The sequence below is a fragment of the Panthera onca genome, chromosome B3, assembly GCF_046562875.1.
Source record: "Panthera onca isolate mPanOnc1 chromosome B3, mPanOnc1 haplotype 2, whole genome shotgun sequence".
NCBI lineage: Eukaryota > Metazoa > Chordata > Mammalia > Carnivora > Felidae > Panthera > Panthera onca.
The window spans coordinates 12,184,736-12,256,528 of record NC_138344.1 but is presented as its reverse complement, the minus strand read 5'-3'; the positions used below and the strand labels follow the sequence as shown (position 1 = coordinate 12,256,528).

The 71,793-nt window shown below is 46.9% G+C and overlaps 2 long non-coding RNA genes across 8 annotated transcripts; one reads left to right on the top strand and one right to left on the bottom strand.

Annotated features, from left to right (window-relative positions):
• Nucleotides 1-24,138: 24,138 nt before the first annotated feature.
• LOC132668743 (uncharacterized) lies at nt 24,139-33,719 on the bottom strand. 6 transcript variants are annotated; one of them, XR_014137780.1, is made up of 6 exons: nt 31,144-33,719; nt 30,222-30,300; nt 28,399-28,573; nt 28,119-28,162; nt 27,330-27,909; nt 24,139-25,057 (listed from the first exon to the last, which is right to left on the bottom strand). It is a non-coding gene; the product is annotated as an uncharacterized LOC132668743 (long non-coding RNA). The 6 variants fall into 6 exon arrangements; XR_014137777.1 differs by lacking the exon at nt 28,119-28,162 and having other exon boundaries at nt 27,330-27,482; nt 27,648-27,909; XR_014137778.1 differs by lacking the exon at nt 28,119-28,162 and having other exon boundaries at nt 27,330-27,482; nt 27,654-27,909.
• A 112-nt stretch (nt 33,720-33,831) lies between these two features.
• On the top strand, nt 33,832-64,574 carry LOC132668742 (uncharacterized). Of its 2 annotated transcripts, XR_013556428.2 has the most exons (4): nt 33,832-57,340; nt 58,430-58,601; nt 61,359-61,551; nt 62,724-64,574. It is a non-coding gene; the product is annotated as an uncharacterized LOC132668742 (long non-coding RNA). The 2 variants fall into 2 exon arrangements; XR_009605741.3 differs by having other exon boundaries at nt 61,359-64,574.
• The last annotated feature ends 7,219 nt before the right edge of the window (nt 64,575-71,793 follow it).

Here is a 71,793-nt window from a genome sequence, read left to right as displayed (position 1 = left end):
GAAAGAATTATGGGAACATATACCAAAATGCAAACGGGGGTATCTTAGATGACACGACATTTTCCCTCTTTTTGTCTCTCTTTTCAAAGACGCTATAACGGAAAGTGTTCATTGCAGCCTGGTTGACAATTTTTCAGTCCCTTTATTACACAAACAGTAATTGAACTTTTTCCCCCAAGTCCTATGAATCTAAAGGATGTGAACTTCATTACTGTTCAGAGATACACGTGGAGCGGGGAGGGGCATGACTGCCCCTTTCAGATGCAGCGGCTCACGACAGAGACATTGACGCATTCGCTGCTGTATACTGTCCCTTTCTAAAGACGCGACGGATTCAGCCACGGTAAGGCAGTTAGTGAACCATTTACCTGCTCCTGTTGGAGTTTATGCTGACGCAGCCACATTCTGTTATCCAGCACTTTTCGGACAAATGCTATGCACTCATAAACTGGCCATTTATTAGCTTTGTAATCTTGGGTACTTTATCACTCTGTGCCTCAGTTTCCCCATGTGTAAAATGATGATAGCCCTACCTTTCTCACAGAGGGGCCGTGTGAATTAAATGAAAATAAAACACCCCAAGCGTCTCCTACAGGGCCTGACGCAGAAGGGTTTGGCTGTGGCAGTTGTTAGCATTCAGAGCAACAGGGGACCGTGAATAACAGGTTATCCGAGAAGCCTGTCTGATGGCGGAGGCCGAGGGCTAAGAAATCTGCCATGGCACGTGCTACTGAGCCAGGCTCACTGCGTTTGTGGATAACCCGGACCATGCCTTCTGGAGGAAAAATTATTCTGCTGACCTGTACCTAGAGCTAATTGGTCTCTGCTGGGAAATGATTACATGAACTCAAAACCTGTGTCCCTTTCCATCTGCCTCGATGTGATTTTATTTTTTAAAACATCCTCAAATTATGGATGTTTATTTTGATCCTGTCTAAAATCGATTCCTCCCGTCAGGAGAATGTGATTCCAGCTCTTGCAAAGCCAAGAAGTCATTAGGTGAGGGTGCCCGCTAGCTTACGAGCCACGTCGGCTAATTATTCTTAAGCACCAATCTGCATTTAATCACAGCATGGAAGCGTTTCACTCCAGAGGTGAATGTGTTCGTAAAAGGGCCCTTAGCCCCGTTTGTCCTTCAGGGCAAAGGACCTTTTCAGGGTTTAATCAAAGACATCGAAAAAAGGTGGAAGGGTGTGAACCTGGCTAAAACAGCGAGTATTTTCAAGGAATCCGAAAGTGCCACTTTCACTTAGGAAATCACATGTACATTTTGGTGACACGGAGTGGAAAAATCATCATCACCATGGCGTTACCAGGGAGATGGGCGGCCGTGTGCCCTAGGGCCTAACCAAGAAAGACAACCAAGGTACAAAGTAGGGACATCATCTCACCAGCTGCTTTTTTGGAGAACTGTGCCCCCTATCCCCCAGAAAACTGATCATCTGAGCCCAGGGAGTGCTCAATTCTGGCCCTCCACAGTAAGGGAAAATAGAAATCAATCTAAACTTCCCAACAAAGTCAACATTACCTTTGGAATTAGAAACAAATGAGCTGCTCATCAAGACGGACCATACTGCTGGCACCAGAGTTAATCAATTCAATTCACTGACTAGATAGACTTAGCGCTAAGCCAAACAGAAGACAAGAGAACAGACTGGAAAGAAAAACTACTTCGAGATTCAGGTAACCCAGGTTCTAGTCCTGTTTCTAACATTTACTAACTGTATGACGTTAGTCGATTCTCTTACTTACCAACTCTGCTGGAAAATGGTCACATGAGCCCAAACCTTATGACCATTACTGTTTGCATCGATGGGATTTTATCATTTTAAAAATCCTCGGGGCGCCTGGGTGGCTCAGTCGGTTAAGCGTCCGACTTCGGCTCAGGTCACGATTTCATGGTTCTTGAGTTCAAGCCCCACGTCGAGCTCCGTGCAGACAGCTCAGAGCCTGGAGCCTGCTTCGGATTCTGTGTCTTCCTCTCTCTCTGCCCTTCCCCTGCTCTCACTCTGTCTCTCTCTCTATCTCAAAAATAAATAAACGTTAAATTTTTTTTTCAAAAATCCTCAAGCTGTGAATGTTATTTTTGTCCCTAACTGGAATCGACCTCTGAATTTGGAAGGGTATGATTCCAGCTCTTAGCTCCCTTCTGTCTGAAGTGTAGGAGGTGCACTAGCCCAGCAGTGCTTAATTGAATCTCCTGAAAATATCAACTTCTCAAGCCAAATGTTATTCGGGACACCTTGAATCTGGCACTTCTGGGGCTGGGGACTTGGCATGTGTTTCTTGAAAACTCTCCAAGTGGTTCTGATACATGTTAAGAACCAAAAACAGGATGAACTCTGGAGGCCATCCATTCCCATCATCCCGTGGGTCTGTCCCTCCTTGCCCATAAAATTTCTCAACGGCTCACTTCGCTTCTTCCAAGAACATTGTGGGAGCCATTTCTTTTCATCCACAACACAAGGCCCTGAGCGGTCCCTACTTATCATGCAAGGAAAGCGACAAAGAACGATTAGGCCACTTAACCAAGGTAAAGGGCTCCTGCTCTGAAAACAAAGAACACAGACATGAAATGGTGAACCGCGGCTCTCCTTGGAAACACTGAAAGTGTGCATACAGAAAGAAGGGTGCAGCAGACAGAAGCCTGGGACTCTCTCACCTTAGTTCTTCACACATCAATCTTACCTGTTCGCTTTTGAATGAATACTGGTCAAGCACCCATCCACGGGAAAGGGACCCACGCCTCCCAAGTAACCAAACTTGGACAGGCTCTTACATTTGAAAACAAAGAGACTCCCGGTGTTCAGGAACACAAGGAGGCACGTGACCTTGAAATGCTCTAGAGAGGTCGTGACTGTAGCAAACTCCACGACTGAGTGACACGTTCAGTCACTCAGGGGCTGCACTCGAAGGCTCTGCGGTTGGCTTAAGGCTCCGCTATCGCTGTCTTGAAACGGTTAACCCTTTTTTAACATGGGGCCATATTTTCTTTTGCACCAGCCCCCACAAATTACATCGCTGGTCCCAGCCATGGCAGTTGTTCAGAGGAATAGAACTCTAAGGATATTTTCCGCGACATGAGTTCTCAGCTCTTAGAGCATATATAGCATCAGCTGGGTTGCCTGTGGAGAGGCCGATCTCATCATTTGCAGTTTGTAGGACGAAGATGTGGTCTCCAGGCTGGCCGCACCGAAAGCCTGTGACCCCGAGGCGGAGAGGTAACGTGACTTCCTGGGACACAGAAGGACAAGCCACCCAGACTTAAGGTCTTGAGCTCCAATCTGGTGCAAACGGGGTCTGTCACGGCAGCGAGCACAGGTCTTAGAAAATGACTCTGGCTGTCACACAGACAACAATCACTGTCTTCTTGGCCAGACTAACTCCAGTTCACGGCATTGGCCAGCATGGCTCTCTCCCTAAAGCCCCACAGCCCTGGAGGGCTAACCACAGGAACACCTGTGAGTGCCAAGGCGGTCTGCATGAGGGGGTAGAGAGCGGGACGAGAAGGCAGAGGCCCAGCTTTGGAGCGGAGGCGAAGGGGACCAAGCCAGCGCTGATTCTGTCCCTCCTTTTCCCCTTAGGAAATGTCTGAATATGAAACACAGACCTGGAGCCAAATCTGTGAGGTCGAGTCTGGGGAGAGAGAACCAGGCTGCAAGAGGGAGACAGGCGGAAGGTGCAACCCAGCACACGAGAGCAGGAATGAGATGGTCACGTGCTCCGCGGGAAGGAGGGTTGACATAGCACCCTGATGGGGCGGTCTCAGAAGGAAAGCTGCGGGATACACAGCTCCTAGAAGGCCTGGCCCTCACAGTCAGCCACGTGGGAGGGTTCCCTCTCAGTCAGGGCCTGGCCCTGGAGCCGCCCGCCCAAAAGAAGCAAGACAGACTGCCCCAGCGAGAGAGGCTCATCAGTGCAAAGACACTGGGGCAAGAACAAGCTTAATATGTCCCAAGAAGAATGAAGACCAGACAGCGGGGGGAGGGAGAGAGGGGGGCATTTTGGATGTGGGCAGAGGCCAGATAAAACGGAAGCTTGGGTCCCCAGGACATCAGAAACACCTGTCCTCCTACATCTGAAAGACCCGCTCCCAGAGAACCCTTTACCTACCCCATTCACCGGACCACAGAAGCAACAACTGTAAGGGGGCTGTGCACGTTGCCTCGTGGGAAAGTCAAGGCCGAGGCCGCCTCAAGTCATCTGACTCACCCCGAGAAGCTGTGACCCTGACACCAGAGCCTGCGTCCGCCAGGCCCTCGCCTCGTCACCCAATTCCCTCAGCCGTCTAGAGATCGGTGCTGCGTTCCCATTCTGCAGATAAGAGCACTGAGCCTCGAAGAGGCCAAGCTCTAGAGCAAAGCCACCCTGTCTGCCAAGTAGCAGAGTCAAAGCTACAGTCCAAGCAAGTCTGGAGCTACCCTGCTTGCACTCTGTCTGCCAGGCTACACCGTGACCCTTCCGGCCAGCCTCCGACTTTGAGCCCACACCCGACAGATCCCACTGTCCCCGTCCACTGCTACAGTCCACGCCGCCTCCCCGCGCTGCCGCTGGCCGTCGCTGCCCTTCCCCACCCCCGTGCCTTTTCAGACCCGAGAACCTTAAAGCAATGGAAGCGTTGTTGGAGTCAGAACAGTGGTTTTCAAGCAGCTTTGAAGCTTACTTTCCTTAGCCCTTTCGCTACCCAAGGGGGGGCATTAACTCAATACCATTAATGGTGTGGTTTTAGCCTTCACCACCGACCAAACGCACTGTTTATACGTGAACCGACTTGCCTCGGTGAGGGATCTTATCATTGTCACCAGTGAGGTCCCAACCCGACTATGCTTCCTGGAGGCTCATGGAAGAAACACTCCCGCCCTCCATACAAGCTGCTATCTGACCAGGTGCCAAGAATCTGGATTAAAGTAGGCTACCGGTGCTGATCCCCACATGTCATGGGTAGGGATGTAGAAACCCCATCCTAAGATCTAATTCCTTGTTCTCAGCACAATAGGCCAGTTTGCTTGGTGCTTTTGTGTCTGAAAGTTTGGCCGCCACAGGCTGAGAGAAAGAGCATAGTTCTTTTTTTTTTTATTTTTTAGAAAATTTTTTGGGTTTGTTTTTAATTTTTTTTAAGGTCTATTTATTTTTGAGAGAGACAGAGACAGAATGCGAGTGGGTTAGGGGCAGAGAGAGAGGGAGACACAGAAGCCGAAGCAGGCTCCAGGCTCCGAGCTGTCAGCACAGAGCCCAATGTGGGGCTCGAACTCACGAGCTGTGAGATCATGACAGGAGCCAAAGTCAGACACTCAACCGACCGAGCCACCCAGGCGTCCCTGGATTTGTTTTTAAATGCTTATTTATTTTGAAGAGACAGAGAGAGAACACAAGCAGGGGACAGGCAGAGACAGAGGGGAACAGAGGATCCGAGGCAGGCTCCACACTTAGAGCAGAGAGCCCGACACAGGGCTTGAACCCACAAACTGTGACATCACGACCTGAGCCAAAATCGGACGCTTAACCGACTGAGCCACCCAGGCGCCCCAAGAGCATAGCTCTTGAGTCCCTGCTCTGCCACTCCCTGGCCAGGAGACAACACCCAAGTCTCTTCCAGGCACTGAACCTTACTTCTCACTGGCAAATAAGAATTCCAGCTTCCTTCCCTGGACCAGTGGTCTGAGCGACATCGTGAGCTAGACTCCATATGCCTTGGGTCTGAAACTTCTAAAAACTCTCAAAGGTGTTAACGTTATTTTGTCCCCATTTTAAAGATTAAGAAACTGAGTCTCCAAGAGATGATGTAGCTTGCTGAGGGTCACATAGGTAACAGGTAAGTGAGCCAAGTTCTGAGTCAGGGTCGGTTGGCCAACGAAGTCCGACCCCTTCTTAAACTCGTGACCTCCCCTACAGAGCCCCTGCAGATGCCTGTTCCTGGAGAAGCAGAAGCACACATAAGGAGGAGGGAGAAGAGTCACAGTAAAGGAGCCTGGGTCCGGACCCTGCTTATGTGCGGCCCACCTCCCACGGACGGGCCTGCACTGGCAGTGCTCGTGCCACGGACACGCAGACGCCCAGGCCTTTAGGGGGCATTCGTCTGCGAGATAGGCCAACAGCCTTCCCCAAACGTGGTCAGGCTCACAGACGGTCCCAGGACTCCGTGCAAGCGAGACGGCAGTCGGAACTTCTGGAGTGCCTGCGTGTGCGGCAGGACCCCTGCCCGACCGAGAAAACACTCTCCCTCTAGTTGCTAATTATGTCTCTCTTTCCGTGAAAGATAAACCAATAGCTGCCCTTGACAGCTGTTTTCTCCGGGGTCATTCCTTCTATCCGCCCAGCTACTCTTTCTTTGGGGATTTGAGCGATGTAATGTTAGGACTATCAATTTCATTCAGTCCCTCCAAGGTAGTCTACAGGGACTGGGGAGGCAGCCAGGCCGAATGCCCTTAACCATTTGTGCACTGCGCAAGCCAGAGAGGGAGGGAACGAAGGACGTAGAGAGCAAGGTTCCAAAATAGAACACAAACAAACAGACAAACAAACTTCTAATCCTGAATGTGTGGAAAGTAGACAAGGAAGAATGGGGATTGGAGGCAAACGAACTCAGAGCAAACCCTGTCCGTTACCGGTGCCAGCGGCCAGCTCGCAGTGCCTGCCTCCAAAGAGACACCGAGCCGTGGAAGCACACAGAGCAGGCACACCCAGCAAATTATCGAGGGAGTCCACTCCCTTGCCCTTTTAGGTGGCTCATTTTGGCCATTTCATTGTAGAGACACCTCGAAGGAGATCCAGCCTGTGGATGCACGGTGGAAGGGGTTCCTACACCATGGGACGTTGGGTTGGAGGTGGGGAAGACAGACTCGGGTTTTCTGGGAATTGAGTGAAGGGGTCAGTCAGCATTCGACCAGCGTTAACTCGCGGTGACCGTGAAGGGCAGACGCGGTGATCGCCAGTGTCCAAGTGGGTAAACTGGGGCTCTTGGAGTTTGGGTAACTCGCCAAAAACCGTGCAACTGAGAAATAACATGGCGAAGTGTAGAATAAAGGGGAAATTAGTGATTCTCACGCGGGGGTGACTTTGTCCTCCGGGGAACTGCGACAAAGTCTGGAGATATTTTGGGTTGTCGCGGCAGGGTGCCGCTATTCGTGTCTGGCGTGTAGATGCCAGCGACGCAGCTAAACATCCTATAATCCACAAGACAACCCCTGCAACAAAAATTTATCCAGCCCCACATGCCAATAGCGTCGTAGCTGAGAAACCTGGGTCAGCTGACTCAGAGTCCATTGAGCCATGAGCGTCGGGGAGACCCGCGAAGGAACGACACAAATCATTCAAAGTAACTCAAAACTGCCCATAGCGTTTCATAATTTTCATTTTTAATCAGGGCCTTGGTGCCTCCCCAACTGAATGGGGCACATGGAGAAGGGACCTCCCCAGGCCCTACAGATGCTTTCCGTGCATGATTATGATGGCTTGTCTCGTAGAAACCATGCGGACAAATCCTCAGGCAAAGCCTTGACGTTTCCTCTCCAAGTTCTTCCCTTGCCTGAACTAAATTCCCTCAACATGTTGCATTTTTTGGATGGTGGGGGGAAACAAAAAAAACCAACCACCAAACCCTTCCTGCATGGAAAATGAAACACGGGTCCGGTGTGGCAAGGAGACCCCTTGCAGAGCTCTTCGGAGGCATCTTTATGCTTCAGCAGCCCTCGGGGCTGGAGTCAGCCTGACAGTGGCCCGGGCTCTTGTTCCCCAGCAGAGTACCCGCCCCGACGCAGGCCTGGAACTCCCAGGGGATTTCCTTCCAGCCTGGGAGGAACACAGCCCATGTAGAGACCAGGGAGAAAAAAACACCTGCAAACAGAGTAGAGGTGGAGGGAGGGCGCTCACACCAGGTCTGGAAATAGAAGGGCCCGTACAGTGAGGTAAGCTGCAAACACTCGTTAAAGCCCAACCCCGCCCCCCCAGTCCCGAGGAAGGGGGGCCCTTCCTGATTTGGCTCCGTGCAGCCCACCCCAGGTCCCCCCATAATGACCGCCCTCCAACCCCCTGCAGGGGCCTCTGGCCATGCTGGGCTTCTCTGGAAGCTTCCTTGTAGCCACCCTGACTCATCGGCCTGGGCAGTCAGCCTTCTTTCATCCGTTTTCCTACAGCACTGGGGTCCTCTTCGGTGGGAGCGCTGGGTTCAGCTCCCCTCCAGAACCCCACATCCTCAGGCACAGAGCCTTCCTCTTGCACATCTCCGTCCCCAGCACTGGCGGATGGTGTAGCTACTTCAGTAAGATGAGCGGATGAAGAAAAGGTGGGGGGGGGGGGGTTTGTCGCAAGTCACAAGTGGCGACAGATACCAGATACTCACTCAGTGACACTTTTGGGTCAAAAGGCTTGGGAGTCAGAAAGCTTAGGTTATCTCGCACCTCAGCTATGTCACTACCTTGGGCATGTGACTTAACCTCTCTAGACCTCAGTTTCCTTATCTGCACAGTGGAGGATGAAAAGCTATGCCCATCAGGGTAGGATTATTTCGAGGACCCATGAGATAATGCATGGGAAGCATTTAATTAGCGCTAGGCCTAGAGAAAACACTCCATTCTGAAAAGAAAGAAAAGAGAAGAGAAGAGAAGAGAAGAGAAGAAAAGAAAAGAAAAGAAAAGAAAAGAAAAGAAAAGAAAAAAGAAAGGAAAGAAAAAGAAAGAAAGAGAAAAAAGAAAGAAGAAAAAAGAAAAAAAAAGGAAGGAAGGAAGGAAGGAAGGAAGGAAGGAAGAAATGTCTCCTTTTGGGGGGAAACGTGACACTGCACAGCAAGAGGCATCTGACTTTAGTTCCACATCAATGAACAGAGAATTAAATGGACTCATCCAGAATCCCAGGGTCCCGGTCTCCCTTGCCACCAGGCTGGAGAGGGGTTTGCAATAGGGTTTGGCCAGAGCATGGCTGTCACATGCCCTCAGTAACCAGCGGCTGATGGAAGGGAAGAGAAGGCCCCGCACACTGTCCAGCAAGGGCAGGGCCAAATGCAAGCCACAATTGGTGTAGCTGAGAAAGGCTCCATGCCTTCTCTGTCCTGGAAGAAACAGAACATCGTGTCCTTAAAAGAAATGGCCCTTTTCTCAGGCACTTCGAAGAGAAGGAAGCCATCTCCATCACTGGGGAAGGGAATGAGTTGAGGCAAAACTACAAAATGCTTTTTCTGGAATCCTACGCCCCCCTCCCTGCCTCCCCCTGCCCTGTGTCCCAGCACCCCCCCGCCGCCCGCTCGTGGGGACCACCTTCTCTGGTGTCCACTGCGGGCTTCTCATTAGCGCTCTGGGGAGGCAGGGAGGTGTAACCAGACCAGGGCGGGCGATGCTATCAGCTGCCCCCGGTGACGGGCACTTTGACTAAAAGCCTCCTCCCTCCTCCTGCAACTGTGATTGAGTTTCCCCCTCCTGGTCCCCACCCGCCCCTCTCCTTAGAGACAGTGTCACTGCCAAAGGGCCGGGAGCTCACCACCCCCGCCCTCCCCCACCAGCCTCGCACCTGAGAACGGGAACCAGACAGCTCGTCTGAATTGGGAAATCTCTCCTGGTTGGGCAGGCGGCCCTGTTAGCCCTGGGCAGGCTTGGGAGCGGGACAGAGGGACCCTGGGTGCCTGGGATTCCGGGGTTCAAATGCCGGGAGGAGGGACAGGCGGTAACAGGGACCTCTCCGCTGCTGGATATCTGAAGGCAGTCCCGAGTGCTGGAATCGGAAAGAAGCAGGAGGCCCAGCGGACACAGAGCCGTTTTCCTGCCCCAGCAAAATGGTGACGAGGGTGGGGACCCCAGTGCTATCAGAGGAATTGGGCTCCTGAGAGGCATAGCCAAGAGCCCCCTACTGCTGATAATCGACAGGCAAAGCCACCCCCAGGGAGAGAGAGGGTTCCTCTGGGCAGAACCAAAACCTCTGCTTGCAACCTTCACACAAAACACGAATGACCCTGTGCCATCAGATGCAACGTTTCCTTCTTACCATCCCCCCCTCCACCCAGTCTCTTATTTTTTTTTTTTTTAATTTTTTTTTTTTAACATTTATTTATTTTTGAGACAGAAAGAGACAGAGCATGAACGGGGGAGGGTCAGAGAGAGGGAGACACAGAATCTGAAACAGGCTCCTGGCTCTGAGCTGTCAGCACAGAGCCCGACGCGGGGCTCGAACTCACGGACCGCGAGACCATGACCTGAGCCGAAGTTGGCAGCTCAACCGACTGAGCCACCGAGGTGCCCCCACCCAGTCTCTTATGATAATCGACTTGTCAGTCCCCCATAAGGCCACTTAAAAAAAAAAGGCTTAGCAGAGCTAAATCTGCTGAGAACAACTTCAGCAAGAAAGGCCCAGCTTCATCAGCCAAAGGCAGCGCAGCAGTAATCCAAAATTCAGCTGCAAACTTAGCCATGCTGTAGCCCCGATGTCTTCATTTAATTTCCCAACAATAAATTTAGAACTTACCCGTCCCAGGAGACAATGAGCTAACATTTATGGGGGTCCTACTGTGTGTTGGCGGGGCCCAAACATCACCTCATAGAATCCACACACTGCCTGGGGGACTGGGGTGCGGCCGGGGCGGGGGATGGGGGGGAGTAGTTTCTCTCTCCCCATTTACTCGAAATCTCATGAAAACCTGGGAACTGCCTAGCAGTCTCCCCTCTCTGCTGCTGTCAGCAGGCACCAGGCACTATCAGTTTTCCGTCCCCAACAGTTTCTGATTTTGTTCCACCCGCCCATCGAACTTCTGCCAGGTTTGCAAACAACCGCGTAATTCCCACCTCCTCCAGGTGGCCCACAAAGAGCTGGGTTCCCCTCTGTGCTCTCTGCCCCCAGCTTTTGATCGCATTTCCTTTTTATTCTTTCAGTCAGATCCTGACTAGGGTTTTTTTAGTATCTGTCTTTCCCTAACAGGCCGTCAGCAGCGTGCAGACGTCAGCCTTCTGCGTCCAGCACAGGTGGGATGAGGGAGGAAACCAAGATTTGCAAAAGCAAACGGTAGACACGGCCCCCGGGGCCCGGATCCTCACCAGGGCTGACTGCTGCAGAGCCTCGGGTTAAATCTTATCCTACAGCCAGCCCTGCAAGTCAGCAGCCTTATGGGCTAGGAAAGCTTTCGCAGGCTATGCTACAAAGGTCATCAACCTCGTTTCTGAATTCCGAGTGATTAATTCATAGCATTTTAGATCCCAAAATGTGCTCAGTGCTTGATAGACACTAGCTTGACTGATCTTCCTAAGGATCCTTTGAAGTGGTAAATATTATTTAATCACTCCTACTTTAGGGGGGAGGAAAGTGAAGCAAAGAGTAAGGGATTTGTCCAAACAATTTCGCTCCAAAGGTCCCTTAACCCCTATGCCGAACTTCACCTTACTTAGATGTCAATATACGTTATTCAGAAGAAGCTTAGAAAATATTATCTGGAAAAGATCCAAGAGAAAATCTAATATAATCGCCATTAAATTTGGTTAAGAAAAAGAATGCCTTCCTTCATAGCCTATTTACTCTTAGTTTACACGTAATTCTAACAAGTTGCCTTGCTTCCTGATCAAAATACACAAAATGCAGCAAACTACCGAGGCAAGAAAGCTGTTATGTATTAGCTAACAGCCTAATCTGTCAGGGAAAGGGGGAAAAAAGCATGTAACGGCAGGCTGAAAATGCACAGCAATGGGGATATTTGTAGAAAGGCAAAAGCCTTACAATGACCGTGCTTCAGCACAAGACCCGACTCATGTCCATCATGATGACCTTACATTAGCAAGAAAATGGTAAGTTATGTTACCATCTATTTAAGAAGGAAGGCGAGCACACAACACATTTAACAAAGATTTCCATCAACAAAGTTAAGACACTAAGGAATTTTTTATTGTAAGGGAGTGAATTGGTAGATTCTAATCCTGTAATTGAATATATGCCCTATAGTAGATGTTGAATAGAATTAAATGAAAATAAAACTTACATGGATGATCATTTTCTAGACAAAAAAAAAAAAATTATTTAGGGAAAATTACCTAAAGTCCTCAACTGGCCCAACACTTGATGAAGATTGGTAAGCCAAAAAGAAAGCTCCATTCCATAGAAATGATATACACGCTCAATGAATCTCTTAGTACCTATAGAAGTGAATAAGGAAGGGAAAAGAACAGTGTGATCAGGTAAGGGATTTCACAAAGCTTGTGAAGTGGAATGTCAGAGCATGTACGCGGAGGGGATTCCCACCCCTTACTGGACGATTCTGGTCCTGGCAGTCAATGATGTTTTAGCATGTTCATTTTTATGTATTAAATTGTATTGAAATTTTTAAATAGAAATTATGCTAAAATACCTGGCAAACATGTGCGAGGGAAGCTATGGAAAAGGGTCGGGGGAGGGTGAGCCAGAGGGAAAAGCCTAACAGCTAGAATCACTTTCCCAGCTTTTGTGGGACAGTTTGATCCTTACCCGTGTTTGTGCAGTCTCACTCACCCTTGCAGACAGATGAGGGTTTTTCAGGACCATGTACTCATTTCTGGTCCAAGAATGTTCTGAGCTCAGTGTTCTTGGCTTTCAGGATGGTCCATTGTATCACTTGTATTTTAGACTTTAGCTCCTTTCAAGGTTGGAAACTAGCCACCTATTCTTACAGGGGTTTTATACCCAAATAGCATTTCATCTGAGAGGCCCCTCCCTACCAACTTCCCAGCATCCCTCTTTCCTTCCACCCCATCCTGGTGGCTTCTCCCGTACTGATGTGGCCTGCACTCACATGATCTTTTCATCAATCTTAAACCAAAGCACACCAGTCTGGTAATTGGGGGCGTTGGAAACCACACGGAATGGTCCAGATTCGCTGGTGCTTTTAAATTAGAAACTGATTGGCAAAACAGAATAGATAGATAGATAGAGATAGAGATAGAGATAGAGATAGAGATAGAGAGATAGTAGAGATAATACACATAAGATACAAAGAGTCCTAAACTAATGAGCACCCACGGACTCCCCTCCAGGGTAGGAAAACGAACAATAAAATGGTCTCTGAAATCCCTTTCAGTCCTTTTGAGATACCGTGCATTCATTCCATCCTCACCAAATGTAGCCACTCTGCTGACTTTTGCCGTTCTGTGTAATCTTACCACATTGTTTGCCTGCATGCACCCCTTCTGCATGTTTTTAAATTTTAATGATGTCAAAGACGCAATATATATTCCTCTCTCGCTTGCTTTGATTTTTTTTAACTCCATTTTATTTTCTTGGAGTTCAACCAGGTTGCTGCGCAAGGCTATAATTCATGCTGTAAAATACGCCATTGTATGACTATACATACTTATCCGTCCTATTATTGATGACGTTAGAGTTATTTTCAGCTGTTGTTATCATCCATAGTGCTGTCATGAACAGTCTCGTTTATTCCTCCTGGCTCACACATGCAAGAACTTCTCACAAAATGCCTCCTCTCCCGTGACTGTCTAGTGTTTTAGTTTGCTCCTTTTTGAGTCCCACGGAGTATTATTCTTTTCTTACATAGTCAAAGACTGCTTATGTTAAGCCACAGATTTTAATACCCTTAATTTGCTCCTATCTCTCAAATCTCCCATCTGGCATCGTTTTCTATCTGCTTGTGTTGCGTTCTTGACACTTGACTAATTTAGGAAAAGCGTATTAGGAAAAAAAAAAAAAGTTTGTGTTTATGTTTGGGTGACACGGCTTTCATTTGCCCCCATTTATAAAAGATATTTTTGCTGAGTATATAATTCTAGTTTCTCAATTGCCTTCCCATAGCCCACAAACTTACATATTTTACTGTTGCTGTTCAGTAGTATTATATAGTTTGGCTGTCATTTACGATATTCAGTACATTCTCACAGGCTTTTTTAAGATCCCCCTGTCTTGGGTAATATCCAGTTTTTCCAAGACGTTTCTAGATGTGGGTTTGTTTTCTTATGCTCAGAACGCATTTGGCTTCTCATGTCTGTGCATTGATGTCTTTCAAAGTTCTTGAAAATTGTTAACCATTTCCAATATTGCTGCTATCCTGATTTTTTTCCCTGTTCTCCTTCTGAAATGCAAGAAGGAGAATATCTCTGAGAATATCTCTGTTCATCCTGTTTGTGTATATGATTAACTGTATATGTATATGTATATATACACATACATATATGTATGTGTATATAACTGTATATGTATATGATAGCATTAGTGAGGCACAATTTACACACAAGATACACCAAGGGTATGTGTGTATTTCAGTGAGCTTTGGAAAATGTACTCAGTTGTGTGACCACAATCATGAGAATTGTAGAATACATCCATCACCACCAAAAAGTTCCATTGTGGCTCTTTCAGTGAATTCCCTGCCCCTTGAGGCTTAGAAATCACTGATCTGCTTTCCATCACTATCCTTCTTCCTTGGATAGAATTTCATTCACATACAGGGAAAATTTCGAATACAATACATATTCTTTTGCATCCGTATTCTTTTACTGATCATAATGCTTTTAAAATTCATCTTTGTCGCGTATCTGTGGTTCCTCCTTCCTTTTTATTCCCTTTTATTGCTATACTACAATGTTTATCCATTCACTTGTTGACGAAGATTTGGGGTGTTGGCAATTTTCAGCTATTGTGAACACAACTGCTCCAAACTTTCGAGCACAAATTTTTGCGTGAATACATGCTTCCATTTCCAGTGAGTAAGTAAACTGTTTTTCCAACGTTTCTGTACCATTTGATATTCCAGCCAGTCATATATGAGAATCCCTGTTGCTACATGTGCTTACCAACACTTGCCATGGTCAGTCATTTTAATTGTAGCCATCCTGGGGCAGCTGGGTGGCTCAGTCAGTTAAGCGTCCGACTTTGGCTCAGGTCATGATCTCTTGGTTTGTGAGATCAAGCCCCGCGTCGGGCTCTGTGCTGACAGCTCAGAGCTGGAGCCTGCTTCAGATTCTGTCTCTCTCTCTCACTCTCTCTCTCTCTCTCTCTCTCTGCCCCTCCCCCACTTGTGCCCTGTCTCTATCAGAAGTAAATAAATGTAAAAATTTTAAAAAATAATAATAATAATTGTAGCCATCCTAATGAATTTGTAGTGGTACCCATTTCATTATGGGTATTTTTTTAAGACTTTATTTTTAAGTAATCTCTACAGACAACACGGGGCTCGAACTTACAAACACGAGGTCTAGAATCGCATGCTCTACTGACTGAGCCAGCCAGGCACCCCGTTTCATTATGGTTTGATTTTGCATTTCCCTAATACTAATGATGTTCAGCATCTTTTCAGCTGGTTATTTTCCAATTGCACATCTTGGTGAAGTGTGTATTGAAACTTCCGTCCATTTTTTACTTGGGTTGTTATTTCTTATTATTGAGTTGTAAATGTTCTTAATTTATTCTGGCTACAAGTACTTTATCAGGGTTCTGTTTTACGTGTATTTTCCTTCATTTTATTGATTGCCTTTTCATTTTCTTAACAGTGTCTACTTAGGAACAGAGTTTTTACTTTTGATGAAGTGTGATTTATCATTGTTTTCTTTGATGGTTTTATGTCCAAACTATGAAATCTTTGACTACTCCAAACTCACAGTAAAAAATCTTCTGCTATATTTTCTTCTAGACATTTTGTCACTTTACCTCTTATATCTAGATTTGTTTTCCACTTTGAGTTAATTTAGTGCACGATGTGAGATAAGAGCCAGGGTTCGCTTTTATAAATATGGATATCCGGTGGTTCAAGTAAGAGTTGTTGAAAAATTGGTCCTTTCCTCACTAAATCACCTTGGCATCTTTGTAAAAAATTAATTAACCAAATGGATCTATTTCTAAGTTCTCTATCAGGTTTTATTGTTCTATATCTTTATCCTTATGCCAATAGCACACCGTCCTGACTACTATAAATTTATAGTCGGTCTTTAAATCAGATTGTGCAGTTTTTCCCAATTTGTTCTTTCTCAAAATTGTTTTGGTCTCTTCGAGGTACTTTGCATTTCCACATAAATTTGAGAATTTGCTGCTGACCTTCTGTTTTTAAAAAAGCTTGCAGGGACTTTGAGGTTCCAACGGACATAGAGATAGGTCAAATTTTGGAAAATCGATAGCCTGATGATAGTAAGTTTTTCAATCTATGATCATTGCTTTTATGTAGCTTTCCTTTCATTGCTCTTGGTAATATTTCATCATTTTTAATGCATAGGCATTGCATATGTTTTTTAAGTGATCTCTCAATGCTTTAGGTATTGATAATATTTTAAATGATATTTTTTTAATGATATTTTTAAAACTCCCATTTCTGAGTGTGCCTTGCTAGTATGTAGAAGCACAACGGATTCTTTTGGTTCCGAGACCTTTTGCCAAATTCACCTATTAATGCTACTCATAGCTCTGTAAGGTCCCTAGGATTTTCTACATAAACAATTATGCTCTCTGTGAATAAAGACAGTCTTATTCCTTTATTTTCCATCTGTATACCTTTTATTTCCTTGCTTTGCCTGGACTGCACTGACTAGGACCTCCAGAATGATACTGAATACAAGGGACAATGAAAAAGAATAGCCTTACCTAGTTACTGGTCTTAGAAAAAGAAGCATTCACTCTTTTACCATTAAGTAGGATGTGAGCTGTAGGGATTTTATTATACATGTCCCTTATCATGTCGAGGAAGTTCTCTTCTATTACTAGTTTCCTAAGAATTGTTATGATGAATATATATTAAACTGTATCAATTTTTTTCAGGATCTATCAAGATGATTTTTTTTTTTTTTTGCTCTGTTAATATGGTAAACTACAATGTTTTGTGAATGTTAAACCAATCATGTATTCTTGGCATAAACTCCACTTGGTAATGATCTCTTATTCTGTTTATATGTTGTTAAATTTGATTTGCTAAAATTTGTTAATTTGTTAATTAACTTTGCCTCCTTGTCCGCGAGGTGAATCAGTCTGTAGCTTGCTTTTCTTGAACTGGATTTGTGTTGTTTTGGTCTCAAGGTCAGGCTGAACTTATAAAGTGAGTGAGGGGATGTACCCTCCTCTTCTATTTGCTGGGAAGAGGTTGTGTAGAATTGTTTACTAAAGTAAACTGAGAAGCCCCTCTCTGCAGGAAGGTTTTTCACCATAAATTAGAATTACTTAGTAGATAGAAAGCTCTTCGGGTTATTTATTTCTTCTTCAGTGAGCTCTGGTAGTCTGTATCTTTCTAAGAATGTGTCCGTTTCATCTAACTTGTTGCAAATATTGGCATAATGTTGTTCACGGTATTCTTATCATCCTCATACTCTTAGGATCCCTGTCAGTGCTTTATCAACCCAGACATTCACTTGAGTTTTTACTTTTGCCTCTTAATCACCCTGGCTCATGTCTTATCAGTTTTATTACTGCTTTCAGAGAACCAGCTTTTGGGTTAACTGACTTAGATTTATCAGTTTTATTTCCCTTTTCAAAGAACCAGATTTGGGGTGTATTGATTTTTCTCTCCTGTTTTTCTATTTTATAGATTCCTGCTTCACTTTTATTCTATTTTTTTTGTTTTAATTGTTTTTAAATGTTTATTTATTTTTGAGAGAGAGCAAGAAGAGAGAGAGAGAGATTGAGCACGGGTGAAAGAGGTACAGAGAGAGAGGGAGACAGAGTATCTGATGGGCTCTGCACTGACAACAAAACGTCTGATGCGGGGCTCGAACTCACGAACCTGAGATCATGACCTGAGTTGAAGTCGGAAGCTTGACCAACTGAGCCACCCCTCTATATAGGTCTATTTTCATAAGGTGGATCTGTAGATTTTTGACTTGGGAACTTTCATTCTTTTCTAATAAGTATATGAATTTGCAAGGGCCACCACAACAAGGCACCAGAGAGTAAGCAGCATAAGCAACTGAAAGTTATTTTCTCACAATTCTGGAGGCCGGAAGATCAAGATCAAGGTATCAGCAGGGTCGGTTCCATCTGAGGCCTCTCTCCTTGGCTTGCAACTGGCCATCTTCTCCCCATGTGTCTTCCTTCTGTGTGTGTCTGTGTCCTATCTCCTCTTCTTATAGGGACGCCAATCCTATTGGGTTGGAGGCCACTCTAATGGCCTCATTTTAACTTATTTACCTCTTTAAAGACACTCTCCAACTTCAAATTCTGAGGTACAGATTAGGATTTCAACACAGGAGCGAGAGGGGGACGAGGGGAAGAGACACAGTTCAGTTCGTAACAGTAAATATGCAATGCCACACGTCTCTCTCTAACCATTGTTTCAGCTGCACACCCCAAATTTTGATATGGTATCTTTTTTTCTCTTCATTCCCTTCAAAACGAGTTCAAATCTTCCTTGTGACTTTGTCCTTGACCCATGGTTTATTTAGAATGATTTTGTTTACTTTCCAAACATTTGGGGAATTTTCTTCAGACCTGTCTCTGTTTCTTCTTTGTGGGTTCATGTTTTGTAGGCAGAAAACGCACTTTGTGCGACTTCGATACCTTACATTTATCAAGACGTGTTTTGTTCAGTGTTATGGTCCATGTTGGTGAATGTTCCTCGTACACTTGAAATGAATGTGTCTCTTTCCAGTTTGGGCGATTTATAAATATCAGTTGGAGCACATTGGTTGTTGGGGTTGTTCAAGTCTTCCATACCCTTACTGATGTCCTGGCAACTTATTCATTCAATTCCGGAAATATTAGTGCTGAAATCACCGACAGGAATCACGGATTTGTCTACTTCTCCTTTCAGTTCTAATAGTTTTTGGGTAGCATATTTTGAAGCTCTGTTCTCATGAGCATGCACGTTTGGGGCTATTATATCATCCTGATCAGTGTGAAAATGGCCCTTTTTATCACTGGTGACATTCCTTGTTCTGAATTTTACTTTGGCTGATATTAACATGCCAATGGTAGTAGTTTGATTAGTGTTTGCACAGGATGTATGTTTTCATCCTTTTGCTTGTAAACTATCTGTATCATTATGTTAAGGTGTGTTTCTCACAGGCGGCAGATAATCAAGCGTTCCTTTTGTTCATCCATAACTGTCTTTTGATTGCACTGTTTATATCATTTACAGCTCATGTAATTATGAATATAGCTGGGCTTAAATCTGTCATTTTGTCATTCGTTTTCTACTTATTCTGTCTTCTTTTTGTTTCTTTTTAAACTTTTTCCCTGCCTTCTTTTGCATTCTTTTTTTAACTGTTTATATATTTTTGAGCGGGGTGGGGGAACAGAGAGAGAGAAAGAGAGAGAGTATCTCAAGCAGGCTCTACACTGTCAGTGCAGAGCCCAACTGAGGACTCGAACTCACGAATCATGCATGAGATCATGACCCGAGCCAAAATCAAGAGTCGGGCGCTCAACCAACTAAGCCACCCAGGAGCCCCTAGTGTAGTATTAATTTAGATCCATTATTAAGGTGATACCCTTTTGAGGATTATTCTGACGTCTCATATATTATGAGGGCTTTCCACTCTGCTTAATGGGAACCAAATTATTCTAATTCTTGTTGAGTGCTGAGAGGTCCTTGTCTGCCTGCTGCCCAATGTCTAAAAACTCATGTTTCTTATGTTTGGCCTCCTTTTCTAGTTGTTTAAGGCAAAAGTATAAAAATCTGGTACCTGTCACTCAATTCTGACTGCACGCAAAAATATCTAACCCTTGAGTTTCAAATTTCAGTTATCTTTAATTTCTGGACTATCTGATTCTTTTACAAATCTCTTTGTCCTGTATTCAGTTTCAGGTTGTTCTTTTGCATTTTGAAACTTATTTAACAGATGTGTTTTTCTGCATCCGATAACTTCCATATCTGAAATCTTCAAGAATCTGATGTTTCTGTGTCTGCTGGCTTTCACTCCAGGTAGTTTGTTTCTGCGTGTGTCTTGTAATTTTTTTTTATTGTGAGCTGCTGATTTTCTTCCAGAATTTAATTGAGAGGGAGGATAAATTCTTCCAGATGGAATCAGCGTTTGCTTCTGCCAGACATGTATGGAAATTTCCAGTCCAGAATCACTTAAGCTAAATTCTCAAACTGAGACTCTAGAGACCTGTCAGGTGGCAGGCGTTGGGGGCAGCAAACAGGCAAACGGTGAAGTTTGTTACAATTTCTCAGGGAAAGTCCCAGCTCCTCAATTCGATTCCAAGTGTTACGTCCAACATCCAATGGTTATTTTTGCAGTCCCCTGCAGATGTGGGAGGTGGGTTTTTCTGGTTTGCCCTTAAAAGGATAATTTCTTTAGAATCACAATTGCATGGAGGGCATCTCCTATTCAAACCTGCAACCTGCATGGATGTTGGGAATTGAGTCCTACCCATGACTTTGGAAACCATGCAAGCAATGGCCTAAGCCAACACCTAACTTAGGATCTTAACTCTTCAAAGACACTACATTCATTGTATTTTTGCCTTCATGTTCTTTATATTGTGTGTCATCATGTACGCATCTGGGGATTTTAAAAAATACATTTGCTCCAATATTTCTAGCTGTTTTCAGGGACGGAGCCGTTCCAAATGCCTCGTTCATCATCCTGGCAGAAACCCAAATATCACCAGATTCTTAATTTTGACTCTAGCGTGTTTGGCAAAGATATTTCTTTTTTTAAGTTTTTATTTATTTATTTTGAGGGAGGGAGAGAGAGAGAGTGGGGGAAGGACAGAGATAGAGGGAGAGAGAGAATCCCAAGCAGGCTCTGCACTGTCAACACTGAGCCTGACGCAGTGCTAGGTCTCACGAACCATGAGATCGGGACCTGAGCCGAAATCAAGAGTCAGAGGCTTAACCGACTGAGCCCCCCAGGCACCCTGACAAAGAGAATTCAATGAAGCGCATTTTAACATCCTTTTCCTTTGTATCTACTATCATTGCTTCATATTAAGTGATCCAAAACAAAATAATAATTCTCCGGGGGTTGTTTTGTCCCGTATACTTTATAGCTTCATTATTTATATTTATCTATTTGATCATTTGATTTTCTGAAAGATCCAAATTTATGTTTTTCAAAATAGGCAACCATTTGTCTTGGCACTTAAAGGTGAGCAATTTGTTTCCGGTTTGTGCCGTGATCTGTATATCCTTAACTGTCACATAGACGGTTATCTGTCCTGAACTAACCGTATTGGTTCACCAGCCCATCCCTGGGTCTTTGCAGTAAGCCCGTGAGTTCCTGCAAATATTAGGATTTGATTCACCCTCTGGCAAGGTAAGCTGCACCTGTTTTTATTCTTTCCTGCACTTTTTCTTTCTTCCTCGGTGAACTTTGCCACGGTCTTCCCAAGCTCACGGTGAGCCAGATTTGGACTTAGAATGTCATCGACGTGTGTAAGCTCATTTGGCAAGATCTGAAATTGGACTCAATTACAAATGAACTGTACTCAGTTCTCATACCAGCGCTTTCATCAAGGGTCCTTTTACACTGTTCCACCAAGAAAAGCCAGCCTTCCCGTGACTTTTGTGGCCACTCTTAAGAAACACGGAGTCCTGCGGTCGCTTTGTCATAGAACCTTCTCAGTCCGGAAGTTAAAATGTCACGTCATAGCATACTTTACAGTTCAGTCTTCTTCCATATTGACCCCTGTCCCCCAGGACCCCCAGCCAGGGCCTGCAGGGAGGCAGAGACCCGTGGACAGGACAATGGTGTGAGCTCTGCTCCTCCCCTCTTCCCCGTTCACCTCTCCCTCTGCAAATACATGCAGTGCTGACCCCTCCAGGGTTGGCTGGATGAAACAGAGGGAGAAATAAGGAAAGTTCTTACTGCCCCCAGCACTGTGAGAAGCTGGCCCGGTGTCCTGGGCGTGGCTGATGTTTCTACCTGATGGGACACTTTCACCATCCTTTAGAACCCACCTCCGGACCATCAGAAACCATCGCTTTCTTTTAGGTGCTCAGACGCTTGGCTTCTTCAGATGACCCCTTACTCCTGTGGTCCCCCGGAAGCCAGCACCCCCTTCAGCCTCTCCCCACGGAGTTCCAGTTGCCTTCACGGTGAGTCCTTCCAAACGAGTCCTTAGATAACCTCACATCTGGATTCACACAGGGCCCACCACTGGTGCACAAAAACAACCTTCTTTGCCCCAACCCACTCTGGAAACGCTATGCAGGCAAAACAGCCACCTTCACCCACACCTGCCTGGCTCGTTTCCTGTCTTTTACTCAAAATAGGAGCCAGGCACCAGCCACTGTGGTTCTTACTGAAAGTGACATATGTAACTTTTTTTACACGTTTTTGTTGACCTGAAGTGATCAACACCACACACACACACACACACACACACACACACACGCGCTTCTTGCTCTGTATGAGGAAGTAAAGTGTCCTCAGCAAAGTTCTTTTCAAGAAAAATTCTCAAAAAAATTGCCTTCAAAGTCTGGTGTGTGTGTTTTTTTTTGGTTTTTTTTTTTTTTTGTTTGTTTGCTTGTTTTTTTTTTTGGCTATTAGATACATTTACTGCTATGCTTGTCCGCTTTTCCTTATTGATTTTGATGTGATGTGCTCCCCATTTCAAATTGGGCTCTTGAAGTCTTCGATATTAGCATGCAACGATTTCTCTTTCAATTCAGTTGATATTTACTCCTACATTTGGAGGACTTTTTTTTTTCCTAAAGGTTACTTACTTGTTTGTTTTTAAGTAATCTCTCCACCCAACATGGAGCTCGATCTCACGAGCCTGAGATCAAGAGTCATAAATGCTCCTCTGACTTAGCCAACCAGGTGCCCACCCCCCGCTTTGGGGGGTAACTTTCATGGGTGTTTTCAAATGTTTTACATACGTATATGTATTTTTGGTAATTTACCCTTACCAATACCTTATACCCTTCTTTGTCTATTGTAAGAGTTTTTGACTTCGAGTCAATTTTTTTTCAATTATTATAGACCTCACATCTCTCTTCTCTTTCACTCCTTACCTAGAACATCTTTTCTCATACTTTCATTTTCACCTTTTCTCAATGTGACATCTAAAGCAAATTATAGGTGGACAAGACAAAATTGGATCTTGGTGTTTCCCTTCCATTCCGTCACTCACTGAATTTTGGAAAGTTTAACACATTACCTGTAATTACTAAAGAGGACCTCTGCCATTTTTCTCTTTGATTTCTTCTTTTTTTTTTTTTTTAATGTTTAGTTATTTTTGAGAGAGAGAATGAGCAATCCAGCGGGGGAGGGGCAGAGAGAGGGGGACAGAAGATCCAAAGCAGGCTCCATGCTGACGGCACCGAGCCCAGTGCAGGACTCAAACTCGCAAACCGTGAGATCATGACCTGACCTAAAGTCAGACCGCATAACCGACTGAGCTACCCGGGCACCCCTCTCTTTGATTATATTTGTCTACTCCAATACTATGTTCTTTTGAGTTTCATTGATTTTATTGTTGTGAGCTGTTTTCTCTTTATTTCCAATCGTTTTTGAATACATACCTATATACTTTAGATATTTAGTTATTTCTTAAATATTGCACCGATCACAATTGATCTCCTAAATTTATAGCAGTCAGTTTGAATTGCTATTTTAGCTTCAACACACACACACACGCACACACACAGCCTATTGCCTTCATGCCTCAACCAGAAATAGAAAGGGTCCCTGTGAAAGTGGTGCCAGGAAGTGACGTGAAGGGAGGACATGTTATATTGTTGCTTTGAGAATGATGTGTTTGATGCTCAGACTGAGGGCTCAGATCACTTTACATTGTAACTGTCCCCCCTCCAAGAAGCCCTAGGCCCTTAATGGTCCCCAGCATCCCCCCCCAGACGCTTCTTGACCACAGAGCCTGCTGTGCTTCTCTGCTCCCCGAGTTACGTCCTTCCTATGCCCCCCACCACCTCTAGCTCCCACGTTCACACACCGTTTCCCCTTTACCCTCATATTTATAAGACTGTCAGGTAACCTCGCCTCTGGAATTGCCACATTCCTCATGAAAGAGGCACAGAAGCATCTTATAAGCCATTACTGACTGGAAGGGGATGCCCAGCTTCCTCACCACATGAGGTTTTCAGCGGCAATCTGCTCCCACATCGCCAGGTAAGCACTTTCTTCCACAGAGAGCACTCATGACCGCATCCCATCAAATGTCAAGGTTGTCTGAATGGCTGCCTGGGTTCCTAGGGACCTTGCCTGTCACAGAACACGGTCCCATGGACCCCGAGAGGAGCAGAAATGTGGCCACGGCGCAGACTCTGCCTCCAGGCCCAGGTAGGAGAATTCACCACAGAGAAAATAAGAACTTTGATTTATTTATAACTTTTATCCAGTTCCTATGTTTAAAAAAAAATAGGATAGTTTTTAAAGACCCAGAGTTCTGTTCCTAGCCCCATATATCCCTGGCCATCAAGGAAAGAAACTATTGTCCTTTGCAATAACTTCTGACACATTATCGGCAGGCCAGTGTTGATCACACACAAGCGTGTCATGGGGGTCAATAGGCCTTAGATCAGTCTATGAAAAATAGGATATTGGGTGGAATGTCTTCTCTGGTCCCTCCCCAATCTAAAGACCCAACATTCTGATCACAAATAGCTTAATTTTCCTTTTGTTTCTTCAGTCGGGCCATGAATGAGCATTGGCATGGAGTTGAAAGGGAAAGACAGGTGGGCCTTTAAAGGCAGTGAGTTCTAGACTCTCCAGAATCTTCTGGGTCTCCAGTTCCATACCACGTCATGCATCTATCTCCACCCAAATCCGAGGACTTGATGAAATTCTGAACAGATATCTTGTCTTCGGGTTTCCTTTCACTGAGGGGCCTCTGTGCTGAGAGCAAGTGAACAAAATCACGGGACAGCAGCACTGGGAAATCTTCTCCCCAGCTGTGCTTATCAGAGGCCTCTTCCCTTCCATAAACAGCACCAGATGGAGTTTAATTAGGATCTTAGAAAGTAAATAACGCAAAACCCAAGTTGGTGTTTTTCCTGTCACCCAATGGACAAGAGGCTGTGAGAGAAAAATACAGGACGTTAAACAAGATTACTTCCCCGGAGACTGAGAGACAAGCTGAAAGTGTCCTGGCTGGGCAGAAGTGAAGCTCTTCAGTTAAGGCTTACTTCACGCTGAAGGCCATCTGAGGTCTCGGAACACAGTGGCCTCCACTGGCTACCAAAGTCTCCTTTCTTCAGAGCTCACATTTGTAAACATATTTTTTTCTAGAGAAAAAAAAAAATGAATAGCCTGAGTTTCCTTCATACCCTGTGGGCAGAGACCCGAGGCAGCTGGGGTCATTTTCCCAGTGTACTCATACCCAGTGTAACTCAAGCATCCACCTAAAGGTAGAGGTAAATTCTGTCAGCCCAGTTGGCTTATGCCAAATCATGCAACGTCCAGCTTCTAAGCAAATAGACCCCTGTATGTAAAACCTTCACCTTAAAGCCAACAACAACGGGACATTATAGACATAGAAACAGCATCCCTGAAGGGTACCGATGTCAGCCATGTTCCAGGGCAAGGCCCTCCGTTAAAGGCATCGACTCACTGGACTGGGGTTGTACCACCCTCTGTGAGCAAACTGAGGGGTAATGTTCTCAGGTGCCATCTTATCTGTTGCCTGCAGAGACGTGATGAGACATAAAGTCCCTCTTAGCCTTACCCCTTCCAGCTTCTCCCCAGCAGAGGCACTAACGTAAATTACGGTTCAAGAAAATGATTTGACCAGGCACCCAGAACTTCCGTTCCCCTGTTGTCCTACTACATTCTCAAACAGGTAAAGCTGAACATGGAGACATATATGCACTATGACTGAGAGGCAATCTTCAGGTAAACGGAGCGGCATTTAGAAACTTCTGCCAACTTAGGTTAGTTTAAATGAAAACAACCAAAGCCACTGTATTTTTCAACCATATGAAATAATGCTGCTTTATTGTCTTTAAAAAAAAAAGAAAAGGAAAACATTTAGCCCACCCCCTGCAAGTCTACCCAATCAGAGAGTTGGGATCCATCCAAACAGAACGGTAGGTGGCTGTCTCTCTTCTGCACAATGGATGCCCTTGAGGCAGGCATCACGATACTCTCACCCACAACCTCTGTTCATCTGGTTGCTCCACTATGGCACTGAAACTCCCAGGAAACAGGAGCCCGGGGAAGCCAGCAAAGACAGGACAGGGTAAGCAGCTGCAAGATGTGACATAGAAATAAGATCCTTCAAGGGGCGTCTGGGTGGCTCAGTTGGCTGAGCATCCAACTTCGGCTCAGGTCATGAGTTCACGGTTTGTGGGTTCAAGCCCCACGTCGGGTTCTGTGCTGACAGCTCAGAACCTGGAGTCTGTCTCAGATTCTGTGTCTCCTTCTCTCTCTGCCCCTCCCCCACTTCCCCACTTATGCTCTGTCTCTCTTTCTCTCTCTCTCTCTCTCTCTCGAAAATAAACAAAGAAAAAATAATAATAAAATTAAAAAAAAAGAAAATAAACAAAGAAGAAGAAGAAAGGGAAGGGAAGGGAAGGGAAGGGAAGGGAAGGGAAGGGAAGGGAAGGGAAGGAAAGGAAAGGAAGAGGCTCCCTCACAGTAAATTCTGTGGGAGAGTCCGAAACACAAAAACCTCAGGGAGCTAAGCTTGATGAACATAAATTTTTCATTCTTCCCATCAGAGCCATAGAAATACAGGTCCAAAGAACCTTCCACAAGCTGGGAGGTGCCCTGAGAGCTACTGGACTTAACCTAACTTCAGCCACAGACGTGATTAAGGAAAATCTGCACACTGTAGATTGGCAAATGCTGGGACTAGGCACATACTGGAGAGTTGGGGAGCAGGCAGGCAGGTCACACATGCTCACAGACTCACACATGCACACACACACGTACACACAAAGACAAATAAATATTAGGTCTACATAACCATGGATTCATCGACAGCATTTCGCAGTTTCGTTGATAATGGTTCAGAATCATTGGAGCTTGCTTTGGGCACAGTTGGGCTCTCCAGTCCCCTGCCCTACATTTCTCTGAGTTTGAGCTTTAAACAATAGACCCAAAAGACACAACCATAGCACAATGATTACAGAGTCAAAGGATCAGAATCGGACTTCCTTCATTCTGTCATTCCATCTGACCCCTTGGAGTTCTTTGTGTTTAGTTTCAGAGGTGAACACGGCGTGATTCTTTAAGATGTAGGGGTTGGGTTTTTTTTGGGGGGGGGGGTTGGGGGTGAAGGGCAAATATACATAATTAAGGTCATTATGCAATATTTTTCTGAAATTGAATATTATCTTGAAAATGAAATGTAACCTCTTTAAATTGATTTAAAACCAAAGAGGGCATCAAGACGACAATTTCTAGTTATTGCACGACTACTGACACTAATTACTGGACAGAGGAAGAGGTATAAAAACTGACCCACTTCGGGCAGCCAATCCACCCGTTGTTCCTTTTCATTTGCGACACCCACTTCCCGGAATGTTGTTGCCCAGATAGCAACATGGCATGCACCTGCACGTCCTCTGGCGTCTTCCCAAGTGCCCCAGTTCACCCAAGAAGTCTTCCTTGACCACAGCCAGCAGCTTCTGTCTCCACAGCCAGATTCACCTTCTGGGGTGGTTCCTAGTTCACTGTGCCTCTCCTTCCCTAAAAACTGGCCGCTCCCTGGGATAGCAAAGACTTCATTTGTTTTGTTCACGTGCTGGTTTGCAACACCCACAACAATGCCCAGCTTGCCCCCGAGCAGGCACTCAGTAATTACTCACCGAAAAATAATAATAATAAAAATAATAATAATGTAATTTCTGGGCCAATGATTGTATGACGTACACTTACTCGCTGACTTGGAATGCCACGTTCATTCAGTGAAATCACCGACTCAATATACTGAAGGATACGGGCCTTCGTTTATAATCTACAGGGTGGCCAGGTTGGTGCGGGGCGGGGGTAGAGAGCGCGCAGATGAATTTCAGAAAACAGGAAAACCATTTTCAGAAGCGGCGAGTGAATGTGGAGACACGGCATTCGATTGCCCCGGCTCTGTAGGATGTTAGAGGCCTCACGCTGCCCTCCTTCGCCTTTGTGTTCACACCTTTAAAGAAAACCAAGAACACCAACTAGTCAGCAAACACAGAACTCACAGCTCTCAGGGTTCCAGCTATAAAAAGTAGTAAAGACCAAAAGGAAGATTGCTAAGCCGCTGAACACAGCATGACATGATGTGAAACAATGGCGCTCTTGGCTGGTGTTGCCCTCACCCTAGTCTTTGCGCCACAACGGCAATGAACGGGGGGCACTTACCTTGCTTTGCTCCGAACAGTGATGCATCTATTGTACTCAAAGTCCTAAATGGAAATGACAGATAAGGCAAAAATAAACCCATATCTGGGCTTTGTATTCTTTATCGTTGGCCTCTTTGGCCACTAGCTTCTTACCGCTCAAAAGATTTCAAATTTAAAGCGTGTTTCAGAATCTAACAATGCAAGCTTTTACTTGTTAATCTTAGAGTGTGTGTGTGCGCATGCACACGGGAGTTTTTGTTTCTCCAAAATGAATTCTTCCAAATACATATTAGAAATACCTTTCCAAGTGCACAAAGCTCTCACTGCAATTTTCATCGGAATTGGGTCAAAGGCAGGGATCCATTCGGGGAGGACTGACAACTTGGCAATGTGAGGTCTTCCTTCCATGAGATGCACTGAGTTCCCTCCATTCTTGTGGAGTCGGGAGTCTGCCCACGCACTGCTGACAGGTGGCTGTTAGTGGAAAAAGAGACAGGTGCAAGACAGGAAATGGTTAGACCCTTCATGTCCGGCCCCCTGTCCCTGCACAATGCTCCCCTACAAGCCCAAGCAGCTCTGAGCTGGCCTCCCAGTTTCTCCTCCTGATTTCCTTTGCCATTCTGTCATTTCCGCTAATCCTGAATAAGTTTGGTTTCCTTCCCTTGACCCAGCTCCCCTTCTTGTTCAGAGCCCTTAGTTTCTCTTGGCCCCTTCTATACTTTTCTCTTCCAAATGCCTTCCTTAGTCCCTCCTCTTTACCTACACAAGGCCATTCATACAAGTTAACATTTTCAGTTCCAAAAGTCAAAGTCGCTTTTAGCTTGAGGGGTTTTCCATGGACCCTTGTGGAAGTGCCCTTGAACATGGGGCCCAGACTCTGCAAGGAATAGCCACAAACAGAAACCTATGGTGTCACAAAAGTCAGTCCCTTCTCCTTCTGACCTTCCCTTCCTGGAAGAAAAAGACCCTCTCCCCGCCCCCTTAACCATTTCCTTCCCTTCCAGAGGGTTCCCCTCTCAACTGAAGGGCATCTGAGAGCCCCTCCACTAGAATGTTTGTTTTGGCGCTTTTGTCTTTTGAAAGAGTAGCTGAGAAAATGTCTTTATCGGGACACGATCTTGCCAAGTCCTGTTTAGGCAACATCTTCAACTGGTTGATGTTTTTTTCCCCTTAAATGTTCTCAAAATCACCAATACAATAACAATCAGAAAACTCCACCTGGAAACTGTAGACACAGGCTGGGTAGTCACCAATGCCCAGCAGTGACACTATGATATCATGAGCAGCACAGCATCTTCCATGGGCTTCATATTAAAAGAGGAACCATGGCAATGTCTGATGCCCCACCGTCCAGCCCAGGGGTATACCTCCTCCCCAGAGTACGGCAGTTCCTGGATTCACTCATCTGTAGCACTTGTCCTGCTTCACTGTGAGTGTGGAATAAGATGGTTTTTTGCAAACCCACAGATAGTTTTCATCCCCATCTCCCAGACTCCTTTATAGCCCAGAAATTGCAGGGTAACCTGGCAGTGCTCCCCCTGGATGCCTCCCATCTTGGAGTGTCCTTCAGTGCATCAAACATTTGGTAATTACCTACTGGATGAAAGTCACAGCTCTGAGTACCCCGGGAAAAGCATGTCTGCCTATTTCCAGAACTTCGTGGCGAAGCTTGGCAAAGATTAAATAACGTTGACTATGCCCTTCCCTGAGGATGGGTCCCAGAAGGGTTCGTGTCTACTGAGCACTGCAATATGTACCAACTACCCCACACTAAAATTTCTCCAGCTTTTAAGCTTTACAAAAAACTGGAGTCTCTCCCACTCGTCTCCTACAGCTCAGCTCAGCCTTCTTCTCTCCAGAGAATCACCTTTGTGTCCCTTCCACACCCCTCTCACCTTGCACAGCTCTTCATGACGCCAAGGTCACGTATTCTCAACATGGTCTTTAGCCACTGCCCCTCCCGGACAGACCTCGTGTACTACAGTCGTGTTAGACACAGAAACCAAATTGAATGCATAGAAAAAGTGAAAGGAAATTGTCAGTGAGTTCTTCCCTCCTAGATTCTTTGTGCATCTGTCTGTGCTTAACAAAATTCTTTCACATCATTTCATTGTATCCTCACCTCAGCTCTGTTGTGGTCAGTTGGATAGGTAGGCTTATCTTCATTTTACAAATGTAGAAATTGGTGCTCGCAGGGTTGCCTAAGATTGGGAAAGGAAATCATTTTCTAACCCAGAATACCCCCCACCTCCCAGACACCTCCATAACCACTTTTGAGTGGCCAAAAGTTGGCTTCATGTCAACTTATCAGAGAAGATCTTCATGACCTAAAGTTAGATGCCTTCTCTGTTATTCTTCCCCTTGGGGATTTTCCCCTTGGTGGCACTAATCCTAATTTGTAACTTTTTAAAAACTTTTGTCTCCCCAACTGAGTCATCAGCTCTGTTAATGCAAGTGCCATTTCTATCACAGTGGCCATTGAAGTCTAGCATATGGAAGATGCTAGAACAAATATCTGCGGTCTTCTGACACCTGACTCTGTATCCTTTCCACTCTAATAAGCATTCGTGGAAAAGTTCTTCAAAATGATCCCAATATGTAATTCTGGAATTAAATCTCCTCATTACTATTAAATCATTAAACTGGAATGCCTACTTTTTGAGCAGTGTAGAGTCACATCGGTAGGAAATGTGTTATGTCCCCACAAAGTCCAAGAATTTCATGTAAATGGACAATGTCTCATGAAATCGTGATAGTATTTACTATCATTTGTGATGTGTCTGGCTGTTCTAAGTATCCTATATAAAAATTAACTCGTAAAATCCTCAACATTTCTCTCAGGTAGACTCTTCCATGACCCCCCATTCTACAAGTGGGGAAATTGAGGGCTGAAAGTGCAAGCATTGCCTGCCCCCTGCCCCCCATCCTGGGGAGAACCACTCCAAAATTGTCCCTTCAGGGTCATGGTGGCCATCTCTGGTACCCACACTGAGTCTCCTGTTTCCCCCTGAAAACCTATTTCTTTGTCCCAATGTATGTCTTGCCTTGGAAGTCATGAGGAAGCCACACTCCAAAGGGGGTCTGAAAGTACTCTTTCTTCCCCGTCCATGGACTTAAGCCTGCACTTTGGCAGGACTGCTCTTTCCGTGGTAAGGCTTTACCGTGAGGGACTCCAGTTGGGGGCTGTCTGAAATAGCCAGACACAAGATGGCAGCCAGACCCAGTGCTTTGGCGAGGGGTGAAGGAGTCTGTCCGTGCTAGCTGTGGTATGCTGGCCCAGAGAGTGGTGGAGAGGATCTGATGGTTACCTCTATCTGCTGAAGTCGTCTTAACCTGTGGCCCACGCTGACCCTCCCTGCTTCTTTCAGCCTGCCTCTCCACTGCCCCTTTTCTCTGGGCCCTAGGCATGCCCCATATTCTTTGAGCAGCTCTAAAAAAGGCTAGAGGGGCTTTAGAAATTTTCTCGGTGCCTGAATAAGTTTGGAACAACAGTCCTGGAGTACTGGCCTGTTCCCTTTCATATCCTCACTGGTTTCCTTTATGTGATCTTCTCCTCCCCTCGGGCGGGAAATAGCTTCTATCTCAAGACCCAACAGGCCATGGAAGCTGGCCTTCTTGGAAGCCAGTGGTCAGAACTGGCCTTGCTCTTCCCTCTCACTACCTCTCCCAAATCGAGCTTGTTAGTCCCCACAACCTCCAAAGAGACCCCGCATCTCCTGTCCCTTGGTCTCCTTGTTCTCTTTCTTTATAATGTCCCTGAACTCACAGTCCATGGACCTGTAGACAGAGAAAATTCTCCCACCCAGCCTTGAACTGCCACAAGCTTCTCCATGCCTGTCCCCAACTCTCTGATGTGCCTGCCGTTGCCACCTAATCTCACGGAGTTTGCCAGAATCCTCCTTGGCCCTCCTGCCCAGGCTGAGGGCCCACATGCCCTTTCCAGAGGGCATTAGCACCAGACTAGTTTGTCCCCTGCTCCCTACATCTAACATGCAGGATGAAGGAGATGTGTTTGTGATTAAGGCAAATGGTCGTGGAGAAACACAGAGATAGTCCTTCAAGGCTATTGTGACCCTACCACTCCCTGGCATCCCTCCTACTTCTCTGGCCATTCCTCCTCAACCTCCTTGGACAGATGCACCTCCCTGACCCCAAGGCACCCTCGCTTTTCCAGTCTGTCTCCCTGGCAAGTTCCACCATTCCTATGGAGTAACTACATATAGCAGATAATTCACCAATGGCTATCTATAGGCCACACCTCTCCCCTGAGCTCTTGACCTGAATATCGCCTCCTTTCAAAGGCACCTCAACTCAATACGCTCCACGCCTGGCAGTTGTGTCCCTGCTCCAGTGTCTGTCTTCAGTGTTGGTCAACTGCCTCTGCAATCTACACCCACGGTCTGCCATCCTCCTCTACGTGGGTTATGTTCTCAACCCCTTCTCCCCAAGCCCCTCCAATCCTAGACACTGGCCTTGCCTGATGGGTTCCCTGACCGATCCCCACTCCCCTCCCCCTTCTAACTGGTGTTAGAAGCTAAGGTCTTTTCCCAAAAACCACACAGCAGCTAGGGTCTTTTTCCAAAAACCCAAATGTGACCATTTCTCTCCGCTGCTTAAAATCTTTCCATGGTTCCCTGAGGCTTCTAGGACAAAACATGAAAATTTCAAACCCGATCTACAAGTTCTCACAGCCTCTTGACTTTTATCCCCAGCTTGCATGGCTCACTCACATACCTCCCCACATCCAAGAGCCCCCTTCGTTAGACAAGGGGTTCTCTAAGGATCAGCACCCGTTTCTATTTGCCTGACACTTTTGGTATCCCCAGGACCTAGCTAGTGCTTGGCACATAGGAGTTCAACAGATATTAAATGAACGAATGGATGAATGAATGCATGAATGAGAGAGGAGCACACTATGCCCTGTCCCAGGAGCACCAAGAGTGGCCAGACTAAGACCCAGGGCCCAAAGCCAACTCGGAGCAGATGGGCCTTTAGCCCAGGGTTTTATTAAAGACACAATCAAATAAGAGAGGAAGCCCCAACTTGCACAGCTGAGATAGAACCTCAGAAGAAAGACGGCCAAGCCTGAAGGATTTAAGGGGTAGGGAAGACAAGCTCATATTTCTTAAAGATAAACACGTTTGTGACCAAGGGGAAGCCACTCTAAATGACACCTTTGCACTGTCTCTTTGAGCCATGAACATGGCCTTCCCTCCTCCTCAAGGTGTGGCCCCAGCCCTGGGATAGAGAGGCCGATGTGGTTCCAGTCTTAGGAGTAGACGCTGCTTTGGGACAGTTGCAACCAAGGGCTGCTGCACCCTGGGGTCAGAGTTGCCTTGCAGGGGCTGGACCACGTGAGGCGACGGGAAGTGCTTTGGCCCCCCAATTTCCCTCAGCTGGGTCTGCCAAAGTTCCCACGAGAGGGTTCTTTTCAGCTAAGGCAGGGAGAGTCCAGTGAGGTTGTGAAACCACGCCAGAGGGCTCAGGCAGGCAGCCATGACTGCCTTGAAAAAGTTGAGTAAGAATTTGGTCAGAAAATCAAATCGCCATGCATGGCTGTGTGGTTACTGAAGGCTGAGCCAACCGTCAAGGTGAAAGCCTGGACTTTGGGCTCAAAGCCTTGGAGTCCACCTAGCTGCAGAGGGCAGGCACCAACCCCTGAGAATTTTAAGGATAGAACATTCTGACGGCAGTTGAAGGCAACCGTTGGAGCCTTCCCTGTGTCCGGGGAAGGACACAGACACCCCAAAGAGGAGCTCAGAGAGCAGAAGGTCCCCTGAGGCCCCACAGCCAGGGATGGAAAAGGTTTCTGGAGACAGAACAGAACAGAAATGCAGGCATAGGAGCCTGCCAAGATATGGAAGAAGATCTGAGGGTCCGGGGCATATTGTAGGGGTGGGAACCCAAAGACGCCAATGGGCCAGAAGGCAAACTGGCCACTCTGTATGGCTCTGCTGGGGGCCTGTCCTGGAAAAGACAAGGCTCAGAGTCTTTTCTGCAGCCAATGGCTAACAGACTCTTTGCTCCACAAGCAGGGACCATGGCTGCTTCTGACTCTAGAGCTTTGCAAAAGATGTTCATTCGGAATCAGGATAACCTCAAGTCCAGAGGCGTCCTCTCTAGAGGCACAAACACAAGTTCCAAATACTAAACCCATTCATTCATTCATTCACTCATTCATTCGGTCACTCAACAAATACTTATTGGGTACCTATCGTGTGCTGGACTTGAGGAGTATAATAGTGAACAGAAGGACAGCCCCTGCCTAATGGAGATTACAAGTAACTCTATAATACTTCTCCGTGTTAGGTATCTTAAAGGCACAGTTCATGGCACTTGGAGAGCTTTAAGCCCCAATGTAATGTAGGTATAGGGCTTCTCTAAGAACAATGGAGGTGGAATCTGGAAGATGAGTAGGAATTACCTAGTTGAAAAGGGTGTGAGGAGAGGGAGGGCAATGGTGCTCTAGGCAGAAGGAACTTCAGGAGAAATGTCTAAGTGCAGAGAAGAAACGTGGCAGATCTAAAATGTCCACAGTGGGGCAGGGGGCGGGAGCTCAGAGAGGCCTGGGAGAAATGAGGCTGGAGAGGCAGGCATGGGCCAAACCATGAACGCTCATAAAGGGCAGGTAGAATTTTTATGTTGGGAGTTCATGTTGAATGGTTCTGGTCTTGATGCCGAAGGCAAAAACACAGGCAGCCGTTGGCAAGACCTTTGCAGGAGGCAAATACACAAGGTCCAATAATGCACATTCTAGGAAAAGATGAGTGTATGTATATTCATAAGCAAGGGGGTCGGGCTCCATAATCCATCAGTAGTAGGGAATCCCTATGCTTATTCCCTGGGCATCAATTATGGAAGAGAGAAAACACACACACACACACACACACACACACACACACACACACCAGGCATCTCAGGCACAGAAACTTTGTTGTGGACGTGGGTCTATGTGCATAATTCTCCAACCCAAGTCTATGTATCGAGGTAAAAGACACGTATTGCCATCCTATTTGCAAATAAGGAACTAAGTCTTAGAGTCGTTAAGTGGTTTGCCAAAACTCATAAAGGGACAGAATGAAGACTAGAAACTACCTTCTAGCCCATGTCACAACACGCTTGCTCTAAATACGTCAGCCCCAGAAGAAGAGAGTAAACTAAGATTTATTTCCGCAAAAATAATTGCATTCGTATATGCTTAATGAAACAGTTGGATAATATAGTGACCGAGTTCCACCCCTACGTTTGTAACGAAAGATAATAAATAGTGGATGATTTACCCATCTTCAAAGTGATTCGCTTAAAGCAAAGGAGGCCTCAAAATTATCAAAGGGAAAAAAGAGAAGCAGGAAAAATTGGAGAGCTATTGCCGTCAATTGCAATGAAGTAAAGGCGTCCAAATATCACGTGGGTTGGCGATACTAATTAATACTCAGCGGTGTCCATTGTAAGACTTGAAAACTTCATGCCGAAATTCATCTGGAAGATAAAGTTGTCACATCTATCAGAGGACGAATGCCTTGGCCACTCCACATTGACTGTAGGCAACATGAACATTACAACCACCATCCCGGCCCTTCTCAAGTGGGTTGATGAGGGAGGGAGAGTGGATTAGCAGTGGTTTGAGAAAGAGATTCTGACAAATACAGGCGTGATAGCCCGTGGAGGAAAACACAGGTGCTAGACACAGCCTTCTGGAAACTCCCGGCCCTGGGCCCTCCTACTCGCTGCTACTTACCAGTCAGCTCTGACATCCCCAAAACTATGCACCACGACCCCCTACCCCCCCCCCCCCCCGCCACCGTCACCTGCCAGAGCTTCTTGGGACAAGCTCTCCAGTGGCTCTCTGGTCCCCAGTCCCACGCAGCCCAGGCCCATACATATCACTCTGAGATTGTGTCCATCGGGACAGAATTTGGGACGCCCCCAAATCCAACAAGTCCTCAGCTCACTTCCTTCAGCTGACACGTACCAGCAGCTTCACAGAAGCTCCATGGATGGTGCGTTCATCCGCAGCAACATCCTAAGGTCCCCTAAAGCAACCAGGGCCCTTTCCAAACCAGGCGTTCTGCCTGGTTCCTGGCTGGCCTTTGGTCCCCAAAAGTGTGAGAACAAGAGAACCTTCAGAACCGAAATGGTTTGGCTGTTCCAGAAGGAGACACAGAGGCGCTGTGTTCCTTGGTCCTGACCCTTCCCACACGGGCACTGGCTCCACTCTGTGTTAACTCCAGAATGAACTGGACACAGTTGTGAGGCTCAAGGAAATGCAGCACGGCCCCCAGCTTTCTTTGAAGGAATATAGAATTGATCCGAGGGGTCCTCCTCCCCCTTCCCCGTCCCCCAGGGGAGGCTGCAAGGTGGCTGCTGCTGTGCCCGCATAGGGAGCTGGACGTCCAGCAAAGTCTCAGGGAGGCCAGGCCGGGCGTGGGAGGACCCGGCCTGCATCCCTCTCCATGGCTGTCTTCCCTGAACCCCTGCACCTGCCTCTCTCCATGATGTTTATGAGTTGTTGAGGTGAATGGTCGCTGAGCCCCGGCAGGAGGGGAAGGGGCAGGGAGAGGTGGGCATGAGGCAGAGAAAGAGAAGGCGTCGCCGGGATGACGCCTGTCGGCACCACATCCTGGGCACCGGCCTTTGCCCCCCTGCCTTCCTCCCGCCGGGCAGAGGACCCCCATCTTTCAGATCCCAACCCCTTTTCTCCACCCAGAAAACCCCTTCCGTGTCACAGGCCTTCCCTGACCCTGAGAATCCAGAGAAGGGCGGGTTGTCACCCCCACCCCGCGATGGCTGGGGTTTTGTCTCTCCCTGCATCTGTTGGATGAGTCCCTTCCCCTTCCTTCTCCTCCCCTCCCTTTTCCTCTGCTTTCATGAGATGCTGTGAACCAAAAAAGAATGATAGTGATGCCTGTTCATCACTCTCATTTTCCTTGGCATACATCCACACCCCACCCAGGCCTCCCTGCCCCAAGAAATATTCAGCTTTGGGCATCATGACGTTTCGTGCCAGGGCAGAGCCGGGCCCAACCGCTTCTTCTAGAAGGTCCTTGCTTTTGACATTCCTTCCTTCTCAATCTTCTTTTAAAACCCATTTATGTGTTTGCCGCCCAGGGCACAACGAGAATTTCAGCAACCCGATGGAGGCTGTCATATAATTTCTCTTATGATATCTAAATGTTGCATGCTTCTCTATGTCAAGTTGAAATAAATCTCCCCAGACACTCCAAAAAAATCTTCAGTGCCTCGCACTACCCTCCACAAACGTTGACGAAGCACCACGCCTTGTTGTGAGAATTCACGGAGGGGCCTCTGGGGAGACTCAAACGTGCTCCCCACAGCGGTAGACAAACTGGCTTATTCTAAGGAGCGAGGCGGGGGCTGGATTCACATTTTAAGTCTACCCGCTGGAGCTAAAAACCTGAGTGGGGCTCAGTTTAGCAAATCAAACACTTGCTTTCTGAGCACGTGCCATGGACTAAGCACCATTTTTGATTTTGAAAAGTGTGAGGCCTTTAACGTGGGAATACGCAATGCACGCGGACAGAGTCAGAATTGTAAACTCACGTAAATATTTTCACCTGCTGAGCAGAAATACCCCAGCAGGGGCGGGGGGGGGGGGGGGTAGAGTGGGCTCTCCTCTCAATCTGTTGGAGTGTTTTTATCCCATGGTTTGGTAGTGCTCCCCTTTGCCTGAAGCGGGATGGGAATAAAGAGAAAGGGCACAATCCTGAAGTGTTTGAAGCCCGTGAACAAAGGCTCAGCCACATCTCCCGGAGCCGACAGGGGAAGGTAGAGGTAGAATGAAGTGACCTGGAAGGAGGTACTCCTGGATGAGTCCCAACTCTGCAGGGACGCACGCCGGCCCCACCTCCTCTGTTCATGAGCTGCTCTTTCCAAGGCAAAATATCTTGGGGGTGGGTTCTTTTGTGTCTTTTCCGATAAACTCGACTTTGATTGTGCGTTGGTCCTCTTATCAAGCCCGGGCTTCAGTGGGCCAATGCTGGATCTATTACCTCCAGCATCTCGTCATAAAACACTCAATAGCTAGAGCCTTCCTCCTGCCCCCTTGGAGGGAGGGTTCTCTAGAAGTATGTCCAAGCACATGAAGAGGAAGCCCCAGAGTAAGTAGCAGAAGCCGCTACTGGCTGGGAGTGGACAATCCGAGCTCAGCTCGAGGTGTCCCTGCTGAGCCCTGGGGGAGGAGGTCTAGCCTTCGGATTCTTGCTCCCCCAGAGTCAGGCACCTGCGGAGGCCTTTCCAGAAGAGAACCCAGGCTGCTTTCCTCCAAGCACGCCACATACACGTCTCTCAGGATTGTTTTTCTCTCCTGATGGGCTGGACACCACGCCGTGTCTCTTATCACCCTCTGAATGAAGGAAGGGTGCTGGAAGCCGAGCCACCCAGCCTGAGTGGCAGGGCCCGGGCTGTGGACGGATTGGCGACCACAGGGTGGCCCGCCGACAGTGAAGCTTCTTGTCGTCCCACTTTTAGGCAATTTGGCCTTAAAAGTACCTGGGGTATCGTCTGTTGGGGAATTGCGCTCGGCAGGCCCCCTGGGAAAAGAACCATTAGGGAAGAAAATAAGGCTCCGCAAGAAAGTGTGCGGCCTTACGTTTAGCCCTTGCCATCCCCTATGGAGACCCCTCTACTTGCAGGAAGGATAGCCTCACGCATTTGCCAGCAAAGAGGGCCCGTAAAGGAGAGACCTATGGATTTGAAAGCCCCACTCCGGCAACTAAGGAGTGTATCTCTGGGCACGGGTGACTTCAACCCCTAGGCCCACCTGGCCCCCCGGAGGCATTCCAGATGATGACTGAACCTAGTCGGTTAAGCTACAGAATGGTTCATTGGTTCCTAGGTGCATGGTCTCTCTCAGAATGTATGAGGCATGGGTTTCTAAGGCTTTTTCGGCCCCTTTCTGGCACCTCGGGCCGAGGCAAACACATTGTTCTTCTGGCCTCCTGTGGTTAAGAGGTCATGTCCCTGTAACTGTTCCACTTGAGGTGTTGAGAGATGGAGGGCCTTTCACGAGAACGGCAAAGCAAACGCTTTGTAGATTATAGATAAACGCAGATGCATAATGGAATAATGCAAGAAATTAATCTATAATCAAAGGGTATGCGGGAAAGTTAGGGGAAAATCACCACGTTATTTCTGAAAGGTCGCTCATACATAGGAACATTTTCAAAATTAGGTAATGTTAGAAAAACCTCGTTGACGGATGCTACAAGGAAGTCACTAGCATATATAATGCCACATTCACTGCGATAAATCGGCCAGTTCAACACACTGCCGTTGTCTGTGTCCATTTTTATTTTAGTTTTAGTTTTTTATTTTCCAGTTTTTTATTCTAGTTTTATTTTCTTTTCACCGACGCCGTTCTTCCTTTGGGAACCCCTGGACCTGCTGGAGCTGGACTCGGGCAGAAGGGGATGAGACCAAGGGTGTACGTGGAGAGTTTGAGAAGGAAGGAACTCACCAGACTGGATCTTCCTTTGCACCATACGAAGAGATTAGGGCGCAAATACTCCAGGCTATACTGGAAGTGGCATTCTTGTCTGAGTCTCGGAGAAAAACAAACAAACAAACATGAAAATCCTGGAAACTGTAGGTCCCTTTTCCTGTAATGGAAGTTAGAGACTTTGGCATCTTGATGGTCTCCAGGCTCCCCTTGAACCTAACGCTCAGACTGAGAAGGCTTCCCTGTGGGGACTCAGCGGGCCCCCCTTCCTCCACGCGGGGATTCTCGGAGACACCTCTGGGGGGCAGAACACGTCAACACCATATGTCAAGGTCCGGGTCTAGTGCTGCCCTTCATAATCACACTTGATGGTTAAAAATGCGCGTGCTCTGAGGCAAAAAGCCAAAGCTTCAAAGCCAACACTTGTGGAATTTTGCAAAGCATTTTCCTCCCACCAACATTTACTGCGTGCTCATTATGGGCCATGTGCAAGGACGGGTAGTGGGTTAAAAAGCAGTCCCTGCCCCCGAGGGGTTCACAGTCTAATTGTGAGGAAGTGGGAGCGGGGTGGGGGGGCGGTCTATAGAAAATGGATGCCCCTGGAGGGACTGACCCAAGCCAGGGAGCAATGCCCCACCTTCAAATTAGCAGGTGACAGAGAGAAGGTGCCAGGCTGGAGGAGGTTTTAGGAATGACCATTCCCTTCGTAAGTGTCTCTGCGACATTTGCTACGAGCTACGTAAGGGTGTATCCTCAACTCCATTCTCTTTTGCTTTTCCTAGAGTACAAAACACTGTCCAATCAGCAATTGTCCTTGTGCACCAAAGATTGGACAAAATGAAGCTTGGGTGGCATGGGTTTTATTGGAACCAGCTCACTGTAGCCCTGTTACTACCCAATGTTACTGGAACAGAGACAAGGCTGTTATCCGGAAACTTATAAGGAATTTATCCCTGGCTCTGAAAACAAGGTTTAGGAAGTAAAATCATATGAAGGGCAAGACTGGTGTCCTAAGAAGGCGAAGGCTTTCATTGCTTTATTCATATTGAAAGCTAAGGGGGCCAGCCACACGCGATTCCAAGAGTAGTGATCGTTTCCTCCCCACATTCAAGAATGCCTATCAGAGCAGGAATCACGGGCCTGTAGAGTTATAAATGTTTTTGCTGGGTTTTATTATTATTATTATTGTCGTTCAGATCCATCCAATGAAGGCGTTAAGTCGGACTTGTGTGTATTTCAGAATCCTGAAAATAGAACTACAAAGTTCACGGACCTGTCCCCGCCCCCCACACCGCACACACTCTCTCTCGTGGTCTCCAGCTTTCCACTTCTGCCTGAGGGTTTGCTTCTCATGTGCCCCATCAGAGCCTCCAAGAAGCTTTAGGGTTCTGCCCTCCTCAATGGGGCAGTGATACTGGTTTTGAATCCTTCCCAGGGATGTCTTCCACTCAGAACTTCTTCCCGATTCACTGCCTTCGGGGCCTTGATCATCTTTCCCGGGGTTGTCCCCCTGCGCCCCTCTCCTCGGTCTCATTTCCTGATGCCCAGAGACTTCGTGTGTCCCCAGGACCAGTTCGGTTTCTCATGTCTGCCCTTCGCCCAGCCGGGGTTCCAGGGGCCTTTCCCCATACACCCTCGTACACACAAAAGTGCATCATCCCGTAGCGTGGGGCAGCCCCTCAAGACCGGGTCTTACAAACAATGTAAAGCACCTGCTTCTGGAAGCTGACTCCCTACCCATCTCCATTGCCAAACGACCTAAACAGGTCCCTCTTCGCCCAGCCTCCTGGCTCTGCAGCGAGGCTCTGTTCTGGCTGCCCGCTCTGCTTGGCCAGGCCCCCAAGCCAGGCCTCAGCGACACAAACTTTGGCAAAGCCTCTGTCCAGCCATCCAGACGGAAGCCCTTCTGACGGCCCCCACGACAGGAGTCTTGCACGTGTGCCTCATCTTTCTAGATGAAGGGGAAGAAGAAGGGGAAGAAGATGGTCTGAGACACCATCACCTGCTCTTGGCAACAATAGTGGTCGGGCCAAGCGACCATTGGCTGGCGATGCTTCCCTGATGAAACCGGGTCTCCGGAGGCAGAGCAGCTCTCTCACAGGGAGGCCCCAGCAGCCACCAGTCAAAAGCCCCACTGAGGACCCGCAAATCCCTTAGGACGGTGAATGGGCAAAAACTCCAGGGGCGCCTGGCCGGCTCAGCCGGTTGAGCGTCTGACTTCGTCTCAGGTCACGATCTCGAGGTCCGTGGGTTCGAGCCCCGCGTCGGGCGCTGTGCTGACCGCTCAGAGCCTGGAGCCTGCTTCGGATTCTGTGTCTCCCTCTCTCTCTCTCTCTCTCTCTGCCCCTCCCCCGCTCATGCCCTGTGTCTGTCATAAAAAAAAAAAAAAAAAAATACCCCACATGGAGCCTGAGGAAGGAGTTTAGTGCAATGATAGAACAGGAAAACAGAAAGCCAGCCAGACCGGCACTTGCAAAAGAGGGATCCCAGTTGAGCAGAAAGGAGACTTATCACAAAACAGAGAACAGAAACCGGAAGAGCTGTCTCAGCGTCTCCATCTCTGTCTCACGCAATACTTGCAGGTCTTCCCAGGGTCCCTGGGGCCAGAGGAGCCTGCCTGTTTCCACACGGGCCGCCCTGGGGAGGTCCGCAGGCCGCCGCACACAGCCCTGCCCCAGGACAGTCTCTGTTTCTCAAATTCTCCAGTGGGAGGCCCTGAGAACCAGCAGTCACCAGCAGAATCATTAGCCAACCCCCCCACCCCCACCCCCAGGGACTGTCCCAGTCAATCCCTTGGGGACAGGCCCAGCAAGGGAGGTGGGGGACGGGAGCTCACCTCCATATGGGGAGGTGAAAGTAACATGAGAAAAGGGGTGGGGAGGCAGGAGAAATCACCGCCAGGAAACTGGGGAGCCGGATCCCCCAGAAAAGGCGTCAGGGACTCGGCCCAAAGAAAGTTTCACTGGTGTTTGGCTGTCCCAGGCAGCGATAGCAGAGGGAAAAAGAAACAAGTTGACCAGCCGCCCAGGCAGAAACCACACGAAGACAGGAAGGAAGGGCTGAACTGAGGGGCTGAGTTGAGACTTTCTGGAGAAAGAGAGGATTGAAATGAAGAGCGGAGGTGCAGGAGGCCGGGCCTTTGGTGGCCCCTCTGTCCCAGAGGGCAAAGCGTCCACCAGAGGAGGGATGCACTTTAGGTTTCAACCTCAGTTCTGGAACTAATTCTAGAGCTCTGCTCTGTGCCTCAGTTTCCTCTTCTGTAAAGCAAAAATGGTCCATATTTCACAGGGATGGTATGTGAGGTCATTTATGTCACTTTCTTGGCCCACCCTGGGTTCACGGGAAGGGTTCCATAAGTGGAGCCTATTAATAGTCCAGAAGCTTCCCCCATGTGAGGAGAAACGATGCCCTCCTCTGGGTGCACATCACCCGCGCTGATTTTCTCTCAGACCTTAGCATACACCACCCGGGGCCCTCCCAGCTCCCTATCTAGCTGGACTGGGCAGGAGGCCCCATCCTGCCTGCCAGGCCGGCCTACCCTCAGCCAGTGCTATAGGGCCAGGTGCCCAGCAGACGCATAGGGCCCTCTGTGACCTGCCCGTCCCTAAAAAGTAATGTAGATGGAGAACTGAGGGGGACTCCTTCTGAGCCCCAGCTTGGTCCAGTCACTGGCCACATGCAAACAAAGGATGATGTCAGTGGGCCTCAGTGTCCTTGTCTATAAAATGGGAGGCTTGGCCTTTGAGTCCTCTGGAGGCCTCTCTTTAGGAAGCTGATTTTATTTTTTAAAGGAGACAGATCCATCTTCTGGATTTAATACACTGAGAAACATAGGAAAGTTACACTCACAGAAATGCCCTGTTTCAAAGATGTCATTAGATTTCAGGAAGTGGTAAAGTTGACCCCAAGCAGCACCCTCAGGGTTCAGAGTAGCGTTAGAGTTTAAAACAAAACAAAACAAAACAAAACAAACACAAACAAACAAAACACACAAAAAACAAAACAAACCAACAAACAAGAACGACTGTAAAAACGATGTATGTCAAGAAGGAAAAAATGCAGAAGTGAAGCTGCATTTCCTTAGTGAGCCGAATCACAATGTCCTGCTGTCCCCTGTCACATAAACCTCTGCATGAGAGGCTGTCCCTCACGGAGCCTAGGCCAATGCTGCGAATGCGGGCTTTACAGACTTCCAACCGGGCCTTATACCTGCTAGGAGTCTCCCGGCCCACGTGCAGCCCAGCCGGACAGAACAAATGTTTGCCCTCCTCGCCTCCCCTCCCCCAGCCGGGCTCGGATCCACCGCACGTGTCCTGCTGCTGCGTCCCCACGGGCTGGCATGTCCGCTTCCCCCGCTAGACTGTGAGCTCCTTGAGGGCAGGGACACTGTCTTCCTCTCCCTCCCCAACGAACACTCACATTTTCAGACAGCTGGCCTCTGTAGATGACTGACGAATATTTGAGACGTGTTTTCATTAGATAACCGGCTTTGAGAAATGGAAACGGAACTCAAACATAGACAGAAGAGACAGTGTTGAGTGGGGGGCAGAGCAGGAGTCGATTTAGGGGCACTGAGATCGGTGTGTCAACCAAAAAGTTCCAGCAAAGTGAAAGCATCTTCACGTACAAGACTAGTACTCCGGGGAGCAGCCGGGAATATGGGGGAACTGATGTGGCACGTGTAAGGAACGTGTATAAGCCGGGAATATGGGGGAACACCATGGGCACGTATAAGATAAGCTTGGGAGAGAAGGGTGACCCGGGCACTGAGGCCATGATTCTGGAGAATTCCCGTCTCTTAAAGGACAGGGAGGTTGGCTTCAAAGAGCAGAGAAGCAGAAAGATCATGGAAGAAAAGAGAGGAGGGAGTTTCAAGAAGAAAAGGCTGAAAATTGAGTCAGGGTCTCTAACAGAGTGGTTTTGAGAGACATGCCTCGGTCAAGGGCAGAACCAAGGCCAAGGAAGGGGCAGCACCAGTGGTAAAATTCTGCCCACCAACTCAAGAGTGAGGGGATAAACTGAGGCATGGCAATAATACCATGAGGAAAAGGGGATGTACCAAAGATTTCTTATAAACAACAACAAAAAAAAGCAACCATAGGAGCCTTAGCAAGCCCTCTGTTTTATTTTTCTTTTTACAGCAAAAATAAGATTTTCTGCACTCTAATAACCAAGTTTTAACCGGGGAGGCAAGGAGTCGAGGTTTCCCAAGACTTCTTCAAACTCCTCGTTGGTCAGCCCCCATCTCACGGGAGAATGTCAAGTGTGAGAAACCCCATTATGGAAAGTGTCCCCAAAAGGACAAATCAGAACCCCAATACCCCCTTGGGCTCCATTTCTGACTGCCCAGGGAGGGCACGGGAAGCGTGAGATCCTCCAGAAGCTGAAATAGAAAACTTGCCTTCCCCACATCACAGGCATAAACGACACGTACAGACCCAAAGGTAGCCTCCTACCTCCTACGCTCTCCAGGGATCTCTCGGAGGAAAGCAAGGAGTGATGGAGGAAATAGTGACAGCCTCAAATAGCTGCCCTGCAAAACGTGGCCCTCGGGTGGTCTCTGTAATTCCATGCAAAAGCGCCAAGGTTCTCTTAAGTTTGGGCATCCCCCACACCTGAGTCTGGGGACACTGGACCCACCAAACTGCTAGCTTGAGTCAGAAACATTAACTCCCTGGGCCTGTGTCTTTGCCCATGAAGCAAGAGGAATTTCTCACTGTTGTGTGTGTGAGTGCTGGAGTCGTGTGTTCAGAGCACTTGGCACGGCGGCTGGCACACACACTCGAGAATTGCTTATCGCTATGATGTCATGCAGGGATGGAGGGCAAGGTGGGCAGGAAAAATGGAAGGGCCTTCTGGGAGGAAGTGGCAATTAAAATTAGCCTTTGAAAATAAAAAAGAGGGGCGCCTGGGTGGCTCAGTCTGTTGAGCGACCGACTTCGGCTCAGGTCATGATCTCTCGGTTTGTGAGTTCGAGCCCCGCATCAGGCTCTGTGCTGACAGCTCAGAGCCTGGAGCCTGCTCCGGATTCTGTGTCTCCCTCTCTCTGCCCCTCCCCCACTCATGCTCTGTCCCTCTCTCTCTCTCTCTCTCTCTCTCTCAAAAATAAATAAACATTAAAAAAATAAAAAATAAATAAAAATAACCTTTAAAGATACACAGGGCTTTAAAACGTAAACAAAGTGCTGCTTGTCAAGTTTTGTCCATCCATCCATCCATCCATCCATCCCTTTGTTCATTCATTCATTCAACAAACATTTTTGGAGTGCCTAGAATGTACCAGGTACATGAGGAGCATTAGGAATGCTCACAATGAGTCTTGAATTTCATCTTCATTGCGCAGACATTAACACTGAGGCTCGGGCACTTGGTCCGGGTGATAGTTAAGCGATCATGGTCTTCCAATGAAATATCAGGAGATTAGCCAAATCTCAAGCCGGGTAGTTCCTATTTTTCTTTTCCTTCCACATACTGGAAATGCCATAGAGAAATAAATGATCTGTGGCCTGGATCTCCAAAGCCAATGCTCCTTTTTCTTAGTGGAATTTTGTTTTTCCTTTTCTTTTCAGCAGCGCTGGCCTTTTGCTGAGAGCCGGGGGTCCACGGTGTAGAAGTTCTGCTGGAAACAGAACCTCTTTCCTTCCCGTGTATAGTGGCTTTCTAAAGCACTTCGCGAGGGGTTCTTGTGTTGCTCTTTGCCAGAGAACCACTCTTCGCTCCCCACAGGGAGCTGATTCTTCACAGCAGAAGCAAGAGCAGATGAACGTGAAAACGGGGATGACTGGGGGAGGGGGAGGGTAGAGATTTGGGGGTCCTTTTCTCGGCCAGAACCTCACTTTTGCAAACAAAATTCCAAGTACTTACAAAGTGTGACTGGTGCGTTCTTTGTTATCCAGGCCCATATGCCCGTTTTTCCAGGTTCTCCGCAAAATTCAAGGCCATGCGTTTGCACTGCGTTGCTCCCTCTTATAACGGAAAGCCAAGCAGGTAGCCTATCCCGACCCCAACAGTGCCCGTAGCTAAAATTCCTGCAAAGAAAAAGGGTAGAAGCTGCTGGACGTTGTCCCGGACTTTTGAGCCCAAACCCTGGGGTTTGAAAGGATCCTCCACTGTCTACCTAGCTGTTTGCACACGGAAAGTCCCATGTCCTGCTCAGAAAGAAAAGGCCAGGTGTCCCGTCTTCCAACTTGATGGAGAGCTGGAAGATCCGCAGTGATAACTTTTGTCCACTGTGAAGTTATTTTTCCCGGTGGCTGAATCATCTGGCCCATCGCTGTGGGTGGCTTGGATTCTCCCTCCAGAATAAAGCCACGCTAACCCTCTGCAGGTATCTGGCCAGAAAGAGAGCTTAGGTAGCAAGTAAATGTCTTTAGAAAACTTTCTAGTGGGCAAAGCACATGTAAAGCAATAATTGAGATACACTTCCAGTCTTTCTTATGGGTCCTAACAATGGCTACTTATTATGGCAGGTGCTGTTCTTGGTGTTTATTACATGTGTGGACTCACATAATCTTCAAAACAACCATTAAGAGCCACTGAGCCACTCAGCCTGTGGTCTGTGAACCAGCATCATTAACACCACCTGGGAGCTAATTGAAGATGCAGAATCTCGGGCTCTGCTACAGGCCAAGTACATCAGGATCTGCACTGTAAGAAGCCGATGTGTGTTCACATTCCAATACGAGAAACTCTCCTCTGGTTGCTCCTATTGTCCCCATTTTATAGATAATAAAACCAAGGCACAGAGAGACTAGGTAACATGCACAAGAATATGCAAACAGTAAGTGGCAGAGCCGGGATTCAAACCCAAGAAGTCGGGGGTCAGAGCCCGTGCTCCCCACGCCGCAAACCACTGACGTTTAATCACAAGCGAACTAGCTTCCCAGAGCAGTTTCTCGTTCCCAGCCCCTGCCATGAGCCAGAGAGTCCCCTCCCCTTTGTTACCAGAGTCTATCCAAAATATTGCTCTCATCGTACTTCCCCGGAGAGCATGTCCAGTGTTACCGCTCCCCCCACCCCCCAAAAGACTTGCCAGACCAGGTCTAAATCCTATCTCATATGGTAAGACCTCTGACAATATGGCCCCAAAGCAAAGCCTTACCAACTTCATCTTTCAGCTCTTCCTGCCTCCCCACTCCTGTCACCCAAACTCGGGGTACTTTGTATCTTCCCACAGACTGGGTATGGGTATGCCCTCTAGAATTTCCTCCTTATCCACCTGGCAAAAGCCAGATCCCCCCACAAATCAAGGCCAAGTGTCCTTTCAACATGGAAGCATTTCCCAGCTGCCCAGCCCAACGATTATTACCTCGGGCCCTCTGTTCTCACCCAGTTCATACCATGCTGGTAAATCTTACATGTGTTGAAGGATGTACATCTTTCCTCCAAACCCAAGGTGTCATGTCCATGTTCAGAGACCATACTGTATATGTTTTGGGGCCCACTGTGTCTACTGCAGTGCCCTGCCCGTGGCAGTGAGGGCTTCTACTGGGAGTCGGTGCCATGCGTGGGCTGCCTGGCTCTATGGATAAATGGAGGAAAAAGAGCGTCTTATTTAATGAACACTTCGCTTGGTGGAAAAATGTGCCACCTTCCATACTGTGTCTTCACCCTAATGAGCCCTGGAAGAAAAGCCCAGACTATTCAACGCACAGCTCACCTTAAAAGGCACCAAGCTGTGGAGCAGAGGTTGGAGAGTGTGGTGTTGCTACTTCTCTCTGCACCGGATACCGGAAGGAATTCTCTGTGTCCCTGCCGATTGCAATGTTCTGTGAGCCAAAAACGACATTGTGTACGAAGCCGACACCCAGGCTGTTTGGCGTGGTGCAACCAGACCCTTCAGGCTGGGAGAGGGAATGATTTCAGTTGTTCATAATTTGGGGCCACTGGTTACTCTGGGGCACATTTCCTTTTGCTAAATTTCAATCTCTTATGCCAAATCAACTTACCCTTTGCAATAGGTTTCGGGGAAGTCCGGGCCCTTTCAGAGGCTGCCCTGAACACAAAACCCAATTCCTTGGCCGTATCCCCTTGCATGGGAGTATTTGGTTTTTTGTTTGTTTGTTTGTTTGTTTGTTTTGAAAACTCTCAGATGTCAACACTTCCTCCAAAATATTCAAAGAAAAAGCAAAAGAGTAGGCCAAAGGCTGCATCAGAAGAGGGAACCTAAACAGCTTCACTATTTTTTTCTTTATCACTAGAGAACATGCCTATGTGGAGAGAAATCTTCATCCTCAATATTGTAACTGGCAGTTTCATTACCCCCTGAATCTTGAAGCCTTTTTAATATTCACATGTGGCCTCAGGAAAAAAAAAAAAGTGATCCTAGGGACGCCCAGGTGGCTCAGTGAAGTGTCCAACTTCGGCTCAGGTCATGATCTCACAGTTGGTGAGTTCGAGCCCCACATCGGGCTCTGTGCTGACAGCTCAGAGCCCGGAGCCTGATTCCGATTCTGTGTCTCCCTCTCTCCCTGCCCCTCCCCTGCTCACGCTCTGTCTCTCTCTTTTTCAAAAATAAGCATGAAACATTTTTTTTAAGAAAGTGATCCAGAGGATGTACAAGACCCTTGTCTACTTCTCACCTCCTACCTCCTACTGTGTGGAGACTGTAGGAGTGGTCTGTGCATGTCTGCCATGGAACATTCCCTTGCCCAGTGCCACAGCGGGCCCTCCATGCTGTCAGCCGTCGTCTTCCCAGCTCTCAACCTCTGTGAAAACAAACCGGACAAGCAACTCCAGGTCTTTAACCGTGCTCCCCTAGGTACCTGTGGTGCTGCCTCACACCTGCCTATTTGTCACCATTCTAAATCCAACCAGTCTGTCAACGCCCAGGTGCTTAGCTACCATGGCGTAGGACATCTGGAGATCTGGGCCGTGAAGGGATACTCCCACCATGCTCTCTTCTAAGCTCTCCCTATCGCCTCCCTCCCTGGTGAAGAACTTTTGAAACTCCGTGGTAATTGACATTTAACATATCTGACCCCATGTTTCCACCATATTGATGGCAGGAGCCCAATTACACTCCCAATTTGTTTCTTCCCACAGTGCCTGGCACCTTAGCAAGTACTCAATAAATATTTGTTGGATTCATTGGATGCATAAAGTTCCCTTCATTTACAGAAATACTCCTCTGTGATTATAGAAAGACATACGTCTACATACTTAATAGTCTTTCCTAAGTGCAAATGGAAATATTGCCGTATTAAAATGAGGCCAATCCAAAGGGGTAAGAATATTCAGAAGAGGCTGACTCATTAAATGTTTTTCTTTTATTTTAGGAAAGTGCTAGTAGTATCCAGTAAAATGGTGCTTAAGCCCCCCCACCCCCATGTAGTGGGTAGGGAGCAGTAAGGCAGAAAGCCCAGGTGAGCCAGAATCTCGCTGCACAAAGGCAGCTTTTAACCTCAATCACTACTGCTGACATGGGCAGGGGATGGGAGGGATTTGTAAGGATATTGGAAAATGCCATCGAGGAAAAGGTTTTGATTAGAGTGAACAAATCTTTTCTGGACAACCCTCAGACAGAGGCTTTTTGTCCTTTTTTCTTCCTGAAAAACCATTACAAAGCCTTTCTCAGTACCACAAGAAGCACTACAGTTGAAAGACACCTTCCTGGGGGCATCGAAGTCCCAACTGTGGGAGACTTTAAAAGGCACCTCCACTGTGAAAATTTGCATCGTCGCCATCAGAAATAGAAACAGCTATGAAAATAAAAATAAAGATCCTGCGTTCTGGGTATCTAAACCCCAGTGCTCCTGATCTCATAAACGGTTGGAAATTCAACTTGAAAAACTGCAGCAGGGATCCCTTGTGGCCTCCCCCCTTGCAGCGAGAAGCATGCGTAGTGGTTAAGAGCTTGGAGGCAGGCTCCCTGGGCTGGGATCTAGATCCTCCGTGGATGAGCTGCTCTTTTTAGCAAGCAACCTCCTAGCCTCGCTAGGTCTCGGTTTCTTCCTCTGTGAAATGAAGATAATACCTGATAAGGTTGCTTTGAGAACGAGATAGGTTAATATTGAGGAATCAGTGAGTTAACACTGTCAAGCGCTTGGAACGTGTTTGGCACGTTGAAGCACCGTTGTTAAACAAAGAACAACGTGCAACACACAAGTGACAAGTGTGAATTGGAGAAGGGTACAAAGCCAAAGATACGGTTTTCATACTGGCTTCTTTTGTGAAGTGTCTGTTCAAGTATTTTGCCCACTGTCATTGGACGCTTTGTCTTTTTATTACTGATTTCTAAGGGTTCTTTACATATTCTTTTGTCAGCCCTGTGTATTCGAAACGCATTTAAAGACGCTCAATATCATGAGTCATTACAGGAATGCAAATTAGAACCACAATGACGACACTTGCCCACTAGACTAGCTAACATTAAAAAGACAGGTGCCACCAAGTGTTGGTGAGGATGACGAGCCATCGGCACGTCTAAGTGCACTGCTGGAGGGAGTATAAAGTGATGGGACCATTTTGGAAAACAGTCTGGCACTTTGTCACAGAATTAAACATTTACCTACCGTACGACTTGGGTATTTGCCCAAGAGAAATGAACACATGGGTTTACACGTAGGCTTGTACCAGAATGTTCACAGCTGCTTTGTTCATAATAGCCAAGCACTGGAAACAACCCAAACGTCCATCAGCAGGGGAAACGGATGACATTCCTTGGTATATTGATATAGCGAGACTGATACAATGACCCAGACGAATCTCACGGACAGTATGTTGAGATCAAGATGCCAGACACAAAAGAGTGCATACTGTGTGCTTTCATTTATATAAAGTTCAAGGACAGCAAGACTCCTCTATAGAGCTAGAAATCAGAAAGGTGTTACCTCTGGGAGGGAGGGGGATTGATGGGAAAGGGCCAGGAAGGAATATTCTATGGCAGTGGTTCTAACCTGGGGGAGGGGAGAGACGGGTGGGGGGGGGGTGTTGATTTTGCCTCCCAGGGGACATTTAGCAATGTCTGGAGACATTTTGATCTTCGTGCTTCTGACAGTTAGCGCCCAGATGCTGTTAAGTACCCCACAATTAACAGGACAGCCCCCAACAAAGAAAGATCCACCCCCACATGTCAATAATAGTGCGAGAAATCCTGCTCTAGGGTAATGGCAACGCCCTACATCTTGATTGGCTACATGGGTGTCAAACATATTGGTCAAAACCCCCCAAGCTATTTTGCTTTAAGTAATTATACCCCAATTTAGAAAGACACTGAACAAAAGCAAATCTTTTAGGGCGGCCCTACAAATCCTGCGCTAACCACAGTGCCCTCTGGGGTTGAGAAGAGATCTTAACCAGGAAGAGCCCATCAATACCCTGGCGATGAGAAACCTGACGCACAATGAATGGGTAACCAATATATGGGACACTTTCCCCAAGAAGTTTAGAACATACCGATAGAGTTTTTAGTAATTTTAAAAACATTTCAGAAATAGGTCTATGGAAGAGCATACGAAGCTAGGAAGAGAGAACTTTTTAAGAAAACATCAGGGCACCAACAGACCTTGCCACAGACCACGCCTCAATGCAACAGTCAGGGAAGTGTTCATAAAGGGTAACAATCCCATTAGACTGTGTATAGCTGGAGCATTTATTCCACAAGTGTCTTCATAGATCATAAATTAATAAGTTAATTGTCACAGCAACTCTCCAAGATACAGAAGGTGTTAATCTTGCCACGAATAAGCTGCATCTTAAGAGTTTAGATGCTGTGCTGAAGTCACCCACTCCCGGGGGTGGTCATGGATGGAGGAAACACAGAGCAGGGACTGAATGGGGCCAGGGCCACATGCAGCCCGCAACCTGAGCCTCCCGTTCCACGCCTGGACCTCACTCTGGGTACCTGGGAACCCAAGTTCTTTGTCCAGTGACCCCCAAGCCCACTTCTGTGGCCAGCATGAGTCTCTTCCCTGGGTCTGTTGTCCTGCAAATAGACCACCCCACCAGTGTGAACATGCCGTGTTCACAGGGCAAGAGAGGAAGGTACAGTGAAAGCTTGGGTTTGTGGCTGGGTCTTTCACATGCAAAGTTGTCCCTGTGCCTTTGTTCTCAGCAAGCACAAGCTTCTACCTAAACAGTCCCTCACGGAGTAAAGAGCCCCTGTCTCAGCTCTTTGGGTAGATGTGTGCTGGCCAAAGGCGCAATTACCCCTTCACGCTTCCTCGATGGGAATTTTTTCTTCTGTGGTCACAATGTCACGGCCCTGACACATTGCAGTTCAGGTTAGATTTATGCGGCCAAATCCATTTTGGTGTCAAGTTTGAAAACAAAGCTATATGCTTTCTTGGGGCGCCTGGGTGGCTCAGTTGAGCGTCCAACTCTCTGAGTTCGTCTCAGGTCATGATCTCACGCCTATTGATATGGAGCCCTACATGGGGCTCTGCACTGACAGCCTGGAGTCTGCTTGGGATTCTCTCTCTCTCCCTCTCTGTGCCCCTCCCCTGCACTCTTTAAATAAATAAACATTAAATTTTTAAAAATTAGAAACTGCTTTCTCAAACCAACTCACATTTTGGAATTGCATATATGGGACCTCAGGCCTATACTAGGAGTTTCATTGAGATCTCTTACTGCCCCCCCCCCCCGCCGCCCCCCTGCAGACTCATGGCCCAAGCAAGCTGTTTCTTTAAGCAAGTGAAATGGCCGGCAAATTCCTCCTCGATCCAGGAATATCGTTGCAGCAGAAATTCCTCGAAGTTTCCAGAATGTGGATGCCACACTAGAGCGCTAAGGTAGCTTCTGTTTTATTTTCCAGCGGAAATCAGGGAGGGGAGAAATGTGTTTTCTCAGTGTGCTCTCTTAACCCAAAAGTCCTGCTTTTGACATATAACCCTGGAAGCGGGGTCAGGGAGGTCAAGAGCCGTGCACTTTCCAGTAAGGTGTCCTGTTTTGCTAATCAAAGTCTTTACTACTATGAGCAAGTACTAAGTTCTTTCACAGGTATTTACTGCAGTGTCTGCCAGTGTGTGCATGTGTGTGTGTGTGTGTGTGTGTGCGTGTGTTCTGCTTCATGTCTCATGGCATCATTTCAAATACCCCCTTCAATATGCAAACCGTCTATAAGCTGCTGTTGTGTGTTTTACCATATAGCTGGCCTCATTTATGTGTTAGGAACATTTTATCCATTAATTTATACCAACCAATTATCTATAGACCCAAGTATTACAAGCCCTTGCTTTGGCAATTTGGAAATCAACACATAAGTTCTTCTGGCTTTAGGGGACAAAACACTCTAGTTCACCACTGTGTCCATCAGATTGGAAATGTCTCACCTAGAGCAGCAAAGTTGTCAAAGAACTCTAATGCGGGAAACAGACATGTAGGGAAAATAAAAAATTTCTTGTGTATCTTCCTTGGTCCGTCATAAGAACCAAATTTTGAATATTTATTGGTATGTCCAACGGAAACAATGGTCTGGAGCATACCTCGACTCAACTAGTTGTGGAAGGTTTAATCCTCTGTAGACCAGTGTGAAAGAGGTGACCAAGGAAGCCAGATTAGAATGAGCCCCATTCGGCACCTGGGTGGCTCAGTCGGTTAAGTGTTCGACTTCGGCTCAGGTCATGATCTCATGGTCCGTAAGTTCAAGCCCCACATCTGACTCTGTATTGACAGCTCAGAGCTTGGAGTCTGCTTCAGATTCTGTGTCTTCGTCTCTCTCTGCTCCTGCCCAGCTTGCTCGCTCACTCTCGCTCTCTCTCAAAAATAACATTAAAAAAAAATATTTAAGGAATGAACCCCCGTCTGTATGCAAAACTCTAACCCAAATCTCACACATGAAGAGTCAGTGGATCATCAGTGGGACTTTGGTCTTTATCTCCAGCTTCTACATACCTTGAAACCCAAATTCTGGACAAAGAAGTGTTTTAGGACCGGAACGCAGGGCAGCAAGGGCTCTGAAACCAAGCAGCCCTGATCTCACCAGGTCTAGGTCTAGTGTCGGAAATTAATTTCACCTCTAAAACCTCACAAACCTAACTGCTCATTATTGAAGTGTGCCTCTTCCCATCTACCCCATAGATTGGTTGGGAAAATTAGAGAACGTTCTTGAAAGCGCTGGCCAACTCAGAAAAGGCACTCAAAAGAGGTGGCTTTGATCATTGTCACAAGTGAAAAATTCTCACCCCAAGCCACTATCTTTGTCAAAAGACCATGATCTATTATAGCTATTATGTTCTCCAGTCTGCACTATCTTCTAAAAAGTTGACTAGAAACCTGGCTTCCGTTGTGATGATGCCCAGTCAGCCATCAACCTGTAGAAGGTGCATTTCTTGCCACAGGTGTTGGCCAACAGAAGTGCACATGCCAGCTGCTGGGCCAACTTGCTGGAGGTGAGCAGGGGCCAAAGATGGTTACTCAGAGCTTCAGGTTGAAGGGCTTTCTCCACGTGCATGACACTGAGCTAGGAGCTGGAAACCCAACTCAAAAGAGAGTCCTTGTCTTCAAAACAGCTACCAAAGGCAATGGAATAAGGCAGCCAATGCCCAGCTCCATAAGAGTACAGAATACAGAGCTTCGAGCTTACTAAGCCCAGCATCTGGGGGGAGCCTTGAAGATGGGCAAAATTTGAAGACGGGTAACTGGAAGCAAATACGTTGCAGCAGGCGGGGGCGGGGAGTCACTTCCCTTTCACCAGCAAAATTATCAGAAAAAGGTAAGAGTTGACCCCCCCAGAGCCCCATGGAGTCAGGCTGGCCTCTTGGGCCAGGCATGACTCTGTGTGGGTGTTATATGGGGACATGGGCACAAGCACTTCTCTGTCCCGTTCCCTCTGTGGAACTTTAGCTTTGCTTTTTTTTTCTCCTAACAACATAAATCTAGGGACACACTGAAAAGGAATGTTCCTGTGCCCACTGAAGGCTAAAACTAGAGCAGACAAAAATGGATTCAACAATGCTTTAGCAATGTGTATGCAGTCAGCTTCTATAGCTTGAAACACAGGGGCACAGAATCTCGAAATTCTGCCTCCTAAGCTACTGACTTAGGAACAGACCTCAGATAATCTCCTCCACTGCCATAGGCAGAATCTGCAGGAGAAGTCATTCCAGAAAGTTCCCCCGAGCTTGAACATCTGTGGCTCTCAGAGATTTCATTCCTGGCCCAGACTTCCTGTCTCTGCCAACCACTATGATTAAAAATGCATCCAAAGTAAACCTCAGACAACTGAACCTTCCTCATCAACGTGGGGGGCACTTGGTGCTAGAGGGTGGTCACCCCAAGTCATTTGTAAACGTTGCCCCAGGTGCTCAGCAGCTGGCTGGAATGGCTCATGAAATTCTATCCCAGCTCCCAGCACACCAAGAAGTAACCCAGGGAAGCCAACAACCCCATCCCACCTGTGGAAATTAATGGCGCCAGCTCAGCATGTTGGCAGAGAAAAGAAATTTACACAGCAAACAAACCTGCTGAAAAAATTGGAAATATTTGCTTAACAGGAGCACATTGATTAAAGTCACTCCAAGATCAAATTACTCTCCCAGCCCCGGGCGATTTCACCCCGGAGGGCAGCAGACTTGTATTGGCAGAGTATTGATGAAAAGCTCTCTCTATGTCTAGATGCGCCATATTAAGGGCGTTAATCTCAGAAGTGGCCCATAATTTTACTCTTACACTCTTCATTTGGAAGAGTTTAATTCCAATACAAACAGTAATAAGGAAATAAAACCATGGATGTATGTCTTTCCAATACCCGTCTTTGGTAAGAATCTTTCATCTTTATGGTCAATTAAAGCTCATCTTAAACATAAAGTTAAGCTCGTTTCAAACAGTCTTCCAAGGTTATTCGGGCTTTCTGAAATCCTCTACAATTTAAAGGAAACTAAAAAGCAGAGCCAAAGCCACTTCTTAACTAGAAAGGCAAACAAGTCATCAAATAAATGTTAACAGGAGCGTTATCACATCACCTATATGGACAGCATATTTGTATACGAGGAGGACATACATAAGGAGGGAGCCATATCAGAGAAATTAGCCGTTCCAAGAAAGGTCCCTCACCTGGTACCTGAAGAGAAGGGCATTTGAGGGACAGGCCAAGGTGGGCAAGCTACATAGGGTAGTTTATCGGCTGTTTGAAGAGGCTGGTTGGGTCTCTAGTCCAGTGCAGCTAGCCAGCAGGGAAACCAGTTCCCTATGACCACCCTGAAAATAATTCATATTCCATTTGCCACAGCACTGAGTAGGGGCAGCCTGGGCTTTGTGTGCCTCTGCTCCCTGAGATCAGCCATGATGAAGCAAGAACATCTCACACCCTGGCTCAGGTGGCTTCTCTTGTGACCCTTCGAGAGATGAAAGAGCCCGTGCCTCACGCTAGAAAAGGACACTTCAGTGCATGTCTTCTTGGCCCAGGTGCCTAAATATGCAATAGCACCAAGGCCCAAGGACCTAAAGGTAGCAAGAAAAAAAAGCAAGATGCCTTGGCACCGACTGCCTACGCATGCCTGGACCTCCTAGCTTCTGCTGCCCTGTCTCCAGCCAGTAGCACTCCGGGCTGCCCACCCCTCCCATGCAGGGTGTTTGGACAATGCTGAGCTCGGGCCTGGAATCACCCTCCCTTCTTCACTCCCAAGCGTCCATCTCCAAGCCATAGGAACATGCAACTCTCCCCCCATTCAGGCCCCCCGTCTCCAGCCGAGGACAGTCTGCTCTGGCAGACTAGACGCCCAAGTTACAATGTCAGCGAATGTTCCAAGAAGTTCCCCTGGTGGACAAAGGATGAGCTCCCTGCGCCCTGCTGGAAATCAGAGAATCCACACTTCCCACCCAGCCACCTGCCTCTGAAGAGGGTATGGAATCCACTCTGCACACATGTGCTTGTGCCACACACACACACACACACATACACAGGGTCGCACTTAGATGGGATTTGCAAAGGTTTTTGCCTATATGAGTTCATCAGGAACCCAGAGGCGGCAGGGAACAGGAACAATGGGAAGAAGGAGATCAATGGAATGGGGGAGGGGCAAAGACAGTGGTCACCACAGGAGACAAGGGGAGGGAAGCCACCATGTTTCAGCACCTAGGTACCAGGAACTGTTCTGGGTATGCTTTTTCTTCTTTTCCTCATTTAATCCCCACATTACTTCTCTGTGAGAAGCCAGGGTTCCAACACTGCCTGCACCTTAGAATCACCCGGGGATCCTTTAAATAATACAGATGCTGAGTTCCAACGGCCTCACCTGAATCGCAGTCTCTAGAAGTAGGGCCCTGCATCCATGGGTTTTAAAAAGCATCCCAGGGGTGCCTGGGTGGCTCCGTTGGTTAAGCATCCAACTCTTGATTTCAGCTCAAGTCATAATCTCACATCATGGTTCGAGGGATCAAGCCCCACGTCGGGCTCCATGCTGACAGCATGGAGCCTGCTTGGGATTCTCATTCTCTCTCTCTCTCTCTCTCTCTCTCTCTGCCCCACCCCTGCTCTCTTCCTCTCTCTCAAAACAAATAAACATTTTAAACATTTATAAGAAATAAAAAAAGCATCCCAGGAAATTCCACTGTGCAGCCAGAACTGAGAATCACCCTGCCAAGAAACCCTAAGCTCCTTTCCCAATCTTGTATTATGACATATCCCCATAGCATTGAAAGAGAGCAGCCTCCACTGGGTGCCTGGAGACAGCCCTCTTGGGGCCAGCTTCCTGCCATCTGAGCCTCTGCCCCGGGCCCTAGACCTGCCAAAATTGCAATGAAGTGTCACCCAGAGGAACTCGGGATTTTTGCTTGGCATGATTCAATTAGGGGATGAATTGCAGTTAAATTTGGCTTTCTGAAACCCCTCAAATTCCTAAGGCTGTTTCAGTCTTGAAAATACAAAATCATATGCCTTAAAAGATTCACAGCTTTTCAGATAAGAAGTTTTTCTTTCTGGCTTCACCCAGATGCAGAGCCACCTTGCAGGAGATCCCCGTCGTTTGATTATGATGTGCGGTGAGCAGCCAGATGTCACTCTGAAGAATAAATTTTTTGGCTGAGGAGAAAATGCATGCTCTACTTCCTGATAATTGATTTGCAAGGTTCCAATTTCAGTAGCAAATTGCTTCTGCTGCCCAGGTATTTCATATCTCATATGAGCACTTAGAAAACTCAATATTCCTTATGCCGACCAAGAAACGACAAGAATTGTAGTTTAAATTTTGGATCATTTCTCTACTTTTAAATACACATCGTTCTAAGTGGTGCTGGTTACAAACAGATCAGGGTAGTTTAAAAAACTAATAATGTTTAATAGTGTTTTTTAAGTGGCCTTTAAACCCTAAGAAAAGGCTCCGCACGGAGCGCCTGGGAGGCTCAGTCGGTTAAGCGTCTGACTTTGGCCCAGGTCATGATCCCATGCAGGGTTCAAGCCCCGCGTCAGGCTCTGTGCTGACAGCTTGGAGCCTGGAGCCTGCTTCCGATTCTGTGTCTTCCTCTCTCTCTGCCCCTCCCCTGCTTGCACTCTGTCTCTCTGTGTCCCAAAAATAAATAAATATTTTTTTTTAATTTAAAAAAAAGAAAAGAAAAGGCTCAGCGCTCCCCAGCCATGTGATCAGTCCTGATAATAGCAGCCCTGAGCCAGGAATTCACGGGCGCTGAAGGACTCTCGTTTACACCCGAGGAAATAGGCTGGGGTTTGCTCAGCCGTCGATGAGGGAACCGGGGCAGGAAGCCGGGCTGCTCAGTACCCAGACCAAAAGAGAAAGAGCAGGGGACCTGGGTCAAGCTTCCAGGCCTTCAAATCCCAGCTCTGCCCAAATGTGAGCCTTCAAGGAACGCCCTGCATTTCCCTCTGCAAGGCCTTGGTTTTCCCTCTGTAAACACAGCAGATTGGGAGACAGACGCTCAAGTGTCTTCTCCAGCCTGAACACTCTGTGGCCTGAGGACCCCGGGTCAGGCTGACCCAGACTTGATGCCCAGCTTGGCCGCTTAGTGGCTGTATGGCTCTGACCCTCCCTTTCTTCCTCCTGCATTTCTGTCTCATCGAATGTGAAACTCAAATGAAAAACAGCTGTCGTTTTGAAATGTTGTGGCCACTAAGGGATTCCTGTGGGGGGCATGCCTGGCAAGGGGGTAAGTGCCCCCGGAGGGCTGCTTTCACTAATCATCCCCTGGGAAATGAGTTGAGCCTGCAAAGTTCCTCTGTCATTCTAACCGAACTACCCAGGCCTTGTGCTCCCTTTGAGAGTTTACCTCTCGATTATCCAGAATTACTCTTTTTTTTTTAATATGAAGTTTATTGTCAAGTTGGTTTCCATACAACCCCCAGTGCTCATCCTAACAGGTGCCCTCCTCAATGCCCATCACCCACTTTCCCCTCTCCCTTCCACCCCCCATCAACCCTCAGTTTATTATCAATTTTTTAAGAGTCTCTTATGGTTTGGCTCAGCTCCCTCTCTTTTTTTTCTTCCCCTCCCCCATGGTCTTCTGTTAAGTTTCTCAGGATCCACATAAGAGTGAAAACATATGGTATCTGTCTTTCTCTGTATGACTTATTTCACTTAGCATCACACTCTCCAGGTCCATCCACGTTGCTACAAAAGGCCATATTTCATTCTTTCTCATTGCCATGTAGTACTCCATTGTGTATATAAACCACATCTTCTTTATCCACTCATCAGTTGATGGGCATTTAGGCCCTTTCCATAATTTGGCTATTGTTGAAAGTGCTGCTATCAACATTGGGGTACAAGTGCCCCTATGCATCAGCACTCCTGGATCCCTTGGGTAAATTCCTAGCAGTGCTATTGCTGGGTCATATGGTAGGTCTATTTTTAATTTTTTGAGGAACCTCCACACTGTTTTCCAGAGCGGCTGCACCAGTTTGCATTCCCACCAACAGTGCAAGAGGGTTCCCGTTTCTCCACGTCCTCTCCAGCATCTATAGTCTCCTGATTTGTTCACTTTAGCCACCCTGACTGGCGTGAGGTGGTATCTGAGTGTGGTTTTGATTTGTATTTCCCTGATGAGGAGCGACATTGAGCATCTTTTCATGTGCCTGTTGGCCATCCGGATGTCTTCTTTAGAGAAGTGCCTATTCCAGAATTACTCTTGACCGCTCTTCAGTAACTGCCCTGGGCACCACATGAAACCTTCCACACAGGACCCGCACTCCTGATGGGTGGGGTCAGGGCAATCCTGACTTCCAAGGGCAATCCTGCTGTCTGGGGACCACTGCCCCAGAACAGACCAGCCATGGGCTGCCCCCACGCCTGCAGGTGCCCTGCTGCTGCTCAGACGGGCTGTCTCCCCCTCCTTCCCTTTTGCTTTCTCCCTCCACTTGCCCCAACCCTTCACTTTTACCCACTTTACACCTCATTTTCTTCCTGGCCCTTCCTTTTGTCCCCTTTTCCTATGAAAGGCCTCACTGTGCTCCCAGGACTTGAACTTAGCCTTTCTGTGATACACATCCCAGCTCTTCCGGGTAAATATTTCACTGCAACCTACAAAGCATCACACTCCAACACAGACTATCACGGCCAGTGTCTCCTCCAAATGTACCTCAGTTCTTTCAATAGGATCCGGCCAAAACCATCCCACAAAGACTGAAGAAAAGGCCATGAGGTCCTGAATGGGGACAGGGCGAGAATAACACCAGACCCTAGAATCCATGCCCTCCAGAGTTGATAGGAAATATAAAACTACTTGAGCCAGCATCTCATCTGACAATTGGGACCCTCCTACCATAGCTCCACTACATGGTCCCCATGTCATTTTTGTTCACATCCAGTAAGGAAACGTTTGCCTCTTGATGTTAGCCTTGTCATCTGTAGAGAGCTCTGATCATCCAAATCCCTTCCTTAGACCATCTCCCTGTGGTTCCTTCCTCTGTAGCTGGTTTTCTGGATGAGGGGCTCCCAACGCGTCTCCATGGGGACCTGTGCCCTCTTCATGTCAGCCCTTCACATGGATGCCATGCTTCTCACTCACGGGAATCACCCCACTTGTCCCTTGATGCTTCGTGACCATTGCTGCCTTCATGCAGCTGGACAAGAAGTCTGGAGATAGATCTCAGCCTAGGTCCAAAGTAAGGCAATTGCATTGAGAGAAGTGTCTGATTCAGGGAAGGGGGTAGAACAAGTCTTATCGGGGAAGTGCTCTTTAAGGCTCAAATACCCCCAAGATATTAAGACATCACACCCACCAAAGGAGAGCCGTGAAATTGCAGTAAAAAAAAAAAATTCTGTTCACTCAATCCCGGAAGCCTTCTCCTTAGGAGAGGAAACATCCCAGGGTTACAATGCCCAGAGTCCCAAGAAAGCAGTAGGACACTCCAGGAGTGTTTGTTTTAGTAACTTTTCCTCAGTGCTCGTCCCTCCCTCTCTCCACCTATTTCTCTTGCGCTCATGCACAGAAAGGGTAATCTATCACTTCCAACACGTAGGACCCAGATGCTAAGCTGCTGCCAGCAAATAGGGAAGAGGAAGGTAGGGGTATCAGGGATTCCTTATCATAGAAGGTGAGCTTCAGCAGGTATGGTCTAAAACAAAGGCAAAAGCCACTCTCTTGTAACTTTAGTTGGCCAATATCCCCGTCTGTTACCATAACTGCTATCTGATACTGTTTATGTGCAGTACATAGGGAATAGAGAGAAACAGAGTCATACAGACCCACAGACACAAACAGAAGAACATGTACACACACACACACACACACACACACACACACCTTTGCTCTCTTCCAGGCTTAGCAAAGGAAAGAGAAGATGATGCCTTAAGCCACCACTTCACAACCTCAGCCCTCTATTCTGGGCTTTGAAAGTGTCACACATGTCCCTGCAAGGGGGCGTCACAGTCCTCATTTAACAAATAAGAAAACTGAGGCTCAGAAAAGTTAAGTAACACAAGCTCTACAGCTGGATTGCTTAGAGCCGAAATTCAGATCCATATCTGTCACATCCTCCCGAGCCTGGGCCTCAGCACTCGCCATTTCTCTTGATGCAGGCCACAAATCACCGTCACTTGAAGACGAGCCCAGCACAACCCCTAATTCCGTGCTTCAATACGTTCAGTGATTTCTGCTGATAAATAACCACTGTCCCCGCCGAGCAAAAAAGGCACACGCAAAGGAAACAGAGATGAGCAGTCAGCAGGAGTTGCTCTGGTCCCGTTCGTCACAGCCCCAACTATTTTAGAACCACTGTAATAGCACACGATATGCAACTCTTCCTTTTTGTCTCAGAGTTTTCTGTTTGGGCAGGACCCCGAGGGGCCTGAAAAGCTGAAAACAGCAGTGACGCTGGGCGCCCCCATCACGAAGTCATGTGGTGGACATAGCAGGCTGTGCGTGCAGGAGGCAGAATGCCACCTCTGCCTGCAAGGGCCGGTCACCCACCTCCTTCCTTCAAAAGGTGGCAAGAGAGAGAAAGTTTCTTCAGAGGAGTTGAGCTGGGCTGTAGGGGTTCCCACACACCTCCACAGTATGTGGGCTCTGTCGCTTGATCTCAAGCTGCGTGAAGAAACTTCAAAAACATTAACACAGGGGCACCCGGGTGGCTCCCGCGGTTGAGCGTCTGACTCTTGATTTCAGCTCAGGTCATGATCTCACGGTTCGTGGGATCGAGTCCTGTGTTGGGCTCTGCACTGACAGCACAGAGCCTGCTTAGGATTCTCTCTCTCCCTCTCTCTGTGCCCCTTCTCCACTCTCTCTCTCTCTCTCTCGCTCTCTCTTTCACACACACATGTAAATAAACATTTTAAAAAAATGTTTAAGTGTTAACACGGAGCATTTAGGAGTCATAGGGATTGGCGTCTACACCTTCCTGGGGAGAGACTAAGGATGAAAGGCCATGATTCATCCTCCCTGCCTGGTGGCCCAGCACTGGACCAAGGTTTACTTCCACAGGTAGCTGGCAAAGGTAAGTGGGGTTTTGTGGTTGCTGTTTGCGGGGAAGAGCCAGCCAAAGGTCCCATCCAAGAGGATCCTCAAGATATTAATTATTCTAGCTTCATCTTAAATCTTTGTATCCAGTGAATATCCTCCCCAGTTTGTGCTTCTTCAGGGAGGCCTTGGCGGTCCCTTGATCTTCTATTGAAAACTTCAGTTTGTGATACACCAATGGAAATTCCATTTGGAATTGTTATAGACCAATTTGGGGAACATTATCTCCCTTATGGTATTCAATTATCCTATCCATTAACATGGTATGTATTTTCATTTACTTAGGTATTTTTTAAAGACCTAACAAAATTGATAAACCCCTAGCCAGATTTATCAAAAAGAAAAAGGAAAGGACCCAAATAAATCAGGTCACGAATGAAAGAGGAGAGATCACAACCCACACCACAGAAATACAAGCAATAATAAGAGAATATTATGAGCAGATGCCAACAAATTGCACAATCTAAAGACCTAAATGAACTTTTATATATTTCATCTGCAAGAGTCTTACATATCTGGTTTTAGATTTATCTCCCAGGTACCGTATTTCTATTTGTTTTAAATGCTATCACATATTCTGATGGCTACCTAGAAATGCAACTTAAATTGTGTTCATTTTATATTCACAGAAACTATTAATAATTTTAATAATTTGCCTGTGGATCTTTTAGGCTTTCTGTATAGAATTTCATGTCTAAGTAATAACGTTCTTCCTTCATTTCATTTAATTTGTTGCTTTGTCTAGGATTGCAGTACAAAGTTTAAAAGATGCAGCTTGAGTAGGCATCCTTGTTCTGCTTCTTATTTTAAAGTGTTTCTAAAGGTTCATCATTAAGTATGAGACTTGCCATGGATTATTTAGGGAAGTGCCTTTATCAGATTTTAAAAGTTCTCCTACTTCACTGCGAATATTTACCATGAATAAATGCTAAATTGTATTGAATAACTCCTCTATATCAATTGCAAAGTGTATATGCTTTTTCTTCCTTAATTTCTGTAATCTAATGAACACCATTAATTTCCCATCTAACTTAATCTTACATTCTGGGTTTACTCTAGTAAAACCTTTTCACTGTAAAGCATATTCTGCCTGACATGAATATAGCTCCGTGAATGAGCTATTTGAATGAGCCTTTACAGACTATTTGCTAATAAATCTTTTCATGTTTATGCTTATGTGTTCTGGTGTTTCAGTTAAAAAGCATATCACTGTTTTTTACTTACGCTTAAGCCATTCTGACAATCTGTCCAAACCAAGTTTAGAATATACACACACACCTGCACACACACACACACACACACGCGTGCGTGCGCACATATACATATAGATGGTAAATACTAAAATATTCAAATTCATTTTACTCTTTTTGTGCTTTCTGTAAGTTGTTTTTTCCAAGTTATTTTTTTCCCTCTGTTTACCATCTTTAACAATGATTGTAATTTGCCTTAATTTTCTTTCCCTACCTGTGTAGAAGTTCCATGCACTATGTATCCCTCTTGGTTTTTAAGAAACTATCTCTGGAAGTTCTCTAAGACCTGAATAAAGAGGTTTTTTTTTCTTCCAAGAGCATTTGTATTTACTTAAGCCAAATGGCAGGAGGTTCCCCCAAATCATTACTACCTCAAACTCAATGACTTCTCTTCTTGTGGTCCCTTGGATCTTGCAGTCAGTGTAAATTCTCGCTCTAAACCCATGCGAAGCCCAGATTGCAGTTAAAAATTCTCAAGGGACACTTTATTTAGGGTTAGTTGTTGTCGCTGTTGTATTCCTGAATCTAGAGCCAAGACTGATGCAAGGAAGTTTCTTTCTTGTGGGATTGACTGTGTGGACAATCCTTGATTCCCTAAAGGCCCATCTTTTGTTTACTTCTTGTTTGCTTGCTTGTTTAAACCTATTTACCACCGTTTCCCATTCTCATCCCCTTCCCTGATATGGCCAACCATTCTCATATGTCTGATGGATATACTCAGTTGAATAGTTACCCCACCAAAAAATTCATGTCTACCCAGACCTTATTTGAAAATAGGCTCTTTGCAGCTATAATCAAGCCACAGTCAGGTCATCCTAGATCACAGTTGGCCTTAAATCCAACATGACCAGTGTCCTTATAAGAAGAGAGAAATGTGGACACAGAGAAAGACACAGACACACACAGAAGGAAGACAAAGGCAGAGACCGGAGTGATGTATCCACAAGCCAAAGAACACCAAAGATTACCAACCACCACCAGAAGCAAGGAGAGAGTCATGGAATAGATTCTTTCTCAGAGTCTCCAGAACAACCATACCGACACTTTGATTTCAGACTTCTGGCCTCTAGAACAAGAGAATAAATTTCTCTTGTTTTAGGCCACTCAGTCTGTGATATTTTCTAGCACCCCTAGAAACCTCATACAAGACCTTACCATTTGTTTTCTTGCAAAACATGAATTGCTCTCTACGACTATAATCTCAAGTTACACAAATAAGATTGTGATGGGGTCACTTCTGCTTCCTTCACATTTCTCCTGGCACTTTCTTTGTGACAGACCCGTGGCATATGTACATCCGCTAGTGTGTATTCACCTGGTCCCAATCCACCCACAGTGAGGGGCGCCTGGAAGGCTCCCAGCACCTATTTCCACCACAGCTTGGGATAAGCAAGTATACATGGGTCAAACAACTGTGTGACAATTTCTTTTGTTCACAGACCCAAAAAGTAGGATTGCTAGGTCAGAAGGACCATGTATATTTAACCGAAAGCACAACTGGTAGATTGCTTCCCAGAATGGCTGTACTTTTCTCACTGCCAGTAAGGGTTTCCTCGGTTCTCACACCCCTCCACCACTTGTCATTACATGGTTCTCTACCCTTGCCAATGGTACGTATAAAGTAATGTTACATTTTTACTTGTATTTCTCTGATTAATAGAGTTCAAGCAACTATTCATATGCCTGTTGTTGTTGTTTTTTTAATATAAATTACCTGTTTGTGTCCTCTGCCCATTTTTTTTTTACTGTTGGGATCCTGTCTTATTACACGGAGCTCACCCAGTGGGGGGCTCAAATTCATGACCCGCGAGATCGTGACCTGAGCTGAAATCAAGAGTCAGATGCTTAACCAACTGAGCCACCCAGGCACCCCAAGACATAACAATACTTTCTAAAACAAGTGATTTGGTGCAGAGAGAAGCATTGTGTTTTCATTTTTTCCAAATTTTTTCAATGTGTCCCTTAGTAAATGACAATCGGATACTGCATTCTACTGGTTGTACTGCATTGTTTGGGTTAAAGTATATGAAGATACACAGTCGGGAAAGAAAGGAGTATTTTAATAGCCTTTGTTGATAATTTTAGATATTCTTCTTTAATAATACACTACAACTCATACATGGTAGTTTCCTAAGGGCTATTTGCAACGCGGAATCCAAAATTATATCAATGAGCTTTCTGCATACTGTTCAGTAAAATCTCACTGGACTATCTTGCACTTTCAATGGATCTTTATCCACGTATGGTTTTGCAGCACTGTTCGTTGATCATTTGGGAAATATTAATTCACAGAGCTGAACAGATCTTCTGTATGTTGACATATATCATTACACAGTATCAAAAAAAGGCACGTTTGTTTATATCACTACCAACCTCATCAGAAGAGTCTTGAAGTGTCGGGAAGCTATCAAGCTTGCGATGGTGGACGTAAGTCTTCCAAAATTCTCATATTTGCTTGAAAGTTTGAATCATTATATCACTGACATACTGTCGGTCCTTTTCTTTGAAATGACAAGCTCGCTTTTTTCATCTCAGAGAAAGCGAGGTGGGAGGTGCTGGGTTGCGAGGTGGGGGGGGGTGGTTTACTTTCAGCCTCAAAGACTCTGTCCTAAAGAGCTACCAAGGCCAGCAGCCGAGACAGCCTGGCCTGGAGAGGGAGGGAAGCCCGGTTCAGACCCCTCACTCAGCAGCAGAGGCAAGCTCGGCCTGTCCTGCGACCACCTACCCGGGAGGCCTTCCGGCCCCACAGATCCAAGAGCTGCCTGCACGGACCCCTCTCCAGCTGAAGGAACTTCTCAGAGTCTCAAGAGTCTTACCTGTGAAGCAGATAATAACAGCAGGTGTCGACCACAAGTCACTGAGCACCTGTTGTCTGCCAGGCTGTAGCTCCCAGCAGCGAACCGGCCAGACAAGCTTCAGCCTGGAGGCACTTATGTTCTGGCGGTGAACACATGCGGGACCCTGTGGCAAAGATAAGGGGTAAGAAACGAGAGAATACACGCTAGACCTGGCTCACAGGGCCACTTCGTGCAACTGAAGAGACTTGAGGCATCACCTAATCTCCTGGCCCCCATCTGGTATTCCCACACTTCCAGAACCCCAGACAACCATGAAATGACGATCACACTGCCTTAATACCCAGTTAGCTCCTATGGAATTGTTGTAGTTAAATCAAAATATTTTTAAAAGTTCCTGCACATCTCACCATGAGTGTCCCCTGGGTCTGAGTATCACAGAAGAGTCATAAAATCCTCACCTTTCAGTATAGCTGGGACAGATCGAAGATATGAGGAATGTTATTTTATTTTTTCAATATATGAAATTTATTGTCAAATTGGTTTCCATACAACACCCAGTGCTCATCCCAAGATATGAGGAATTTTAAACAAAACCCTCTCTCTCCCTCCCTCCCCACCCCCATTTTCTCTCTCCCTCCCCTACCCTGTCTCCCTCTCTCTCTCTCTCTCTCTCTCTCTCTCTCACACACACACACACACACATACACACACACACACACACACACACACACACTCACTTCATGCCACCATTAAGACTCCATTCTTTTAGGGTCTTCAAGGAATTCTGGTCTCCTAGGAGTGCGTTATAAAATGCAAATCACCCAGGAGGGGGTCACACCCACCGCCACCAACAGTTTACAATTGAGTTAACAATTAACTCCCTAGAAGGGGTTTATAGCTTGTAGATCTCAGAGATCGTACCAGCTCTCACCCTTGCAAACAGGGGTCCCCAAACAAATGAAGAAAGTCAGGCCTAGAACGCGGAGGCACCTTCCCCCAGAACACACAGCCACGGGTGGGAGCATCCAGTGGAGAAGCCCTCAGTCTCTCTCCGGGTCTCCAAGGCCTCCTGTTCCTTTGGGGATAATCACACGCTTCCAAAGGAGAGCAGGTGTAGTTCCCTTCCAGAAGGGTTTCTTTCCCCTCCAGGCTGCAGACGCCCAGCACCATGTCTCTGAAGCGCAGGGAGTTGTTCTAGAAGCACACAGCTGGTTTCGCAGAGCTCACACCATGGTCTCCACCCTGGCTGCTGCCTCCTGGACCAGCCCTCAGCTCAGTCTCCTTCCTCCGGGGCCATCCACCGGGCTCCCCAGTGGGGCTCCAGCAGAGGCTGCCTGTCAGCCCTCCCTCCATCTGTGCTTTACATGTGCACCTGACCCAGCTCAGGTTTAGGGCTCCTTTTCTGTCCAAAAAGAGGAATATCCAATGGCTATTGTGATGAAACGCAGGCATCTCCCTGTTAGCACCTAGGACACCCCCGACTGGGTGGCAAAAATGGAAGGAAAGATAAGACATCTAGAAAACAAGGCAGGGAAGCGCTGAGTGTTCTTGGGGGAGACCCTGAAGCAGGCTGTCTGCGTGCCCTGGAAAGCAGAGAGAAGAAACAGTAACCCGCGCAGAATTTCACAAAGCCGGTAAGGATTCTGGATGGTCTTAGGTGACGTCAAAGAATGTCACAAACCCTGAAACTCCAAATGTGCTTCCAGGAAGATGGGGCGTCAGGGGTGAATACATGTGAGCCTTACCAAGTTCCTCTCAGTAATTCACCTTCGCTCTCACTGCTAGGAGCTCCTCTTGGATGGACACTAAAGATCCACCCACATCAGAACTTCCCAAATGGTTGCTATTTACAACAGAACGAGTTGGGGTTGTTCTATTTTTTTTTTCCCAGCCACCACTGTATGTGTCCGGTGTGGCTCACTCTGACCTGAAGTCGTGGGGATACAGATGTGTAAGGTGACCCTTCCCCCCCACCCATCCCCCACCCCCAGTCACCCCTGCGAAAGGGTTAAAGCTGGAGAAGAAGCTTTTAAGAACAGCTGGAAACAAAGTGCTGCCCCCAGGCTGACAGCGACCAATAAAAGGTCAGGAGGTTGAGGGAATCATTTTCCATGGGAATAATTTTCTAAGAGAAATGGTAAAGTTATTTAAATCACCAGGTGGGACATATAAAGGACAATCTTTCTTGGTTCTCAAGAAATGGATGATGTTTGACCTCGCGGATTTTCGCCTGCCTCTGATTTATATCATGAGAGCTAAACCTTGGTAATATTGAAGGATTGCTTGTGTATAACGTCTTATATATATATTATACTTTTTTTTTTTAATTTTGTGAAACAAAGCCACCTCTTTAGGGCTAAGCACGGGAGAAGGGAGAGAGGGACATAGAATACTGATACCCTTTGACTCAGTAATCCCACTCTTGGGAGCGCCACCCCAAGAAATATATTCAACCAGTGAAATAAGCTTTATGTGCAAAGATGCTCGCTGCAACATTATTTATGATGGGGGAAAAAAAACCTAATGGCTCAGCAAAAGGGGGTGAGTTAGTAAATTATTGCCCATCAGCGTGAGAGAATATGGTGGGTCACTGATAAATGCAAGGTAACAACACGAGAAATGTCACCTTAAAAAAAGCAGATATAAAACAATATGCACAGGCGGATAGTGACTGTTACTCTGTATCTTGAGCACACAGAGACTAGAAAGGGAGAGGTCCTCTTTCTCTCAGTTTTATTTGATGTTATCTTCTTTTCTCTAATTAAAAATGGAAATGAGGGGCGTCTGAGTGGCTCAGTCGGTTAAGCGTCCGACTTCAGCTCAGGTCGTGATCTCACAGTTCATGAGTTCAAGCCCCGCATTGGGCTCTGCGCTGACAGCTCAGAGCATGGAACCTGCTTCCAATTCTGTGTCTCCCTCTCTCTCTGCCCCTCTCCCACTCGCATTCTGTCTTGCCCTCTCTCTCTCAAAAATAAATAAACATTAAGAAAAATTTAACGGAAATGAAAATGTTCATAAATTATAGAAATGTGGTTTAGTATGTTCACAGAGGTGACGGTACGCCCCTGCGAACATACGAGAAACCACTAAATTGGACATTTTCAATGGGAGAATTGTACGGTAGGTGAATTATATCTCTATAAAGCTGTTCTGAAACATGTGATTTTGTTTTAAAAAATGTGAGCCACTTTCAAGGAAGAGAGAAAAAAAATTGTTTCCAATTTAAGCAACAGCGCCATTCCACAGTTGGATTATACAAGATTTTCTAATAAATTCTCAACATAATTTATTAAGTTGGTGACAAATACGATCTTGGACCCCGTTTTAACCAAAGCACACCCAAGGTACTTAAGGAGACAAGATCTTCCCCGGTTCCCCGTGAGATGGGAGAGACACTGTTGGAAAAGAATTTCTCAAATCAGGCAGATGGAATTCAAATCACAGATCAACAGCTTAATCATAGTATTGCTCTGGGCAGCTTACTTGTCCTCTCCGAGCCTCTGTTTTCTCTTCCATAAAAGGGAGCCAATTCCACCAAGCAGACATGGGAGTTGTGAAAATTAAAATTCATCATGCATATAAAGCATCTGAGACATAAAAGATGTCAGGAGCTGCTATATTTTTATTGGAATATAATATAGATGCACCGGGACCCAGTTCTAAAATTGCTTTGGGGGCGCCAGGGTGGCTCAGTCAAGAGTCAACTTTTGATTTCGGCTCCAGTCGTGATCTCATGGTTTGTGGGTTCGACGCCTGTGTCAGGCTCTGTGCTGGCACTGGGGAGCCTGCTTGGGATTCTCTCTTTCTCACTCACTCTGCTCCTCCCCTGCTTTCTCTCTCTCTCTTGTTCAGAGGAAGGGATCCTTCCACAACCATGCCAAAAGGGTCTTCCGCCTTCTGCCATGACAAGCCTGGTCAGTTGTCTGCACACATCCATCTGTCAGAGCTGCATCTGTCTGAACTACCCCCTGAGGAAGCTGAGGTACTTTCTCAGAGGCTGACCACCGGCCCTGGTCACTGGTCATTCATCCTGAACAGACTGACCCAACAGCAACCATATTTGTCCGTAAGGCCCATAGCACCTCACTGGATCCCAGAAAGATGAGAAAGGCTTCACCCACAGGATCCCAAGCCAACCACTCAGTTCAGTAGACTAGAATCACCTAGAACAGTTCCCAACAGCCATCGAGACATTCACAACAAAACTGACTTCACCCCATAGTGAATATCCTGTCACATAACAGTGATCAGAGCCTTAGGGTCATGAAGTCCCCAGCTTGAATATTGTCTCTACCCCCTTAATAGCCTTGAGTCAAATCTCAGATACTCACTTAGGTCTAA